This window comes from Gossypium raimondii, chromosome 2 (assembly GCF_025698545.1).
Source record: "Gossypium raimondii isolate GPD5lz chromosome 2, ASM2569854v1, whole genome shotgun sequence".
NCBI lineage: Eukaryota > Viridiplantae > Streptophyta > Magnoliopsida > Malvales > Malvaceae > Gossypium > Gossypium raimondii.
The window spans coordinates 2135938-2207057 of NC_068566.1; the positions used below are offsets into that span (position 1 = coordinate 2135938).

General features: G+C 30.7%; 7 protein-coding genes across 16 annotated transcripts; 2 read left to right on the forward strand and 5 right to left on the reverse strand.

The window, feature by feature from the left end:
• Positions 1–4810: 4810 nt before the first annotated feature.
• Positions 4811–6594, forward strand: LOC105787630 (F-box protein At5g67140). Its single transcript, XM_012614105.2, has 5 exons — positions 4811–5031; positions 5163–5309; positions 5492–5627; positions 6107–6205; positions 6284–6594. Exons 1-5 carry the CDS (start codon positions 4943–4945, stop codon positions 6482–6484), a joined length of 672 nt encoding a protein of 223 aa, XP_012469559.1. The 5' UTR covers positions 4811–4942; the 3' UTR covers positions 6485–6594.
• Positions 6595–7568: 974 nt separating this feature from the next.
• LOC105787628 (PI-PLC X domain-containing protein At5g67130) lies at positions 7569–10306 on the reverse strand. 2 transcript variants are annotated; one of them, XM_012614104.2, is made up of 9 exons: positions 10169–10306; positions 9907–10072; positions 9680–9802; positions 9330–9467; positions 9128–9226; positions 8729–9032; positions 8426–8649; positions 8265–8351; positions 7569–8058 (listed from the first exon to the last, which is right to left on the reverse strand). In XM_012614104.2, exons 2-9 carry the CDS (start codon positions 10030–10032, stop codon positions 7879–7881), a joined length of 1281 nt encoding a protein of 426 aa, XP_012469558.1. In that variant the 5' UTR covers positions 10033–10072; positions 10169–10306; the 3' UTR covers positions 7569–7878. The 2 variants fall into 2 exon arrangements, with proteins under 2 accessions (XP_012469558.1, XP_012469557.1); XM_012614103.2 differs by having other exon boundaries at positions 9907–10240.
• Positions 10307–10804: 498 nt separating this feature from the next.
• On the reverse strand, positions 10805–14816 carry LOC105789452 (filament-like plant protein 7). 3 transcript variants are annotated; one of them, XM_052624649.1, is made up of 6 exons: positions 14611–14816; positions 14363–14492; positions 14044–14188; positions 11667–13950; positions 11512–11572; positions 10805–11433 (listed from the first exon to the last, which is right to left on the reverse strand). In XM_052624649.1, exons 2-6 carry the CDS (start codon positions 14459–14461, stop codon positions 10990–10992), a joined length of 3033 nt encoding a protein of 1010 aa, XP_052480609.1. In that variant the 5' UTR covers positions 14462–14492; positions 14611–14816; the 3' UTR covers positions 10805–10989. The 3 variants fall into 3 exon arrangements, with proteins under 3 accessions (XP_052480609.1, XP_052480611.1, XP_052480608.1); XM_052624651.1 differs by having other exon boundaries at positions 14044–14182; positions 14363–14816; XM_052624648.1 differs by having other exon boundaries at positions 14363–14816.
• Positions 14817–16231: 1415 nt separating this feature from the next.
• Positions 16232–17427, reverse strand: LOC105787631 (rust resistance kinase Lr10). The gene is made up of 2 exons (XM_012614106.2): positions 17418–17427; positions 16232–17337 (listed from the first exon to the last, which is right to left on the reverse strand). Exons 1-2 carry the CDS (start codon positions 17425–17427, stop codon positions 16232–16234), a joined length of 1116 nt encoding a protein of 371 aa, XP_012469560.2.
• Positions 17428–18185: 758 nt separating this feature from the next.
• On the reverse strand, positions 18186–18902 carry LOC128031962 (LEAF RUST 10 DISEASE-RESISTANCE LOCUS RECEPTOR-LIKE PROTEIN KINASE-like 1.2). Its single transcript, XM_052621705.1, has one exon. The coding sequence runs from the start codon at positions 18873–18875 to the stop codon at positions 18195–18197; it is 681 nt and encodes a 226-aa protein (XP_052477665.1). The 5' UTR covers positions 18876–18902; the 3' UTR covers positions 18186–18194.
• A 14802-nt stretch (positions 18903–33704) lies between these two features.
• On the reverse strand, positions 33705–36621 carry LOC105787632 (floral homeotic protein APETALA 2). The gene is made up of 9 exons (XM_012614110.2): positions 35798–36621; positions 35650–35706; positions 35478–35565; positions 35245–35390; positions 35109–35153; positions 34923–35014; positions 34489–34631; positions 34235–34399; positions 33705–34141 (listed from the first exon to the last, which is right to left on the reverse strand). Exons 1-9 carry the CDS (start codon positions 36286–36288, stop codon positions 33944–33946), a joined length of 1425 nt encoding a protein of 474 aa, XP_012469564.1. The 5' UTR covers positions 36289–36621; the 3' UTR covers positions 33705–33943.
• A 24480-nt stretch (positions 36622–61101) lies between these two features.
• Positions 61102–65133, forward strand: LOC105787633 (CBS domain-containing protein CBSX1, chloroplastic). Of its 7 annotated transcripts, none has more exons than XR_001131618.2 (9): positions 61102–61450; positions 61990–62077; positions 62213–62277; positions 63114–63162; positions 63560–63609; positions 64113–64252; positions 64450–64507; positions 64615–64826; positions 64908–65133. XR_001131618.2 is itself a non-coding variant. In XM_012614112.2 (8 exons), exons 1-8 carry the CDS (start codon positions 61232–61234, stop codon positions 64687–64689), a joined length of 744 nt encoding a protein of 247 aa, XP_012469566.1. In that variant the 5' UTR covers positions 61102–61231; the 3' UTR covers positions 64690–65133. The 7 variants fall into 7 exon arrangements, 3 of the variants coding, with proteins under 3 accessions (XP_012469566.1, XP_012469567.1, XP_012469568.1); XR_001131619.2 differs by having other exon boundaries at positions 64615–64802; XR_001131621.2 differs by having other exon boundaries at positions 61106–61450; positions 64137–64252.
• The last annotated feature ends 5987 nt before the right edge of the window (positions 65134–71120 follow it).

The following is a 71120-nucleotide window of genomic DNA, read 5'->3' on the forward strand; positions in this document are numbered from 1 at the left end:
TAATCAACATGTTAAATTAACAAATTTTGACGGAAGATAGTTATGATTTTAATGATTGAACTATAATTTTTAAATAAAAAAGGAAATTTAATTTTAACTTTTTAAATATAGAGACTAAATCTCAATTTCTCTAATAATATAGGGACTAACAACATATGTTTTTGGTACTAAATGAAAATTATATATAATACTATTATATAAATAATAAAATTTACTTTAATTTTTATGTTTAAAATTTAATAAAAATAAAAATATATTTTAAAAATTAGAGGAAAAATAATATAAGTGAATATTAATGAATCTAGAATATACATTTACAAATATTAAAATATTTGAAACCATAAACATACTAAATTTAAACAAATATATATTAGATTATGGTAGATCCACTTTGTGGGTAAAAATAATTATGTAATAAATTTATAAAACATCGATATGAAAACTAGGTATGATTTTGGTTGAAATGGTAAAATTAGAAAGTAAATTTCATAATGTCTTAGGTTCAAATCCCTTTCATGTACATGTAATTTTTAGATTTTATATAAAATTATTAAAAAAACCTTCAAAATAATATTTATTGTTTTGCATAAATAATGGGTTTTTAGTAAATTCACAATTGAGTTGGAACATGGTTTCTGAGTGACACCAACTTGGTCAAAATATTAAACAATGGTATAGATAATAGTAAGACCATACATAGAATCAACTCGAATTCGTCACTATTGAAAGTGGATACCTTTACAAGTTGGTGTTTTTGTAGAATAGAGTCGAGCAAAATAAACTGAAAAATTGACTCAAATCGAGGTGTTTGGACAATTTATGAGATACAAGGTTACAAAATCTCAGTTATTCAAATTGAATTGAATTCTTTTTTTATTTAATTTATTTTTCTATGATATAAATATTTTATATTTAAAATAGTAAATTAACTTAAAAATTTTATATAAAAATATTTTTAGAAAAAATATATATAAGAATTATTGGTTATTTTTATTTACTTGAAAAAAAAGAATCCATTTTAAAAATATTTATGAAAAAAAAAACACTTGAAAACTTTAACAGCTAATGTCCAAAATCCATAAAACAAAGCATAGTTTTGTCAAATTAAGTCCAAAAACCGAAAATCAAAATTCATATGGAAAACCCAAAAATTTAATTGAATTGAACTATCATGGACAGTTAAAAAAATTCAAAAAAACTCGACTGAATCGAACTAAACTTACCCTATTACATATAAAGATTTCTAACCTTGAATATATATTTCTTCAAATTTCTAGTGGTATATACTTGGAGTTGATATAAATGTTTATTCGAGAGAGCCTAAAACCATGAAAGAGCTCTTGAAATCTATGATGAAATCACAAATTTTGTCGAAAGGGTTCGAGATAAAGTTATAAATTTAAAAGGCAAGAACACCATGAAAATTGGTGTTTATGCAAACTATTCTCTCCTTGCTATCGCCCTTGCTCTTACTTGATTGATTAGCTCAGAGTGTGCTTGATTGATTAGAAAATTTGACGGATAAAAAAAGGGGATAGAAAAGTGAAAAGAAAATGAATTTTGAATATGTTGGGAAGAAGAGAGAGAGAGAGAGAGAGAGAGAGAGAGAGAGAGAGAGAGAGAGAGAGGCATTGTTTCTTCATAATGCATAAAAATAAATTATTCCAAATTAAAATGAATAAAGGAGAGGGTAGAATGGAAGGATAAAAAAATGAAAGAGTAGAAAAATACAAATACAAAAAAATATATAACTTTTTTATTGTTGTGCTTTGTAGGAAGGATGAAAAAAATTGAAATAAAAAATAATTTTCTTTCTATTTATTGCTTGGTTGATAAGTGTTAAAAGTAATATATTTTGGCATCATTCTTAATGCGTTTTTGAGATTATCCGATGTTAATTGTGAATTTTATATTCCTTATCCTTTAAATTCATGTTTTAATGCTTAATAGAGCACTTGGGGTAAAAAGAGCGAAAAACAAGTGAAAATCGAAACGTCAGAACAAGCTACAGGAGCTACACGGGTTGGACCATTCCACACGGCCGTGTAACCCACATGGGTGTGTGGTAGACCGTGTCGATTTCACGGGATTTCACACTCAACTTTGGAAAATCGCAATTTTTATGTTTTTTGGGCATTCTAAAACGTATATATGAGAAAAATAGGAAGACAGAAGTGAGCCGACATAGAATACTCAAGAAAACAATTCGAAAAACACCATTAAAGCCGACTTTGAAGTAGATTTCCGTCAAGATTGAATATTCTCATTTGATTTCTTAGGAGATTATCATGAGTTTCTTTATTTCTTTCGGTTAAACTGTATCTTGAATGTTTCTATTTTCAAGTATAAACTAATTTTCTAAATACTTAGGGAGATGAACCCTATGATGGATTCTGTCGTTTGATTTTTATTTTACACAATAAATACTTGGTTTCTTATTCTCAATTATGTGTGCTTAATTCTTGGCTTGATATTTCTAGAGTATTGATCCATGTTAGATATGTTTAAATCGGAGATTGAATATATTCTATTTAAGATTAGATATTGCGTAATTGAGTGGAGTTGCATGCAATTTTAGAAATAGGACGACATAAATTTATCGGATTAGAGTTAAATCTAATAAGGAATCCATAACACGAGTTAATGCGATAATAGGAGTTTTAATTAAAAAGAAATTTCAATTAATCAACCTAAAATCAGTTGCTCTTATGCTCGAAAGAGATATTTGCATAATTTAAGAATTTCTACGGATCATGTTACTAAGTAAATAGTAACAGATAAACTCTAGGTGAATTCTTTTCTGGATATTGGTTCGCTTCTTGGTTTTTAATCAATTATTTTCTTGATTTGTTCTTTGTCGTGCTCGTTAGTTAATTTTAGTTTTAATCAATCACTCGAATTATTCTGTTAAATAATAGAAAGACGGTGATGGCTAATACTTTTAGTTTTCGTGGGAACAATAGCTTTACTTACCGTAGCTATACTATTAATTAATAAGTACACTTGCCTTAGTCAAATTTTTATTTAGTTCCGTGGACATCAATTGAGTCGAAAAATGAGGAAATAAAATGAAACTTTTAAAAAATTACACAGTTTTGATCTAACTTATATTCATCTCTTATTTTCTTTTCTCTCATTGTTCAAATTTCAAATGATCTGTTTTTATGCATTGAAAAATGTTCGTCCCTATTATTTTTTCTTCTTATTATTTTTATTTCCTACCAAACACATTGAATTGTTTTTCATTCTCCACTCGATCAAGCACACCCAAAATTGAGAGAGCAATGAATATTAGTTCAAAATATGTATTTTTTTCTTTCAAATTTTAATTTTCTTTTCTCTCATTTTCTAACTCTATCGGACAATAAATGAAAAAAAATTGATTATCTTTCTTATTAAACACACCTATAAAAAGAAAAGTTATATTTTATGGCTAAAAGACCTCGATATTGAGCAAATTAATCACAATAAAAGAAATAAAGCAATTTAATCTCTGTCAATTTGAAAGTGAGCAAATAAGGACAATTAATCACAACATTAATATTTTTTATTATCAATTTTACATAGTTTTGATTGGTATAATAACAAATTTAGCCCTCAAAATTTATTAATTGGTATCAATCAAAATGATGTACAATTAATTATTCTTAATTACTCAATTTGAAATTGACAGAGATTAAATTATTTCAATTTATCTCTTATAAAGAACAATTTATTCAATATCAAAATTAAAAACTCTCTTTATATTTTCCTAACTCCTTAAAATTTCTATCTTTTCAGTTAGCCAAAGTTGAACTTTTCCTGGTTAATGAATGTGGTAATTAGCCAATTTTGAAAGTTTTATTACTAATTTATACCAAAATCAAATTGACTGACAACTCAACATTTATCTTATGCCCACCCTCTAACTCTAAATTCATTATGCTCAAAATAATAATTTCAACCTACAATTTCTATATATATAATGACAAATCAAGGATTTTTGCTTACAATTTGTATTTATTTGTTTGATTAAGAATTGAAATAAAACATGATACCATAAACCAATCATTATAAAATATAAATCCAATATAATTTAAAATAAAATAACTTTAAACGAGATCATATATGATGAAAGTTACATTAAAATAAATTTAAAATTTGAACAAAACTCACAAATAATTTACTCAAACTTTGATGATCAAAGTCTCGTGACCTTAGTCTTACAATTTCAACCAAGGTCTCATTAATTATATATGAGATAAAGCAGCATTTAATCTACATTAATCTCTAAATTTGGTCAATATGATAACTCGATACCTTGGAATTACACCACGTCATCAACTAACAAATTATAATATTTTTAATAAAAAATTAGGTGATGAGGTGGCACAATATTAAATGTCTCATCGCATATCAACTTTGACAAAAAATTGTCAAATTTAAAAATTAATGTAAAAAAATTTAAATAGTCTTTATCAGTTATCACTATAAATAAATAATTGCTGATATCATTATTAGAAGCTTTATGATAATTGTCTACATAAATGACAACATTTTGAAAGAGAAATTTGAAGGATGATGATGATAATAAACATTAATACTGGGACCATTTCTTTGAATTAAACCATATAAAATTTCCATGTTTAATATTTGGAAAATGGAAATAAATATAAATAATTTTAATTTTAATAAAAATAAATCTAAAACTTAACCCTAAACCAAAGAAATTATTATTTAATCTTTTAGAATCTTACCCCAAATTTAAATATAGATTCTGAAGATCTAATTACTAAAATAATACTTTATTTTAAGCTAGAAGATGGAAGAAAATGATGAGAAAATAATGGCCACGTCTTATCTTACTTTTATATAAAAGTATTTTCAAAACATTTAATGACCATTTCATAGTTTCATATTGAACGTACCACCTAAAGAGAAAATAAACTTTTCCTCTGATTATATGGAGCAAGAGGCAGAAATTGATCGTTTGCCGATTGACTTATTGGCTCATATATTCCTCATGATTACTTCTTTCACCGATTTAGCCCAGTAAGTTCCTTTTAGTATTATTATTATTATTATTATTGGGGTTTTTTTTTTAATTTCTGGGTTTTTTTTTTTTTGGTTGTTGATGATGATGATGACCTTGAAATAGTTAATAATTATGGGTTATGGTATAGGGCAAGTGGGGTTTGTAGGAAATGGAAACAAGGCGTGAAACAGGCCCTTGCTAGAAGACAAACCCTGAGTTTTGCTGGTTTTAAAATGGATGATGATTCCACTGCTCGTCTTGTTCATCATGCTTATAGCCTCAAAGAACTCGATATGTACTCAATCTCTTCCCTTTCTTGATCATCTTTCTCAATATATATATCATGTTCATTCATCCAAATTCTTGAACCACACAATTCATTATATGGACTTGTTAGAACTTGTAGTGAAAATCCATGGATTTTTTCTTCATTTGGAATTGTTTCTCAATAGCATCAATTGATGCATTCCATGACAGTTCAAGGAGTCGTTGGGGTTGCCAAATTACTGACAATGGACTATGCCAAATTTCATTAGCAAAGTGTGTTAGCAGCTTGACATCTATTTCCCTTTGGGGTATCACAGGCATTACTGATAAAGGTGTTGTTAAATTGGTACGAGACAAATCTTCTGTTTCCATATGCTCAACATCCATGTTAAACGGATAAAAGTATCATGAAAGCTTCTATAAGATTCAGATTGCATTTTGTCTCTTTTAACTCAAAAAATGAATGAATTAGTCCATGTTCGTTACATCAAAGAATAAACTGGTCTATTTTGTTAAAAATTTCATCATTCTACTGTTAAAAACTGATTTGACTAATGGAATAATCAAACAATTACACATAACGTGCCACATGTAACTTATTCTAGTGTACAAGGACCAGTTCATAACAGTAAAAGTTAATTTATTTTTTTAATGAAATGATCAATTTACTATTTGATCTAACATTTATGGACTAATTTGTCCATTTTTTGAATGGTAAGAGCAAAATACAATACTTATAGTACAAGGGACTATGGTACTTTTACCTGTTAAACGCATATCTGGACAAGCTCACACTTTTGCCTCAAATGGAATTATCTGAAACAGATAACAAGAGCCAATTCCTTACAACATCTAAACGTTGGAGGTACATTCATTACAGATGAATCCTTATCCGCCATTGCAGATAGCTGTCCACGATTAAAGGTGAGTAACATATCGATTTATTCATCAGAAATCATCCGAGATACTGACTGTGTTTGGTCATAACTATCTAATCTACAGAGTATTGTCCTATGGAGTTGTCGTCAAGTGACAGAAACAGGGCTGTTTGTACTTGTAAGTAAATGTCGGAAACTAGAGTCAATCAATGTATGGGGTACAAGAGTTCCTCTAGATTGTTTCATTGGATTGCTTACTATCCGTCCAGCTCTTCAAATAAAACCACAAGGTTTGCCCTTAAATGTAATGTTACCTGTCGTATAAGCTGTTCATTTTAGTGAATCATTGCATTGACAAGAACATTGCCTGTAAATATCACCTTCTATGATTTCAGTAAATTATATTATATGAAATTATGATTCCATAAATTAAAAGTTTGTATTCTAACAGCATAGATTCTACTTGCTTTCCATAAAATAATGCCTGAAATAGAAGCATATATCCACTATGATGTCTAAGTACGTGAGACCTCTAAATTATATAGGTGAAAATACCCGCAAAGTCCCTTTATAGGGACTGAATCAAATTAATGGTAAAAGTATCATAGAAGCCCTTGTACTAGAGTTAGATTGCATTTTGCTCATTCTACTAAAAAAATATGCAAATTAGTATCTGTACATTAGATCAAAGAACAAATTGGTCCTTTTGTTAATAATTCCATCCATTTCTGCTGTTAAAAACTGATCCTTATACGGCAGCATGAGATACACATAACACACCACGTGCCACTTGTTGATTATTCTGTCAGCCACGCCAGGTTTTAATAGTACAGATGGATGAAATTTTTAACAAAAATGACCAATTTGCTTTTTGATCTTACATACAAAGACTAATTTGCCCATTTATTGAGTAAAGGGGACAAAATGCAATATGACTCCTAATACAAGGGCCTCCATGGTACTTTTAGCTCATACTAGTTCATGTATTATTAAAAAGAATCAAATAAGGTCAAATTGGAACAGAATTAAAATTTATTGCTTAAACAATGACAGATTTTTTTTAATTACAATTCAACCCCAAACAAAATATTTCATCCATAGAATCATAAAAAGCTTTCAAAGTTCAAGTCTATTTGACCTTATTTGATTCTTTTTAATAGTATAGTGGCTAAATTGATCCATTTAATAGTAGAGGGGCTAATTTGATATGATCCTACAGTAGAGGGACCTACCATGTAGGTTCACCAAATTATATAAAGTAGTAGTGATATTGATGAAGGAAACTTGATAAGAAAAATAATGCACATATCCACTATGATGTTTAGGTAAATCATATACTATAGTGAAGTAGTAGTGATATTGATGAAGGAAACTTGATAAGAAAAATAATGCACATATCCACAATGCTGTTTAGGTAAATCATATACTATAGTGAAGCAAATCGCATACCTGAAATTGCTATTTGGTACATTTCAAGTCTCTGTCTAGGCCACTTCCTAAATCAGGTTCACATACAAACCATTTAATTTTGCCTTAACAGAAGAATCTTTGTTTATAATAAAATTGTATTCATTCTAACAAGCATTCCTTGACCTTCTACCAAATATGGCAGGGTGTTGTATACTAAGCCTTAAACTCGAAAAATTTGCGTACTAAGAAATATTATAGGCCCTCAGTAAAAGTGTAGATGCTATCCTGAAAAACTATCTATATTTCTAGTCACAATAAAAGCAACATCCATGGAATAGAAAAGAACCCGATAGCGAATTGATTAGGATAATAGATTGTTGAAGCGGATTTCGAGAATTGAACAGATCCAGAAAAGCTTCCGGCAGTATTGGTCATTGGACTTGAAGAAGGCATTGTAATGTTCTTGCAAGATCCAAATGGTGCTCCAGCCTACATAAGAACCAAGACAGGTTCAGAAAATGGGATTACGTCATTATAAGAAATTGACCTGTTTTCGATGAAATGCTAGCTTCTGAACTAAACCACCCAAATCCCATCATTATTGGTGAACCATAAGCCCTCAAATGACTTAACTGATAATCGGAACTAAAGTTGTCAATGCTTTCCGAACAAGTAAATTCAGTTTTATGACAAACCTGGCAAGCAGCAATTGTATTACATCCACATAATCTTTGGCCATTCATGCTATCCAAATCATAGAAAACACCGCCTCCATCACTCCTCTGCACGACGTATCTCGTGTTAGTGCTTTGCATATTTTACAACAAATATATATTATAAAGTAAGAATCGAATACCATGTAGAAGTTGACTGCTAAAAAGTTTGGCATCATACTCCCTGCTGCTTTGAAGCAGGTGCCGATCATGTCAGCTAGTCGTGCTGAATGCTCTTTGCAAGCTTCGGTTTCAACCGGGTAACTTGGGAAATAATTCATGAGGAAAAGAGAGGCGCTTTTTGAATTGAGTGGCCGTGATTCTTTTCTATTCGGGCATGAGCCTGGCTTTACCCCTGGATCTCCAGCTGAAACCCGAAATACCATGAGGGCATTATTTCAACACAATATGAAGCTAGAAAAAAGTATCATATATATAATCGTTACCTTCATTTTCTAATATGTACTTCCACTGGTAAGCAATCCCTTCCTCTGCTTCCTTCGAGGCAACCGAGGTGAAAACCAAAAGCCTGTGATTAGCTTGCACCATTTCGTTCACAGTAGGCCAATCTTCACCCTTTTTTGGCATCTTCGACACGGGAAACCAATACTTATCCAAACCAGCATTTACAAAAAGGTTACTCAGTCCTTTTGGCGTGTGCACATAGTCCTCAATTACAATTGTTACAATCTCCGATGGATTCTGACTCAAAAATGTTTCCACTTCCCTCAAGGTGTTAATTGCAGGTTGCTGAATAAAGATCCAAATGAACATATCACAAATTGTCTCGAAAAAACTGGAAAATTAAAAATTAAAAAGAAGAAAGAAACCAGCAGGCATATTACAAAGGCAGTGAAGTTGAAGCATTGTCCCCGGAACGAATGACAGAGCCAAATATCGCCATTAAAATCGTACATGTCCAACATCAACCCCCTCACTCCATTCTAAAGCAAATGTGCAAAATAGCAAATAAGTTCATCTGGTTCTTTAAGAACACAAGAGACAAGCAGATCATGTAAATGAAACAGAATATAAAAGCACACACACCATCAATTGATTAGTGACAGTGTCTTCTTGATTGTAAAATGTCAATCTTTGAACACCTTGTAAAGATGGAGCATCCACTATACTGAAGGAATTGTGGGTCATCAACCATGAATATTTGTTGAAAGGCAAACCACCAACCTGTCCCCCAAAAACATGAATTGTTAAAACCCCATCACCAACATACACTTAAATTGAAAGCAAGGAACTTTTCTCACCAAAAAGGAAGCAAATTTACACTATAATGGCTAAAAATACAAACACCCCATCAACAATTTGCTTAAACCCCATCACAAAAACATACATTGAAATTGAAAGCAAGGAGCTTTTTATCACAAAAAAGAAAACCTTACAATGGAAGTGGGCATAATAGCTTGGCCTCTGGTACAAAAAGGTTGACTCTTGCCCAAAGATGGGCAATTCCCACAATAAAGACCCGGACCACAATCTGTAGCTTGGGAACATGAATCAAGCAACTGCACCCATAAAATGAAATGAAAAATCCCTACCAAATTAAGCTCAAAACTGTAGGGATCATAGATAAAAAAGGGAAAAAAGGAACAATAAAGGAGAAAGGAACCTGGCAATTTCCATTGAAACAAGCAGTGTAAACGGTGATGAAGAAAGAGAAGAGTAACAAAAACAAGTACCCAATTGCAGCTGTGACTCTGCATAAGCTAAGGTAATCCGTCCAACACGCCAACATTATTGTTGTAAATTTCGGTTCTGTTTCTGCTTATGCAGAGCTCGAGAAAAAAAAAAGCAAACAAAAACGAAGAAGCGATACTGAGATTAATAAACAAAAAAAATTAAAAATTAAAAGGTAAAGAGAACATTTTTACTGTGGATATGAAGGTGACAATGGAGGACAACAAAGGTTTTTGGACACTTAAGGCGGGCTTTTTGCTGCTTTCACCTTTAATTTTTCTCTTATTTTAAGGTGATGATGATACTTTGGTATTCTTACACTTTTCTCTTTCTTTGTTTTGTCCTGTTTTATTTTTTATTTTTTATAACCAAGTTCCGAGTATTTTTAATTTCGATTAAAAATGTAATCTTTTTTAAGTTTAAATTATTTTGACGGTTTATATGAAATTAAATTGTTATCTTTTTATATTTTATAGTAGGACTCTTTGAGGATTAAAAAGTTTGATAACTGGTCTATTATTTTCTTTTTTTTCCTTTTAAAAATTGAGGACTGCCCTGCTTTGGAAGGTTATAGTGGCAGTGCCCTTCACATGGTGGGGTAGGTTACCTCTATTGAGGGACATTCATTTAAGCTTATCATTTGTTTGAAATATGGTGCTTTTGTTTTTCATCTTTTGCCCCTTGAAAGGAAATTGGGATTTAGAATTAATGCTTAATTTATTAAGCTTTAAATACATGCTTAATCGTACTCGAACTCATTGGACTTACGGCTGAACAGACTTGTTTAAGTAATTGAAAGGTAGCTTTGCTTTTGTTTGTAGGAAAGAAGCTGAAAAGTAAAGAATATACCATTAATGAAACACTTACGTGCATGATCAACCCAGAATAAATCTCACTTAAACAAATAATAAACGGCCCTTTAGCTTTTAAGTAGTATAAGCATCACTCGATCTACATTTTCACTTTCGTGTAATTTAGTTGATTCATGCGATCATTCGTTAAAAACTTGAAATCCTCAACATCGAAAACCCTTTCCTTGGAAAAGCTTCTTCCATAATCTTCCACCTTGTTTTTGTTTAGGAACAATAGCTAAAGATTTGGCTGCAGCTTTATTGTCTTCCTGGTGTTTGTTTTGATTTAAAACGAGGGTATTTTCTGTAGGCGTTATCGGTGTCGTCCCATTAGAGACGAATGCAGAACCGGGATTGCCTTTTCCTTTGGCTTTATCCTCACTTATCATCTGATCTAATAGAGAGGATCTTCGGCTATTCAACTTTGTCCATGTTGGAGTTGGAATAGTTGATGTTGTTGGAGAAACAATTTCGGTTCGAGTGGTGATAACGTTGTCAAACAGGGATGCCTGTTTTGGAGATGCCAAAGCTTTTAACTGCTTTCCCAAGTTTAGTATAGTCTCTTCGCACTCGGCTAACTTTTCGGAAGCAGCCCGAATCTCACAGTTCTGCCAATGATCAAGAGTGAACATATTTTTCATTTTACAAATAAAGAACAGAGTATAAACAACAAGATATGAACTTACAGTTCGAATCTGATTCCCATCCTGCTCGACTTCGGAGCTCGGTATTTCGTTTTCCGTCACACTAAAGGCAAGAAGACATCATTTGCATAAGACTCAACACCGCACACAAAATTGACCACAACAATGACCGTGATATTAGGTTTGAAAAGCAATACCTGTCAAGGCATGTGGTCACCAACTCTTCATGGCATTCATTTTGTTTGTATTTGGTCAAGGTATGCTGTTTATCGAAGATTTCGTTTGTCCTCCACTTCGGTTTTTCAACTTGCCTTTCGGTCATTTCCTCGGCTTTTCTTGATGTATGCAACTCCGCCTGCAATGTCTCAATGGTTTTTTCAGATTCCTCGAGTTGATTTAACAGAGAGTTACTCGAGATAGGCTCTTTCTTTTGAATGAAGTTCTTGTCCTCATTGTTGTAAGGAGTGGTTAGGTGAAATTTATCAACAATTCCAACTTCTGAATCACTTTCACTTTGCGATTCATCCCAATCGAAATGGCTTTTAATTGCATCTCTCATGCTCGAAACATCTTGAAGGGAAAAGCAATGATTAATGATCCAGTCCAGAACTGAAGTTAATTCTTCGGTAAATTTGTTGAGGTCTGTTTTTCCATTCAACAAATCATAACAAGCTTGCACAAATTGCTCTAAAACAGCACCGAGTTCCAAAGTTTTCCATTGGAAAACTCGAACTATGTAGCCTGAAGCTGTTTCGGAGTGCTTGTACGAGAAAGAATCCCTACTCTTCTCGGACATGGTCTCAGGGATATTATAATCCGTTGACGGTAAGTTGATTCCTTCAATTAGCTCAATTATCTTGCAAATTGATTTACAAGAATCAGGATGAAACTGTGGGTTGCTATTCTCTTCTGAGCAGATATTAACATCGGCATCCTCGTTACATGAATCCACTTTCAAAGAACTGTTCGACGGTTTCCATGACACGTAGCTACTAATACAAGACAGATCAGAGGAACCGGGACGGTCTGAACCCTCTTTTTCGTCAAAACTTTCAGCAGTGTTCGGAGAGGTCATGCAGGCCAAAGCTTTTCGAATATCCTCAAGTATTTCATCCGGGTTTCTTTGAGTTGCACGGCTTTGCTCAAAGATCACTTTCGTTATGTCCTCTATCCTACCGGGAACTTTGTTAAGCAACTGACTTTTGGGCTTCATTTCATTGTTCAACATGCTATGGTCACACTGACTGTCAGGAACAAGGACTATCTCCTTTCCATTCGGTTCAGTTTGTAATGGTCTGAGCTTCCCATTACCTTCATCCAAAGAAACATGAGAACTTCCAGACAGTTTATCAACAGAGACTAAAGCTAATTTTTCCATTTCAGCAAAGTCATCCATCAGATTTATTTCTGAAGACACAACAGTTTGGTGTGACAACGACTTCTTTAATTGTCCATTCCTTAAATGCTCGAGTTCAGAAATCAGAGCTGAAGCCCCGGATTCCGCACTGCTAGCTTTATCATCTATGCCAACATCCGACATTGATGCCAACAGTGAACTGTTCCTGGTTGACTCATCGTTTGGCAGACTTTTGGAGGATTCTTCGAACTGGAACTCAACATCCGAGAATTTGGTAGCAGCGCGTGCATACATGGCTCTTGCCAATTGAAGTTCGCTTGTTTTGCTATTAAGGGCTTCCATGAGAGCCTTATTTTCTTCTTCCATGGCATGCAACTGCTCAGTTAGGATGTTAATCTTCTTGCTCGGGCAGTCCGAATAATCAACTATGGGGTCAAGCCTCGGACTGGTAGGACTAGTATTCAATTTTCTCCTCCTCATTTCAACAGAGTCCTTTCCCAACATTTCAGCTTCATCTTTCATCTTAGCCAAAGCGGCAGGACCCGGCAACCGTTTCCGGACTAAGAGACGCAACCGTTGACATTCCGATTCAAGCTTAGCAATTTTCTTCACATTTTCTAAACGTTGCTTGCTCGTTGCTTCCGCCGTTCGACGATTGAATTCTCTCTCTTCATTCCTGATCTCAACTTCTTTCTCGAGCACTCTAACCTCGTATATCAAAGCAGCATTATCCTTCTCCATCGATTGTAATCTCGCCATTAGTGCATTGAAATCGGTCTCGACCCGAGCCCTTTGCTTGTTTAAATCATCAATCATTTTTTCCTTTGCCAAGAGAGCCTTACTAAGATTAGTATTCTCAACACCTAATTTATTAACCCTTTTACTAGTCTCAGCCAACTTCTCCTCTAAACCCTTCCCCGATTTCTCGAACTCCTTCGAAACGCTCACCACTGCATCGCAAATCCTTCGCTCCTGCTCTTCTCGAACGAACCGGAGTTGCCGCATGCATTCTTTGAGGGCCGCATCTAAATGTGTTACCCTTTCTTCACTCGCAACTCTCCGCTGCAATGCTTCATCCAGTTTTTCCTTTAAAGAAGTTGCCTCCGATTCTGCCTTCTCCCTTCCTGGTTCATAAAAAAAAAAAAAGAATACCCACCATTAACTAAAAAACTATATAATATATGTATATGTATATGTATACGTATATGTATATGTACCTGCAATAGCTTGCAGTGCCATATTTTCATGTTCCTTCACAAGTTCATCTTTGTAATTACAGTCACAAAGAGCAGAGGCAAGCTTTTCATTTAAGATTTTCAGCTCATTCTCTAATTCCTTTTTATCAGAAACAAGAATCTGCATCTGAGAAAAATACCAGTTAAATTTCAGTGCAATCAAAACTATCCCAAAGTACAAATTATTCACTAATTATGGCTAATAAGTTCAAGTTGAAGAAAAACCCAATTTACAGCATCAAACACCATTAATTTCTGGAGAAAGTTTATTGAAAACAATCAAACGTTTCATTCACTTTACCTCCTCATCATTGCCTTTCTGGGAAATGTTTAGTTTGTCAGTACCAAGAATGATCTTCTCTGTGGATTTTTTCCTCCATAGCCAGATTTTTTGGTCCATTTTCTGGGAAAATGTACTTCAACACAACAAGCTAGTGCAATGTAAACTCGTTACATGCATGATGTTGATGCCAACAGATCGGAAAAAGAAGAATGAAGATGCTCAAAAAGAAATATGTTGAGAAAATGATAAGGTCAATGTGTGTTTACCTTTAATGGTGAGTGGAGTAGTGTGGTTTTCTTTAAGTATCTTAAAACTCCTGGAGAAGAAAACAGGGGGAAATGTGAATTATTAAAAACGAAAACGTGGGATGTTGGGATTTCCACCGACAGTGTTGAGTGGACGGAAGAAGGAGATGAGGAAATCTATGTAAGCATAAAGAAGAAAGAGAAAGTGAATGTGTTTGGTCTAGTGGGAAAAGTGTGAAAGAGAGATGACGAAGGAAAAAATTTGCCTTTTGCCCAAAGTAAAGTTGTTCATGTGTGGGTTCGAGTTTTTGAGTTACATTAGAAGAAAATTTAAATTAAATTTGATAATTCTTGAGTTAAAACTCACTAATTTGAGTTATTTATCGAATTGAATTTGTGGTTTCGAGTTAAATACTAATATAGGAAAACGATTTATAATAAATTACGTTATTATTCTTATATATATTATTCACTTAACTTTAATTATTAAACTCGAGATTAAACTCGAACTCGAGTCTAAATATAAATTTTATTTATATCTGGTTATATTTATAAATAATTAATTTAAACATATTTTAAGTCTATTCATAATATTTTTATTTTCATAAATTTATGTCATTTTAATTATAGATATTTCTATTATTACTTTTAATCATAACAACTTAACATATTTTTATAATTATTAAAGAATTCTTCACATTAAAAGATTAATTAAAGTGAAGGAAATAATGAAAAAGGAATTGGTAAAATAATTGCCAAAATGTTCAATTATTAATACTTTATTATTTTTTCAATATTTACTTTTTGAAATAAAATATTTATTTTTAAAAACTAGTTGTGGCTTGAGTTACTGTAATTTTTTTTCAAAATAATACAACATATATATATATATACTTGTTAATTATATTAAGGCTTAATTCAAAAATATCCCTAAACCATACCCATTTTTTTTATTTTTAACATTAACATTTAATATTTTTATTTTTTTTCCCTTTCCAATTTAAAAAAAAGTCAAATATTGTTGACATGGCAGTCTCTGATTGGTTAATTCTTTTCTCCTAACAGTGTCAACTTTTGGGATAAAATGGGTAAAAGTACCATTTGAGATATTTTTTTTGAATAAAGCCTTCTATAAATAAATGACATGTAGCCACCATAACAGTTGGGAAATATCATGGTTTAATTAACAAAATATCCTTGCATCACCCTCTGTACTCAAGAGAGCTCCCTATGGCATTGTTTGTACTTTGTACCTACTATGCTCCTTCTCTTAAATAATAAACATGTTACACATTTAAATATTCTCGAACTCATAAATTAAAATTAGCAATTAATAATACTCCCTTTATTCCAATAAATTCATCAAATTTTGTGTTTTAATGTTAATAAAATTTAACTTTGATCTCTCTTTTTTAAAAATTTATTATGAATAAAAATCTGAAAAAAACATGTTCTAAAACCTTTCAATTAAATAATTTTATAAAATTTAATTAATTAAAATTTTGTAAATAATTTAAATTAAGTTTAAAAAATTTGCCCAAAAAAATCCTGTGGCATTAATGTTGTAGAAGACATATGTGTTGCATAGGAAGCAATTTTTTTTATTTTTTATTTACTTTTCCAAGTTTAAACTACATTAAAGCTAATTATAATCAACTAAGGTGGATTTAGTAAAATAATCTTCAGTACTGCTTGATGATTCAAGAAGAAGTTGATATGGTTTTGGAGGCATTTCAAGAAATTTGATATCTGTGTCGAGTATTTCCAGTACTTTGCTCATTGAAGGACGATCGGTAGGTTTCATTTGTATACACCAAAAGGCTGCTATTATCATCTTCGTCACAATTGTCTTTTCGGTACTTGTCAATGGAGCATCTCCTAACTCTATATCCTCTCCTTGATTGAATCGATCATAAACCCATGAGGGGAAGTATGTTTGGCTCGAGTGTTCAACGAATTCGTTTAAATTCTTCCTCTTTCCTATCATTTCCATTAATAACATTCCAAAACTATACACATCGGCTTTATACGAGATGCCTCCGATGTTTTTGTAAACCAACTCAGGAGCAATATATCCTAATGTACCTCGTGCTGCTGTGAGAGATACGATGCTGTCATCTACTGAATATAATTTTGCAAGACCAAAATCTGAAACTTTTGGTACAAAGTTCTCATCTAGAAGAATGTTGTGCGGCTTGATATCGAAATGTAGAATTTGTGTATCACATCCTCGATGCAAGTATTCAATCCCTCGAGCTACCCCAATTGCAATTTCAAACGTTTTCTGCCAACTTAATGTAATTTTATCTTCTCCACTGAATATAATTTTATCGAGAGATCCATTTGGCATGAAGTCATATACAAAAGCTTGTTTTGATCCTTCTACACAAAACCCAACAAGTTTCGCTACATTAACATGATGAATCCTCCCTATCGTAGCAACTTCACTAATGAAATCTTGACCGTTTGTTTTAGCTTTGCCCAATAGTTTCACTGCCACAAGATGATTGCTTCGAAGTTTTCCCTTGAACACTGAACCATAGCCTCCTTCACCTAATTTATCTTTAAAACCTTTAGTAATTCTTTTTATCTCATTATAAGAATACCTTATAGGCATTAAATTATTCTGACTTCGAAGAAACTCTTCAATTTTATCATCAGCAGATAAATGCTTCCTTTGCCATTTATATGTAACCAATGCAATCAAGCCAATTATGCCCAACAATGTTCTTGGTATCAGAACTCCACCTTTTCAAAAAAATATATATTGTTTTTAAATGACACATAACATTTTAATATTTAAAATTTTATTAGAAATCAAAGCGTACCTGTTACCATCAATGAGGTAGTGTATGATGCTGTCATAAAATAAAAATAAAAATCATTTGTACATAATAATGGAACATACACTTTAAACTCTAAATTTTAATTAATTAAAAAATTAAAAAAAAAAAGAACACACATACATGGAGGTGTGTGTTCAGTGTCAGAGGCTAAATGAGGGCCATTGAAAAGGTAGTGTATAAAGCTTTCCAAATAAATTACCAAACCATACCGCAACGATGACAACCTTCAATATTCAACCAATATATACAAATATCATAATCCAATCAATAAAATAAAATATCTTCACCAAAAATTATTAATAAAATAATATTAATATAGTTTATTACACATTTAATTCTAAATTTCATTCCTGCAATTTATAAAAATTAAGAAACTAGTTCTATTGAGTAATATTGTTAAGCTTAAATAAATGAGGGATTAAATTTTAATTGTACAAATCTGCAAGGACTTGAAGCACAATTTAACCTTTTATATGTAATGAATTAGAAAAAATCAACGATTCAATAATTTATATGCAACAAATTAGTAAAAATCAACTGTTGAAGTTTATGTGTTTACCATAATTAAATTATTTTGACAATTTAAAGTAGAAGAACTAAACTATAGATGAAATTCATAATTAAACCACTATTGCAAGTTAAAAAGAAGTGAAAATTACTTTTTGTTAAGATTTATCGAAGGAGTTATTCTTATTATTATTTTGACTAATTTCCCAATCTCATAAAGCAAATATAATTTGAAAGGCTGATTAAAAAATCTCACATATGTACGATGAAAAATCCCTGATCATCCTCGCAGCTCATATTGTAATACCTCCATGACATTTCGAACCCCTTCGATAGCTTTTCGTACACGTCTGATGTCGGCAACCCTGAGATGTTCCGAAAATCACCAGGAACACGGGCTACGACTATGCAAGATGGATCGAACTCGCTTGGCGGCGTACGTCCGACTAAAAAATAAAAGTAACTCTGTTGGCTAGAAGATGAACCGCTACCGTTGATGCAACGAGAGGCATCGATATAAATCCGAGATTCCATTAGTGTCATACAGTTCACTATATACATGAATTGAAAATCAATTGTTTCAATCATGTATTGATCACAACTAGAACCGGATAAAGGAAAGGAACTAAGAGGAATGGAGCAATTGTTTGTATCAACCAAGCTCGGATCGACAAATCGTATCGTGTAATCGGAATACGATATGTTTTGGACATAGAATTTCTCTTGTTCGATGATCAAAACTACGCTGTCGGTACTGTTCTCACAGTCCAATTCGAACCTCGGATCACCACAATTGCGGGGTTGAGTCTTTAGTCGAAATGGGTAGCCGATGGTAAGGTTTCCGCACCGCAAAGGGGCGCAATCATCATTTGCACGTACGATAGCAATTAGGGCCAAGAGGCAAATTAAGGGAAGTTGTGGTTTGAGATTCATGAAAGCTTTTGGTGTAGAAGAAGATCATAAAAAATGGAGTAGTTAAAGTATGGTACTACTAATGCAACAAAAGTTATGGTAAATAGTTGGCAAAAAACATAAAAAGTCAAATTTGTGGAAAATAGGTTAGAGACTTTTTTTTAAAAAAAATCAAGAAATAAGTGCAAGAGCCCCCTTTGTTGACTGTCCATTAAAAATGCCCTCCTTCCTGTAACACCCCTTACCCGTATTCGACACCGAAATAGGGTACGAGGCATTACCGGAGTTTACTAATTAATTTATAGACATTTCATTTTTATCTAACATTTATATTTATAACCAATCAAAATCAAAATATTAATGAGCTAACGTTAACCAAATTAACTTATACACGCCATAATAACCAGAATCAAATCATCCAAAACTACCGATAGAACCAATGGATAATGTGATATATCTCCAACAAGCTTCCGATAATCATTTCAAAGCATCTAATAACTATACATATTACCAATAATAATTCAGTTCCAATATAAAAAACACATATATATAATATTCATTACCAAATAGCATTCACTTCAATTGAAATTAAACAAAATATAGTTCATACGAACTTACCGGGCTAAATTGCGAAATACCAAAATTTACGAACATTTTAGAAATTTTCTATTTTCTCAATTTCCATCCAATCTTGATCTAAATTAAAATTTTATTCAATTTACTACTTTAAATAATAAAACAATTCATTTTATACAATTTGGACACTTTTTGACATTTTACAAATTTACCCTTAAATTTTCACCTTTGTTCAATTTAGTCCCTGAAACATATAAATTGGTCATTTTAATAAAACTCATGCTAGTTGAATAATCATATATTTTCCTCCTCCTCCTCTCCATTCCACATCCTTAATATATATAACATGCTTATATGTAACATTATCTATAATTTCACATTTATTTATATTCATTCAAAACTGTCCACTTGAGTCATAGTCACTAAATTATTTATATCTTGAGCTAAAGAACTCCGAATTGATATCCGTTAATTTTATCTGAAACTAGAATCACATATCTTATTACCATAAAATTTTCAGAATTTTTAGTTTGGCCAATAAGTACAGTTTATTCTTTAAAGTCATCCCTGTTCTGCTGTCTGACAGTTTTGACCCTTCTTCACTAAAAATTAATTATCTCATCGTACAGGATTTGGATGATGTTACCGTTTATTTCTATTAAAAATAGACTCAGTAAGGATTTAAACATATAAATTTAAGCCTCTAATTATTTTTATCCAATTTTTTTATGATTTTCCAAAGTCAGTACAGGGGAACCTGAAATCATTCTGACCTTATCTCACAAAACCTATTATATCTCATAATTTACAATTCCATTGCTTACACCGTTTATTCTATGAGAAACTAGACTCAATAAGATTTAATTTCATATTTTGTTCATCCTCTAATTAAATTTATACAATTTTTAGTAGATTTTCAAAGTCAGACTACTGCTGCTGTTTCAAAACTATTTTAGTGTAAAATGTTGATTACTAAGTCTATAACACTCTTATTTTCCTTCTGTACACTATTTCTCAACACTTTCTCTTATTTTCTCTTCACTAACATATCAAGAACATATAACCTTATATAATAAAACCCTACATTAACATCAATCTCATACTTTTTCAATAATATCAAACTCAAAAATATATTGAAATCATGATGTTCTTACCTTGCTCAATTGACTTCAATCTTTAACTTGATTTTCTCTCTCCTCCAGCCTCTATTTCTTGAATCTAACTTGATATTCTAGCTCCCCATAGTCTCCTTGTCAATTTTCTCTCTTGGTGGCTATGGAAATTTCTTTGATTTCTAAGTGAAAATGGTGGATTTTTGGTGAAAGGACCAAATTGTAAAGAAAATAAAACTTTCTTTCTTCCCCTCTTCTTCTCACGTTAATGCATGCAAAAATGGTGGGGATGGCTGGATGCTTTTCATCCTTCTTTCCACATATATATATTAAATAAATTAATAATAATAAAATAATATCATTAAAAAAATCAAATTAAAATATTAATAAACTAATATTTATTTATTTATTTATTTATTAATCTAAAATATCTCCAACATCATCATTATCTTCTAGATTTCTCTCTCTTCTAATTGACCATTTTGCCCTTTATGATCTTTTAAAATTCCATCCCTAAGTCATCACTTAATTTGGTAAAATTGTGATTTAGTCCCTCAAACTCCTTCACCTTTTTCAATTTGGTCCTAATCCATCCATTTTTCTTAGTTTCTAGATTATTCCACCCTTAAAATATTTACACTATTGGTCCTCCAACTTTTTCATACCTACACTTTAATCCCTCAATTTTTGAGTATTTACTCTTGGGTAACAAAACTTTTCTCACTTTTGCAATTTAATCCTTTCTTGGATTAATATGTCATAAATATACTTTCCAATGTTGACATAACTCAATTACCCTTTTTATCACTTTATTTCCTTATTTTACCATATCAGTATTTTCATGCAACCTTCCTATCATAATGCATCCCATGTCATAATTTTAAAATAAAATTTTCCTTGTCGAATTTGTGGTCCCGAAACCACTGTTCCATCTAGCTCCAAAATCGGGCTGTTACACTTCCAACGTTAATTCATTCTTATGGGATTAAATTGATCTATTTAATAATAAAAGGATTAATTTGATAAGGAGCTTTATAGGTACATTCATCAATTTTAATAGTAGCAATTAATAACTTTGAGCTGTATCATGTGCAATTACGGATATATGAATTTTATTCTAGATATTTTTCGGTTTTCCATCCATATGGGCATTGTAATGATTTGATTGTGCTTACATTGTATTTATACTTGTAGAAGTTATTTCTTTTAAAAATAATAATAGCATCCAAAAGGTCTAATTTTTACACTAGTCCCTATACTTTTCATATATTTTAAATTTAATCATTTACTTTTAATTTCAAAATTTAGTTGTTCTATTTCTTTTTATTCAATAGTTGAAGTGCAATTCATAAAATTGTCAAAAGACTTCAGTTAAATTGGATTATGTTGCTATTTTTCTTTCTCATGTGGCCAATATAAAGTTGTATGGAACCTATGTAAGCGTATTCACTTTCACTATGTTGGATTCTCTAAAACTAGGGTATAAATGAAACACTAGTGCTTGCAAGCTACTTGAGTTTGACTTGAAAAAATTTGAACTCGATTCGATGATTATCTAGCCAATCTCGAGCTCGAGCTATCGATCTAGCCTAATTTGAGCTTAGTAATACTTGACTCGAACAATTGTGAGCCTTATCGAGCTTTTCATGTTTTTATATTATTAAATTACATTATAGCCTTTAATATATTCTATTAACCCTAAACTTAATTATCGAGTCAAGTTGGAGTTTGAATTTGAGCTTGAGTACAACAATTGATAAGCGAGCTTAATCTAACTTGAGTAGCATGATTATATCTCAAGCCAAGCTCGAGCTTAAAAATAGATGTCCGATCAAGCTCGAACTAAATATTGAATTTCGAATTTCGAGTCGAACTCGAACTTAATAGTATTCAAACTCAACTCGACTAGGCTCAATTAAACCATTATCTCAAACAATACCAAAGAATTTTATAACTATAAATTTAGAATTAAAAATCTTTATGCTATCAATCCGCATCACCATGTGAATAAACTCCTTCCTCCATAGCTCGAACTTCGTATCAACAATTTTAAAAATCAAAGTTAATTGCCTCACACAACTTTTGGAATGAAATCCTTTAATATTTTCTCATTTCGATATTTTTGAAGGAATGAATCTTAAAATTATATAACAATAACGTGTTAATGTGTTATATGATATATGAAATTTGATATTGTATTATATATAAAATTTGTTTCTACAAATTAATTATACTGCAACCAATATTACACCATTTAGATATCTAAAGTTTTTCGAGTCAAAATATGTACTTAAATTTTTATTTTGTTAGCATTTTAATGTCAATTCATTAACTCCCATTAAACAAAACCTCCAAACCGATCAAATTATGACACATGATATTTTTAATAACTATGTGTCAAATCAAAAACCTCATAAAATTTCATGTATCATAATTTGATTGGTTTAGAATTTTTTTAACACGAGTTAACTGTTAGTACCTAAAACGGTAATGGAATAAAATTTTAATTAACTATTTTGGCAAAAAGAATTTAGATACTTAAATGAAAAAAAATGCATAATTTAAGTATTTATTTTCATATTAGCCAAATTAAAAAGGATAATTTATGGATTTCATCCTTATGTTATTTAATTGTGTTTTGTTAGAACATGTGAATGGCAATCCAAGGATGGAAGGGATTAGAGCCCAATTGCTATTATAATTTAGTAGGCTCTTAAAGGCCCCATAAAGACTGAGTCCACACTTTTGAGTTGCCCTTATTTCAATCAAGGTTGAACTCGTTCTACCATCCAAGGTTTGCTCTCTCTTTTGTAAGTGAATCATTGATGTTGAAGAGCTATTCAAATTTTACTTAAAAAAAATTAGACAAAAGTTGCACTTGTGTGATTTTTGAGATAATTTGCCAAAGTTTTTACATGAGTAGAGTACCACTTCTTTCTCGAGGAAAAAGATATTTATAGACTTCACAAACGATCATTTAGTCGTAAGGAGTTTTCTACATTCATTGAATTGAATGAGAATCTTTAGAGGCGAATTTAAAGGGCGAGTGGAGGCTTTGGTCCCCAAAAGTGAAAACTATTTAGTTTAATCTCTTCTTAAATAATGGAATTTTAAGTTAATATATGGTAAAATTACACTTTACCCTTTAAAAATTTGAAATGAAATATACTTAATCCCTTTAAAACTAATGAAATTATAAATCAATAAATGATAAAATTATATTTTGACCTCTCAAAATTTATAATTTAATTTTAACTTTGACTAAAAAAATTGGGATTCGCCCCTAGGAGTAGGTAGCCTTTGAGGTACGAGTAGACCCTTAGCTAGGCGGCGATTGAGCATAATGAGTTTAGTTATTAAACTTGATGGAGATCCACATGTCGTCTATGCAAGAGGTAGTTATAACTTTTTGAACCGGAGAGGTATGAAAGATGAAACTCCACATGCTGAGACATATGGTGTGTACTAGACAAACGAAGTCTCTTAATTTGACGAAGCGTCAAAGATTGATGTACTCTGTCTTAACTAATGGTTAATTTAAAATTTAGTCTTTATATTTTTATTTTTTAGGAATTTAGTCTTGTTATCACCATTAATTTTTTTTCCATCAAATTTGTTTGTGTAACATTTTAAAATTTTAAAAAAAAACCTACTTGGTAGCCATGTAACCAATGTTTTTTAAATTGGATCGATGATCGAACTAGTCAAGCCATCGGTTCATTGGTCTGATGGATCCCACTAGTCCAATTAAAAATCATTAAAAAAAAATAATAATAAACTTAGTTCAACCATTTCATAGTCTGATCGGTTTAAAGTCACTATTCAAAACGATACCCCAACCGGTTTCCTTTTTACTTGGTCAGTCTAGTCAAATTCAAACAACACTGTACATAATTAAAAAAGATAATGTTGTAATGAACTTGAAATTTATAAAATAATTTCAACATTATTAACAATAGAGCCTAAATTTTTGAAATTTAAAAAATAAAAAGATTGAAATTTTTTAAAATAAATTTCATTACGTAAGAGGTGACGAAATCCTTATACCTTACGTAACTGCTTGTAAACGGATAGATAATCCTTGCTTTGCTAGATTATCATTGTTTTTATGTAATATCATAATCAAAATGAAGGCATGACTAATATTATTACAGTTTTAATTACAACTTGACTAGTGCCACTAGCCTCCGAATATCATATATATAGAGAGATATACATATAACAGATTTCTTCAAGAAATCAAAGCATTTTGAGACTTGAATTAGCTAAGCTTGACGAGAATGGTGATGGGTTCGTCCTACTTGGTGAAAAAACTGAGCAAAACTGATGTTGGGAAGAGACTGGCATTGCTTACCAAGTACATGAAGCATTTGCCTTGTATTCCATGTGGTCACCCAGTGGCGAACTTACTGGAGGTCATGGATGTGCATGGGACGGAGTGGTACTTGGGTTACACTTTCCGTCGGTTGGCTCGATTTTGTGAAATGCAAATGTCTCACACCCGGAGATCAGATCATATAAGCGAGAGGCGAACGTTGATGCTTTTTACACCATTGGTGTTAAAAGAAGTACCAAACTTCTTGGTAATGGAGTTTGGACTGATGTGTTTTGATTACAAAATGGAGGGGCTTTTGGACTCTTTTTTTTTGGTAGTTTTATTTTCACTTCTTGGGTATAGATATGTTCCCAGTTTCAGTTGTTGCAAGTCTCTTGATTTTAGTTTTCATATAGGTTAAAGACCCACACCTTTAATAAGTTTCATATTGCATGCGGTTAGAATTCTGATGAGTTAATGGAACAAGAGCACTTCTTAATGCATGAATATGCAAAACCATGCACAAACTAAAGCATTTGCACATGATTTGACTAGATGCCATGACTTATAAAATGGGCTATTTTACTTAAATAGCCTAAAAAAATATTATATTTACAAAAATAACTCAGGTTTAAAAACAATAATCAAAATAACCTGAAATGAACAGTAAATTTGAGTTGTGGCCTGTCAATTGCCGGAACCCACTCGTATTTTGGACTCATAATTGCATGATAATTGTGTCAGACTTTTTAAAAATAATTTTTTGGGTTTTGGCCTGTTAATGGCCGGAACCCGTGTATTTTTTTTAAATTTGTATAATACTGATATATAAAAAAGAAGGAAAAAAATTTTTATCAGATTGGATGCCGCCATTGACAGGCCAAAGACCCAAAAATTTTTTTACTTTTTTCAGATATCGATACACGATATTGACACGAAAAAAGTAAAAAAAATTTCTTGTCTTGGGTATCGACCATTGATGAATGAAAGACCCAAAAAATTTCTTTTTTACTTTTTTTTGTACTCTGGTGCCTGCCATTGACAAACCAAAACTCGAAATTTTTTTTTACTGTACTGGGTGCCGGCCATTGACAGCCTAGCACCTAAAAATTTTTTTTTTTTCCTTTTTTTCGTACTGGGTGCCGGCCATTGACAGGCCAGCACCCAAAAAAAAATTCCTTCTTTTTTGCATATCAGTATTATACAATTTTTAAAAAAAATACATGGGTTCCGCCATTAATGAAAAACCAAAAATTATTTTTAAAGTCGACACAATTATCGAGCAATCATGAGTCCAAAATACAGTGGGTTCCGCCATTGACAGCCACAACCCAAATTCTTGTTCATTTCGAGTTATTTTGGTTATTGTTTTTAAACCTGGGTTATTTTTGTAAATATAATATTTTTTGGGCTATTTAGGTAAAATAGCCTATAAAATGCTCCCACTTTATGAATAAAGTACTGCCTAAAGCATCTATATATATGACAGATATCTTCAAGAAATCAAAACATTTGTTTATGCATTTTGAGACTTGAATTAGCTAGCTTGGGGATAATCGCAATGGGTTTACACTTGCTTCAAGTATTAGGAGACGTTCTCATTTTAATAAAACTTTACCCAAAAATAATAATTAACTCATATGATGTTAGAAGAACTTTTCATGCAAGTAAGAATTAGACCCAACATACAAGGTGTGCCTAATCCCATCCAAATAGCAGCAGAGCATTTCATGCATAGTACATGAACCTTCACCAAGTCGCATCGGATTTACAACATATTCAAATGCGTGCATTAAGAGCTCACTATAAGTCAACCACTTGCATCCCCTCAACTCGATGCTTGTACCACGGGAAATACACCAAGAAGAATGGGCACTTGGGCAGGCACCTAGGCTAAACAGAAAAATTACATAATCCATGTAAAAAATAATTATACAATTAAATGAAACTTTGCACTTTTTGGGCACTATTAAAATATATACATATATTTTGGTAATACAACAAAAATATATAAAAGAGAACTAACGTAAGGGACCACGTTGTAGAATTCTTGGAAGTGGATGATTTGCGAGTCAAGTAGTAGAGTTCCCGATGTAAAGCATGCAATATTGACAATCCAAGGATGTAAGCCATCATAATTTAGTAGGCTCTTAAAGGCCCAATAAGGACTGAGTCCACACTTTTGAGTTACTCAGGCTTGGACTCGTTCTAACATCAAAGGTTGGTCCTATAATTAGAATATAAATGAGGTACTAGTAATTATCGAGTCAAATTCTAGCATTATAATACTCGATTCGAATGGTTCGTATGAAATTATATTTTTTTGCCGTTATTATATAAAAAATAGCTTAACTATGAACAAGTTTAATTAAGTTCGAGATTAGGTTTGAGTATAAAAACTAATAATTGAGCTTGAGATTGAGTAGCTCGACTATGTCTCAAGCTAAGCTAAAATTTAAAATTTTATGTTCAATCGAGCTTGAATCAAATATCAAATTTTGAATTTTGAATAATCAAGTTGAATCGAGCAAAGGGCATTCATTTATCTTATATCTATATTTTTTTAATACGATACAAATATTTTTATTATTATAATATTTGAATTATTATAATTTAGCCGATATGTTGCGAATAAAAATATTGCACTAAATTTAATAATTAAAATATATTATTTAATAAACTAATTAAAAATTAAAGGTGACATTATAAATTGGTCTAAAAATTTCGAGTATAGTTTTAAATTTATTTTCGAAAATAAGAGAACTGGAAAATAACTAATATGATTTTATTTAAATTTAGATGTTTTATTTAATATATTATCACATTTATTCCGTTAAGCCTAATTGCATATATTAAAATTTAGATGTTTTCAATTTCTTATACAATAAAGATAATTTAAGAAGTATCGGACTTTGTGTTCCGAAATACCTTACGATACTTAAGTCAATTCAAAGTACAACATGATTTCTCTTTATAAAACTTTCTCCATTTTTTCCATAAGCAAAACCTTGAATGGAATCCATTATGGAAAGGAAAATTTGGGATGATTCAATTAAGGGTAACTTCATTGAAAATATTGGATGTTAAAAAAGGAGAATAACGACATGATGAAAAGTTGGAAATAAGATATTCTATGATGTAAGAAAAATGAATCTTTTAAAATTTGTATCCCATGATTCTCTCCTTTCTGTCAAGTAACTTGCAATTGGATTCTGATCAAACTCAATATTGGCTGCTTTTTTGGATAAAACAAAATTTAGTCTTTAATTTTGGTAATTTTTTCAACTTGATCCTTCACCTTTTTTTCTTTCTTCACATTAGTCTCGGAATTTGGCAACTTTTTTTTAAATTTGATCCTTAAACCGTACATGGCTCTCCGCTGAGGCTGCGGACAATACATTCAGTTATTGGGGGTTTGGGTCGGTTGTTCCACGAATGACACTTCAAAGACTTCTCTGGAAGGAGTCGATCTCCCCCCCTCCCCCCCCCCCCCACAACAATAAAAGGCCCCTGTACCACCAACTGAAGCACTCCCTCCATGAATTGTACATGACTCTTTGCGGAGCCTGACGACAAAATCCCGACACAGGGACCATGCCTTTGATTCTTGGGGGTCTAGGTCGCTACTCGACAGATGACACATTGAAAACTTCTCCTGAAGGAATCGACCCCCCTCAATAATGCATCATCTAAAATTTTATATAAAATCTTTAAAAATAATAATCTTTTTAAAATTAAATATTTCCAGGTGATAACATGGCACAATCTCGTATTGCCATGTTATCATAACTTAACGAATCCAAATTTAGGTGCAAATTAAGAAAATATACCAATTTCAAGGATTAATATGAATATAAAAATTTAAGGCACAATTTTTAAAAATATTACCAAATCTATGTACTAAATGTTGCTTTTTCATGGATTCCCTCTCAACAATCATAGAACTTACTTTGTCGTGAGCCACATTTTCATCATCTTTGTTCCAAAATGGTGAAGAAAAAAGAACCCAAATCAGATAAGAATAACTTGTACCAATATTCAACCAAAAGAATCTGATCCCATAATTTTCAAAATCTCAAATCATACTATACAAATATAATGTGATTAAAAAATAATACAATATACATAATTAGGGAAAAAAAAGTCTACATATAAATATATTTTATGGTTTTTTTCATTTCTCTTATTTTTTCACCATTCTTAAATTATTCATAAATCGTCTCAAATTCTTAAATCGAAAAATATTACGCACTTAAATACAACTACACCTATATCTTCTTATTAACTACGACAAGTATTTAATATTTTTAGACCAAAGCTTTGTTTTTCTAACATTCATTTTTTAAATATAAAATTTATATATAAAGTATTTATTCCCACCATTTTGGATTTTTATAAATATCTTAAAAGTGTGGTGGTAAAGAATTTGCATGAAAATAATAATGATAGTCATCTAATAAAAGGGTATGTTAGTCATTTCTTGATCAAGTTGGTATCTGATTAACCCGTGACACCGACTTAGTCAAGGGTTTTATTAATAGTAAGTACAAATATAAATACACAAGTTCGGTGAGAGAAAACATTTTATGTTAAAAGTTAATTTTTTCAAGTTTACTCAAGAATTATTATTGATGTAGTGATAAAGAATTTGTTTATGAATCCATTAAATACAGGTTTAATTTCTAAACATGTTAATTTTATTCTTTTATTTTAAAACTATATAAAACTATGAAAAGACAAAAGATCATCAAAATAATAATATTAATCATTTAATGAAATGGTTTATTACTCATTTTCTAACAGAGTTGATACCGATTAACTTGTGACACCAAATCAATCAAATATTTTATTAATAGTATATATATATATATATATATATATATATTAACTATACATTTTGCTTTAGGTTAGGTAGCACCAATAAATTAATTAAAATACATTAATTTATGATCAAAAATAGATTTTAAGCACTTCAAATTCCAAGATTATATATGTATTTTTTGGTATGAAAAATTGAAGAGACTCGTAACACCAATTTAAATGTGTTTATTCGATTTCAAAATAAACCCAAATATGAAATAAAACCGAAAACATTCCGAGTTGAACTCATAAAATTCTAAATATCATAAACATGAAATAAATGATTCAAATCCAGGATGAATCAAACCATAAACTCTTAATTTAAATCGAAATCGAAACCATTCAAATCAACCCAAGTTTTATAAATAAAATTAATAAATTTACTTAGAATTATGGCATTTGTTTTGTCGAAATAAGACCAAATAGGTTGAAATAAGACCAAAAGAAGAAAAGAATGTTATATATATATATATATATAATTGTAGAGAAAGTGGGAAAAATAGGTAAAGTGTAAAATAACAAACGAATAATAGAATTCCAGAAATAGAAAGTGTCTGAAAGAAGAGAAGGAGAGTGTAATTTGGCAAAATAAAATAAAACCTAAAGAAGAAGTTTTGTCTGAGTGAATGAATGATGAAAGCGATCCAACACTTAACGCCACCAATCTTATTTTATTTTATTTTTAATAAAGAGAGTGGGACCAATGCCTGCTCTGTCATGTCTCTATCGCAGTCACATTCATCGCCAATCTAATATTATTACCATTTTTCTATTTTTTATTTTTATTTTTTTTAAATACATATCGGATTCAAGTTTTGTCGATGAAAAATACATGAGTGGGAGAAAGAGATGGTTAGATTTGATTGGAATTTCATATAGTTATGAGTGTTGGATCCAATGAGTGAAAAATTTTGAGTTGATCGAGTTGACGAGTCTTATTTTATTATCCTAACTCGAATCATTCGAGTTAAATTAAAAAATTAAACATGTCAAATTAAAATATTGTTACAATATAATTAATTTATGTTTGGGTACATAAATTTGAAACCATATATATTTGAAAACATTTTCAAAATTATGATAAACTTAAATAATCAATTAACTTATTTAAGTCCTTAAAATTATTATTGTAGAAAATTTTAAAGTTTTAACTTTCTTTATATATTTTTAAAAATATAAATATTTTATTTTTAAAATTATTTTGAATTTTTTTTAACTTTGTTGAGAGACCAATTTGCTCATTTTCAAAATTGATAAATACCAAAAGGGTATTTATGCCAATCTGTTATTTGAATTATCAAGTTATTCGAATTGTATAATTCAACTAGATTCGAACTCGAAACTCGAATTATTTATTCAAGTTAACTCGAATAACTCAATTCGATTAGCTCGAAATTCAAAACAATTTCAAATCAAATCAAGTTTTACTCACCCCTAAAAACAAATGGCATCCGAATCCAAAAAAACCAAAAATTCTCGAGGATTTTCAAAAACAACAATGAGAGGATTTTTCGTCACTCTCTTGGAAATTATAATTAGATCTCTAAATTTTTTTAAAAAAAAGTTATTACGTTTTTCAATTTCCCAAAAGAATTCAATTAAATCCATTAAAATTTTGAGAAATTCTCTTTATACCTTTAATATTTTTGAAAAATTTAGTCAAACCCCCTCCCCATTTGTTTTTAAATTCTCATTAAATCCTTAATTTTTTATAAAAATTTTAATAAAACTTCTTAAAATTTAATGTAAAAATACTCCACCATATTAATAATGAAAGTGGAGTAGCATTTAATTTTATTGATGACTTTTTTGCAAGAGGGACAGTGGAAAGAAAGTTGAGCCGTTGAAGAAATCCCATAAATGGAAAGCCACGCCTATAACTATAAAAGCCGATATAAAGTAAAAACAACACAGTAATTTACTAATTACCCTTTGCTTTTTTTTTTTTAACTTTTTACTGTTTTTAGGGTTTCATCCACTTCATCTGTATTTAATTGCTAGGTTTATATTACCTTAATTTCCTTATGTGCTAAGTCTAGTCAACTTCTATAATATAAAATGGGTTAATTCCACGATAAATCCTTAAATTATAAATTTACGTTTTAAATGGGTTTTAAACTTAAAAAATATTTTAATAAGAGCCTTTAAAATATTAATATCGTATCAATTAAATTCTTTCATCCACGTACTAATTTAGACGTTAAATATCAAGTTTAAATTAACAATTAAGTTAACAAAATGACTTAATTGATATAATATTAATATTTTAATAACTCAATTTTAAACAAAACTAAAATTTAGGAATGTTTGCTACCATTAATCCTCATAATATATACAATAGTTTAAGAAAATAAAGCTAGGAAGCTAGATATTATTGATTTTCCAACACATATAATCATGCTTTATTCGGCAGATGAGAAAGTGATGATTTAAGGAGCTAATGGGGGGATGATTCTAGGCTGGAGAGCTTGTCAATGGACCCATTATATATGTGTGTGTGTACGTATAAATGCAGCAGTGAGCAGGTACCTCAGAGTTCATCACATGCAAATTATGATAAAGATTCTGACATCAACCCTAAAACTAATAGATAACTTATAATGCATCGTTTATCAGCTATCATTGATTCATATCTCTATATAAGATTTCCCTATGCATTTTGTTTGACTATTTATGTCATCAACTTAGAATCTCATCTCATTCTTTATGTAATTAGTCTTGAGAGAGGCAGTTACGGATCTCGAATATGAATCATAGCTCATCTTGTCCCTTAATCATGCGGTCAAGAGTTCAATTCTCGTTAATAGAAAAAGAGCATATTTCTCAATCAACCGTTTTTGTCTTTGAAATAATCTAATTTCAACCCAAAAAAATTAAAATTTTTAGAATTTTCAAATAAATTAAAAGAATAACATGTAATTATATAATAAATAAATAAAATACAAGTATTCCCTACTTATAAATCTAAAACTTCACTTATAATTAATATTATTTATTTGTAAAATGTACTAACCACAATGATACCCAACTGTTCTTATTTATATTATTTAATTGCTTTTGTCAGTCATAATGTTTAAATAAAATCATTTTGTTCTCAACCAAAATATATTATTTTTAAAAACATTGAATTTCGTTATTATTTGTTTTAAAATTCCAAAGCAAGTTCATTTGAATGAAATGTGCATGAATGAAATCCCTTTATAGACAATAAGAATTTTTTTTAAATAAAAAAATCTACATTTTTTTAAGAAAATTAGTTCTTAAATATGATGAAGACAGAAGAAGGTGGCCTTGACCTTTCTCCTTATAGAAAAATTTCCCTTTTTTTTTTAATAAAATAACCCCTTTTGCTCTTCCCAATATGCAATTTCCCCCATAAAATATTCAACAATGACGACCCAGATGACGGAATTGAAATCCTTATTTTATATTTTCAATTAACCACTTGTCTCTATCTTAATCTTAAAAACGGACATATTCTTCTAAGACCTAAGACACACACCCTTTTTCCTCGTACACTCTTGCCACATGTTCTTAATATTATTAACTAAAAATTCGTTAATAATTGCAATTAAGGACATAAAATATTAAACCCTTCATTTTAGCTTACAAATTACAATACCTTTTCAATAGGAAGGGGGGGGGGGTGTTTTAAAAGTTATGATTGATAAGTCCCTCTCTTCATTTATAACCATGTCTGATTGCTTTTGGTTATAGAGAACTGATTCAAAGGACACCATTGATGGTGACTATTCATCACTATCCACTCATATTTCCAAGATATAATCCATTTCCCAAGTTGTATATCAATTTCGACTTAAATATATATTATATGTACATTATTTTGATATATATAAATTAATTTTTAGTAACATAAATAAATAAAATTTTCAATAGAATGATAAATTTACTCTTTAATCTAATAAATAAGAACTAATTTCCATGATCGATATTTCATGTAAATAAAAATTACACTAATGCAATACATAAGAAGGCAAAGCAAATTTATTGAAGACAATGGAAAAGATCATTTGTTTTAGTTGCTTTGTTAGTGATTTTGACCAATAATGCTTTTTTTGGGGGGGGAATAATTTTTGTAATTCTCCCTATGGGTTAACTAAGAAAATTGAGTAAAAAAAAATGGAGTGCAACTCAATGCATTGATCTTTACATAGAGATTAACCAACAATGGTGGATGATAAAATATGGTGTGTATAGTGGTTTTCTCATGAGTGAGTGGAACCCATTTTTCTTAGCTTTGGAAGGTCTAGTCTGCCATGGGAATCCTGATGATGCTGCACCATTTGTAAACACAGTTGGTGAGATCCCGTTGATTGCCATTGTTGATGATGATGATCATTAGTCGACAATGAAAGATCACTCCCTATTTGAACTCCATTGTTGTTGTTGCTTGGATAATGAATCTATATATATACATACATCACAATGATTTCACATTAGTTGAAGCTTTTTTTTTTCCTAATCATGCAATTAAGTACTAATTATCGAATACGAACCCGATACGGATTAAAATGTGGAGGATGAATGTTGAACGTATGGTTATCAGTAGGTCTGTTCCGTTGTCCAATGGACTTAATTGAAGCTTGAGAATATTGAATCTGTGTTTGGTTCAAAAGCTGCATTGTATCATCATTTCCCCAAGGTCCCTGCTGCAGATTTTGCTGGTAGAATCACCAAAATGAAAAATGAATCACTATTATTATACCTTAACATTTATGATTTTTATACGTAGTATGAAATTAAAACAAACCTTAGACCTATAGCCCCAACTATGTTGATCCACCATTGCATTTTGCTTATCAACACCACCAAATTCTAAATTATTTTGCTTTGAAGTTGAATTCCCTAAGCTCAAATCAAGGTTGTGATCCCTACCATTACATGATGATGTTTCTAAAACCAAAACATAAAAATACATAAAAATTAAAACTTTCAAAAGGAAATTCTATACAAGAGTTAGATTGCATTTTGTCCGCTTTACCTAAAATTCAATAAATTAATCTTTGTACGTTGGATAAAAAAGCAAACCGATCATTTCCGTTAAAAGTTTCATCAATTTATACTATTAAAGGCTGATATGACTGACAAAATAACCAAATAGTTACACATACCTCTGATCTGATGTACGAAGACATGTTTTTAACAGATGTACAAAAATATTTAATGAGTGTAAATCTTACTTACCACCGTTGTGAAGCTCATTATCATATATACTAGGATCAAAATTAGTTACAGCATCTTTCCCATTGCACTTAATTGCAGCTTTGTCATAAGCCCTACAAAATCAAAACACCCTATCAGAAAAAAGAAAGAAAAAAGAGCCTAATTTTCATCATATAGAACAAACCAAAGATTATATAAACTTTGCACCTTGCAGCTTCAATCTCGGTATCAAACAAGCCTAAATAAACATATCTGTAATCACAAAAAAACACCCAAAATGAAACCCATTGAATAAATGAACAATGAAGAAAAGAGTTAAAGGGCAAAAAAAAAAAAGGGTTACTTTTTGCCTAAAAATTGACCCATTCTAGCTTCCCATCTTCCACATTTATGCAAGGTTACTCCTCTATATTTAGAACTTCCTCTAGGGAACCCAGTGCTTTGTCGACGAAGTACATGCACAAATTCTTCCTTCGTTAAGTTACTCATCTGTTTTTCATAAACAAAATTTAGTGACTTTTCATAGCAACACGATGAAAAAAAAAAAAGAAGGGTTCTTTGTTCTTAGTTTCTCACTTGTTTCAAATCTTCTTCATACTCTTCAATGCTGAAATTTATATCAGCTTCAACTCCCCGGAATTTGATTGCTGCCCTATCGTATGCTCTGACAGATATTAAAGAAATGTTCTTTGTAAAACATTTACCATTATATAAAGAGTGATACGATTGTAAAGACATGAAAGGTTACCTTGCTGCTGCATGTGCTGTGTCAAATCCACCTAAATAAACTTGTTTTCCACAATCCCTGTAATGAGAAATATAAACCCAAGGTTAAATTCTGATTGGTTAGGGAGAAAATAGTAAAACAGGTTTCTCGAGAAAAAAAAAAATCTGACCAAATATGAGATTCCCATCTGCCGGTTCTTCTATAGAAAGTAACACCTCTATATTGAGAGCTTCTTGACCTTGGTCCTCTTCTGCTTTTTTTCATGGGATTTGTAGCTTCAACGGATTTAGCAACGGCGAGTGGTTCCGATTGCCGGAATTTGACTCCGACCCAGTGAGCCATAGGGAACCCTTGTGCAGTTCCGGTGGGAACTGCCCTCATTTCTGGGTCTTGGTCAAGTGGAAAAAACTGACGAGTCACCGGAGCTGGTCCACCGCTCTCGACAGGCACCGAGAACCCAAAAATCATGTTACTGTTTCGTTTCTTTAAAGCTGCTGCATCTTCTTCCTCTGATCCATCCTCGATCACCACGGCGGAAGAACTCGAATTCGAAACGGATCCAACCCGTTTACCCTTCCCTTCTTCGCCGTCTACCGGCGATGAACACCCTTCCGATTCCTCGCCTCTTGAACGATCAGGAGAATCGTTAAGATCCCACATTTTTTTTTCACTTCACAAACTTTTTCAGCTACTAAAAATCGCGAAGATACTATATATTTTCAAAGCAGAAAATTCTCAAAAAAAAATGATCATAATCTACTTTAAACGAAGAAAAAAAACTATCATAAAAGCTGAAATTAAATATTAAAAAATGAACATCAAAGCCAGTGATTTTCCAAGGAAAAGCTGAAAGAACAAAAAAAAAAAAAAAAAAGGAAAAGCCTATGAGAGAGTTAATCAGCTAAGCTAAAAAGTAAGTATAGAGTAGAAGAAGATTAAAGAACGAAGCTTGAAGATCTTTGTAAGAACATAAAAACCATTACAGCATCCACAATAATATACTTTCGTTAATCATTTTTTAGTTTTTCTTCTCTCTGTATTTATACTAGATATAATATTATAATATTTTAGGTCTAACTATACTTTCAAATCCCTATACTTTATAAACTTTTAAAGTTTTAATCTTTTATAGTTTTTATTCTCCAATTTAGTCTTTCTAATTTAAAATGAAACTTTAATTAATAATATTGTTTTACGGTTTATGTCTTTCATTGAGAGTGTAATCGCTCTACCATTACACCCAATACTTGTTAATATCACATGTTGAAATTTAATTTATCAATTACACTTTGATTTTTTACCAAATTTAATTCCTGAATTAAAGGTTGAATCCTCTCAATTTTGAAATTGAACAAAATTTTCCTTCTCAAAAACTTGGAACAATTTAATCCCTAACAATTTTGAAAGTGAGCAATTAAGGACAATTAATTATGACGCTAATGTCATTAGTCAATTGTGCATAATTTTGATTGATATAATAACAAAGTTAGCCCTTGATGTTTACATATTTTTTAATTAGGTATTGATTCTAAAAAACAACAATTTTGCCCCAAAATTACACATTTACAAAAATATTGTGGGCTAAATTTGTTAAATCTTGACTAAATTGATAGAATGTATAAATTATGAGAGCTAAATCTATTATTATACCAGTCAAATTTATGTAAAATTAAGGGAAAAAATTAACATTGTGATTAATTATGCTTCGTTGATCACTTTCGAAATTGACAAAGATTAAATTACTCCGATTTTCTAAAGAGACCAATTTTCTCAATAGAGAAAAACTATAGAATTTCAAAACTTTTAAAAGTATGGCCGCAAAATTAGACCAATATTTTACATAAGAAAAAGGTTAGTTCAAGTGGACAAATTGCTTGATTCCCACTTGTTAACAACAACAATAGAAATCGAACCCTAATTTTTGAATTACAAATAAAGAATCTGAACCACTGTTTTCTTCCGCTATTGACATGGAACAAGTTTTTCTTTACCCAATAGGGGAAAATTGTAGAATAATTAGATAGGGAGGGGTTAAAACATAAAAGTGGGGGGCAAAAGGGCTAAAAGAAGAAGCTAAATTGGGATTAAAGAGGTTGTGGAAATGGTAGAGAGAAAAAAAAACACACCAAAGTGATGGAAGGGGATGGTTTTTAGTATCACAAAAGGAAAGGAGAATAATGCAAGGAAAAGGAAACATTTCTAGAAAAGTCCAATCCAAAGAGTACGGTAAAGGGCCAACTTTTTTTGCCTCTTTTGTTTCTTTCATCGACCAATGCCCTGTTTGCTTTCAACTTACAACTTGTACCTTGTATTCCCCGACTCACTTCTCTTGCTCGCTTGTAGTTTCTACACTCCCCCCAACTCATATTCTAGGTTTTGGTAGTGCTTTTGGTTATTCTCTATATCTCGCATGTCCTCCTTATATTAGTTTTGTATTCTTTAGAGTCCATTTATCTAATTATGTCATATCTTTATAAGTATTTGGATAATTGATAAATGTGATGTACGAGTGACGGATATTTTTGTCCATGCAAGGAGAGCAATCCCTATTATGTATGCTTGTGAAATTGTAGGCATGCAATGTCTTGAGCTTGTGAGATCTTGGCCTTGTAGATATTCTTAGCTCGGAGGTCGATTTTTAATTCATCCCAAGATGTGAGGAATGACAAGAGATTCTTAATTCATCCTAAGCTTACAATAGGCAAGATGTTTTCGAATTATGTCCTAGATTTTAATTTGATTCTAAATTTCAAAACGTTTTAAGTGTGTTTTCAGAGCAGTAATATCATGTCAGTTTAATCATTTTGTGAACCTAATTATTAAGTGTTAAATGCTTACTCAAATCTAACATGAAATATATATAAAACTTGTGGATTAAACTACAAGCATGCGTGTATTATGTACTTAATACATGAAAATTTATATCTAATGAGTTATAAAGAAAAAAAACATCATAATTAAAATCTCGAGAGCTACTACTTTTGCTAAACATGTTTTATACAAGCTACTACACAACAAGTACATGTGCTTAATATTTTATCCACGTGTTTTGAATATTTTCACATCAAACCTAAATTTGAATTTAACACCCAAGCTTATAATTAAAATGACGGAATTACCCGATTAATTTAATACTAATACTTTAAATACTCAAATGTTTTGAAATTTGAATATCAATTTAAAATTTGAGACACTATTTTAGGATATCTAATGCAATTAAACAAAAAGAGAAAGAAGGTAGCAACACTCTCTTATGCAAGAGCTTGGGTGTAAATGCAACAGGAACATGATAAATGCCAACTCAAGCATTGTATAGATATGTGTATATTGTAATAGATTGAGAGATGGATTCGATAGATTTAAGATCATGCTTGACATAAATTTTTTTAATAAAGGAAAAAATCATATAAATTTGGGGTTTTAAAAATTAAAAAAATTTAAGGAGGAAGAAGTGCTGTCAGAAAGAAACAGACAATCATCTATATGAAAGTAGGGGCCAATTGGGTTAAGATAAAAATAAAGATTGCCATATCATAATGCACCTAGACATATTTCCCAACAAACCAATGAAACCCAAAATTCTAGGGGTATCGGTATAAAATTATAAAATTTTGGGTAAAAGTATTGGATAGGCACATATACTAAGAGTTAAATTGCATTTTGTCCCATCTACTAAAATATAGGTAAATTAATTCATATACATTAAATCAAAGAGTAAATTAATCTTTCTGTTAAAAAAACCATTCATTTCTACTGTTAAAAATTGGTCTTTGTATGTTAGAATGAGGCACTTGTGGCACGCCATGTTTAACTAACTGTCTGGTTATTCTATCAGTTACTTAAAATAAAAATGGATGAAATTTTTAATAAAAATGATTATTTTGCTCTTTGATCTAATATACAAGAACTAATTTGTTAATTTTTTAGAGTAAATAGGGCAAAAATGCAATCTGATTCTTAATATAGGAGCCTCCATGATACATTTACCAATGTTGGGTTATGCTAAAATAGCTTAAATTAAAATATTAATATTTGGGAGGAGCTTTTTCTACTGTTAAAGTTTAAGAAAGATTAAAAAAAGTGCAATCAGATGATTTAATCAAGAGGCATCACAAGATGAAATCTCAATTAAATTTAAAATAGGCTAAATCTAGCCTCTAAATGGAAGAAAAACTCTCTCAATCTCATTTTCTCAATACACAAAATTTGAACCCGAGCTTATATATATAACCCTATCCCATCTCTCAAATCCTCCATCATTTCTCTTTGGTTTGAGTGGGTGAAATGGTAAGCAAGAAGCAAACAAAAAAAACCTTCCAATAATGGAAGTGGGACGAGGCTATGGTTATTATCATTATTATTTTTCCCCTCCATTGAATTATATAAGGTTTTTAGAGGCCCACTTTCATTATTGAGGTGCCTACCGTCTTTATTATCTCTAACCCTTTTGCCTTAGCTTCTAAACCTTACTCTTTGTTTTTGCCTTTTCCTTTAGGGTACTTACTCTATTTTCTTTCATATTCTTTTTCCAAATGTTGTTAGTGCAAAGTCAAGCCAATTTTTTTTTTTTGTTTTTTGGCAAAATTTAATGGTGGATAGGTAGTATATGTGTTGGACAATACGGGTTTATTTATTGGTGTACTGATGATAAACAACTTGTGTTGCTTGCATTATTAAGTTTCAGGTTTAAGCTTTGGATAACATTTTCCCCTTACCATTCAAACAAAAAAAAAAATTATATTATGATATTTATCTTTATACTTTACGAAAGGAGTAAGCAAGATCCTGACCCCTTAAAGTAGAAAAACTCTATTTCAAGAACTCAAATTTTATAAAATAAGACAAATGACTGAATTAGGTGATGTTTAAGATTTGTATACATTAAATAATTTTGTTGTGTACCCATGTATTTGGAATCTTGTATTTCATCTTTAATATTCTTAACTAATAATTATAAAGAAAATGATACTCACCCAGCAAAGGGAACTCAATGGAATTGAGCTGGAAATTCACATGACAAAAATGATTTTCTTTTCACTATTATAATAATCATATATACTAACTAAATGGGTTTCTTTTAAAAAAATTTTGAGAAAATTAAGTTTAATTGTACTCTAATTTTGGTCTAACTTCATTAATGTATTATAAAGGCAACCTTATAAAATAAATTTTATTACTATTTGGACAGTTCATGTGAGAAAATGGAAAATATAGTTTTAATCATGACTTTTAAGCTACTCTACTTAAAGACAACTTAGCTAGGGGAAGTGTTTTAATTGTCTTTCAACATCCAATTAATTTTTATACAAATAAGTTCATTACGTAAATTAAAAATATAACTAATTATATGGTTTAGTGATAACTTGTACCTGGATTCAAGTGTTAGTATATTGTTTAGGATCTGACTTTTGTGAAACCCTTTTCCTATCTTTATTTAGATATAATTATATCAATAGTTTTAATAAAAAAATAATCATTACAAATATTGAATTAAATAAAAGCTAGAGCTTATGACTTTGTCCTCCGTACAACAACTTGAACGGCCTAAGTCTCTGATTTCATCGAAACTTGAGTGGGCAACGAAGAAGGTTCGAAATAAGGATCTTGATGGTTGGGATCTTGCAGATGTTGTAATGGAGGATAAAAATCTTATAAGGAGTCGTTCAGTGAATACAAAGTAGAAAATGAGATCTAAGGGAATACTGTTGGATGATGATGATTTTGAGATATTTGAGGAAGATGTTAAGATCTTTTCAAATGGACCTTTTCCTGAGATTTCCTTCTTTGATCGTATTCATGAAATATTGGATCAAAGTATGGAACAAACTATTGTGGTGCGCTTGCTGGGGAGATCTATTGGGTATAGAGCGTTAGTTAATAGAACCCATGCCCTTTAGAAACCCTATGGAGACTTTCAAGTTGTTGACATAGAAAATGATTATTTATTGGTAAAATTCTCACAAAACCAATATTATTAATGCTTTGACGGAAGGTCCGTGGATGGTGTTTGGCTATTACTTGATTGTCCAACCATGAAGCCATATTTTTTTACGAATGAGAAGCACATTTCGAAAATCGTTGTTTGGATAAGATTACTAAGGCTCATTGTCGCTATTATACCAAGAAGTTGTTAAGGGTCATTGCGGGTGTTCTTAGTCGAGTAGCCAAACTGGATTATAACAATAAAGAATAGAGGCGAGGGAAGTTTGCTAGGTTTTCCATAGTTTTAGATTTTAACAAATCGCTTCAAGCATTATAAGTATTGGTGGTTTTGCACACTATGTGGAATATAGGGTTACCATTGATCTATTATCACTGTGGTTGTTATAGGCATAGTAATGAGAACTATCATCAAGTTTATCGAAGGGGAGATGCACACGAATTCTACAAAAATAAACCAGCATAATCATCCATCATTAGAAGTTCTAGTGGAGGGAAAGAGTGTCTTTGGATCGTGGATGTAGGCCATGGGGAGAAAACGATAGCCGACAAATATGGGGATAAAGCCCAACAAAGAAAAGGCTCATGCTTCAGATAAGGTAACACTTAAGAAAATGAGATTTAATATCCTTGTTGATTTGGAGCGAGTGGAAACTTTGGGTGAAATGAATCATAGGGATACTAAAATCCAAGATAAAAGTGTGGGTATATAGAAAATGGTGTGGCAAGATGTTAAAGCAAAAGGGATTCAACAAGAAAAAAAAAAGAGAGATAAGCTCTAAGATAGCCCATGAAACTAATATGGTTGGGGATATTATGGTTGGGCAAGATAAGGATGTTAAACCAAGCAATGCCAGCCTAGTGGGTATGGGATCTTTTATCCAAAGTGTTCATGTGAAGAACACTAACTTTCCTAGACCTTTCCATAAGGTGGTAAAAGTCATTGACTATGCTAGCGAAAAAGAAAGTCGTCACCGTGAATCATAGGACACTTAAGGAGAGCTTGAACAGTGTTAAAACAAAAGCACTATCAATGAAGGAAACAATAAAGAAAGGTTTAAAGGTTAGGAAACAAGTCCATCAAAAACTCCAAGCAAGCCTTGTCTTAGCTGATTGGGTTGAATCGATGTCAAGAGAGTTGGTTAACCTGATAAAGACTCTTGGCTAAGGCCATAATGATTAAGTGGCTACGCAAGGTGATTTTCAAGTGGGTAATCTTGATGGGTTGGATGATTGGATAAGGGAACTGGATGTCGAGGTTCAGAGTCAGAATGATGGGACTGGATCTTGATAAGTGCTAAAAGTAGCATGTTTTAACATCATTCTTAATGCATTTTAGGTGATTATTCAATGTTAATTATGACTGTTATGTTCCTAATCATTTTTCATGTTTCAATGCTTAATAGAGCACTTGAGAGCAAAATGAGTAAAAAATGAGTGAAAACTGGAGTGTTGGAACAAGCTGCATGAGCCACACGAGTTGAAACATTCCACATGACCATACCACACATCTGTGTGACCCACACGAGCGTATGTTAGACTGTGTTGATTTCACGAAATTACGCATCGAAGTATGGAAAATCATGATTTTTAGGTTTTTCGAGCATTCTAGAACGTATATATGACAAAAATAGGAATATAAGAGTGAGCTATCAGAGAATATTCAAGAAAACAACTCAAAAAACACCACTGAAGCCTATTTTGAACCAGATTTTCGTCAAGATTAAATATTCTCAATTGATTTCTTAGAAAGTTATCATGAGTTTTATTGTTTCTTTTGGTTATACTATATTTTGAATGTTTTTATTCTCAAGTATGAACTAATTTTCTAAATACCTAGGGAGATGAATTTTTTCGTTTGATTTATATTTATGCAACAAATACTTAGTTTCTTGTTCTCAATTATGTGTGCTTAATGTTTGGTTTAATATATCTAGATTAATGATCAATATTTGATGTGCTCAAATTATGCAACAAATACTTAGTTTCTTGTTCTCAATTATGTGTGCTTAATATTTGGTTTAATATATCTAGATTAATGATCAATATTTGATGTGCTCAAATTGGTGGTTGAATAGACCCTGTTTAAGAGTAGATATTGTTTAATTGAGTGGAGTTGCATGCAATCCTAGAAATAAGACGACCTAAATCTACCGAATTAAAGTCAAATTTAATAGAGGGATCCATAATACAAGTTAATGCGATAATAAGGGTTTTAATTAGAAATAAATTTCAATTAATCAACCTAGCATTAGCTGCTCTTATGCTCAAAAGTGATATTTGCATAATTTAGGGATTTCTATATATCAAGTTACTAAGCAAAAAAATTTTGTAATTTAGATTAATAGTGATAGATGAAATCTAGGTGAAATCTTTCCTGGGTATTGGTTTGCTTTTTGGTTGTTAATCGATTATTTTTCTGATTTATTCTTTGTCGTATCCGTTAGTTAATTAATTTAGTTAATTTTAGTTTTAAACAATTACTCAAATTATTTGGTTAAATAATAGAAAAACGGTAATTACTAGCTCTTTTAGTCTTTGTGGGAATGATATTTGATACGAACTCGTCCCGTGATGTTTTGAGTCGTATGTGTTGCCCAATCGTGAATTGAGTAAGGATGGATTCGTTTCGGTTTTAAAATGAAACAAAATAGAGATAATGGCTTCAAACAAAGGTAATAAACAAAATAAAGAGGAAACAATAACAAATTAATTGGCTAAGACCGAAAATGAACCAACAATAACGAATTGTTGACCCGAATCTCAAAATGGTCTTTAGGTGTTTTTCGGTTAAAGGAAACAGGAAAGGAACCTTGACCCACTATCAACTATGATAGGAACCAAAGGTATATTGAACGCCACACCAAAGGTGATAAGTTCAGCAACAAAGAAAAGATGGACGCCACAAGCTATGCTTGATAAGTCAAATCAATTCCGAAAGAACAAAGAGAATTGGATAGCTCACAATTCAAATATTTCATTTATATTCAGAAAAAAGTTCCTCCCCTCTATGGCTGATTACATCTTATTTATAATGCTAGAACAAGGTAACCGAATGGTCAAAAACATCCACTTAATGTGCCATAAAAACTGATGTCTTTTCTTATTCTTTGAACCAAATAACTCCTTCAATAAAATCACTTTAATTCAGCTGATTTGAATGTCTTTAATGGCTTAGAAAATGACTCTTGAGTTGTCCTTGGCTAGTTGAATAGTTACCATCTCTTAACCTGCTCCTTAATGACATTCAAAGGCTTGATTAATTTCTCTTGAAAGCTCCAAAAATGGCTGGAAGTGGAAGAGTTGCTGCTGAATTTTAAAGGGCATAAAATGCTCTTTAAAAACTCCTTTAATGATTTTAAGCTCCCTTTATAACAGCCCTTTAATTGTAACTCAAAAGAACTTGAACGACCACTTAATTAAATGTGTAACACCTTGAATTGTAACCACTATAAGCTAAAAGTCACCTGCAATAAACATATTAAAATGAGTTTATTAAACAAATGAAAACACTTATTTATCATAACAAACATTAAACTTACTTAAATAAATGAACTAAAACATATATGCAATAATTATTCCAACAACTAGTTTAATTAAAGAAGCATAATTTAAAAAACTTAATTTATGCATCAATAAATAATCCTAGGAACTAGATCAATTAAGAACAACACTTATTAAATAAAGTTCAACAAAACACTTATTAATTAAAACTAAGATGAGTTGAATAAATGTCCAAAGAACTCATTTATTAAACTAAGATGCTAAAATGCATGGTTTTGAAATGCAAATTTAACTAACATGAAAGTTACATAATTAAACTAACTTGACTTAATTTAATGATGCAAACTTAACTAACATGAAAGTTACATAATGCATGACTTTATTAAATGCAGAACACATATTAATGATGTGCAAACTATGACATAATTAAAAACACAAACTAAAATAACTAAAAATTAATGAATCAAAGTCCTTATTTTCCAGCAGCCAAATTGACAAACTAAAATTAAAAACTTCATTTTTGCACTTGGGCCCCTCGAGTTTGGACCAATCTCGGTAGCATCGAGTTGTGTCGTAACATGATGCGACCGGGATCGCATCAATATTTTTGCTCACCGTAGATATATTATTAATTGATAGATGCACTTACCTTCGTCAAATTTTTAGTTAGTTCCATAGACATCAAATCCCCAAGACCCATCACTGATTATGTTGTGGGCTTGCTGAAAGATATCCAGTAAGTTGATTGCCTTTTGTCCTATTTCCCGTTTATTTTATTTTTACATGTGGTTTAATATTATTTGCTAAAATTGACAATGAGATGTAAGCTCCAAGTTTGCGACTATTTTAAAAAGGGTTTTGTAGGTTAATAAGCTAGATATTATTGTTTTAATGGAAACAAGAGTTAGTGGGCGGACACAAAGCAGATGATATCATTCGAAGAACAACTAGTGGGCGGACACAAAGCAGATGATATCATTCGAAGAACAACATTCAACCATTAATTCCGAGTGGAAATGTGTGGTTTCTTGGGTGGGATATGGTTGCTTTGGAATAGTGATATTGAGGTGGAAGTGGTCTCTTTATCTAGTCAATACATCTATTATTGATGTACCAAGATTGCTTCATATTGAGATCTCAAGGAAACAAGTTGGTAAGCTACCCTTCCGTCTTCTTAGGGTATAGTTAGATGACCCTCATTTTGTTGCATTAATAAAGGATGCTTGACGACTAGATGAAAGCATAGTAGAGAATGTTGGTAATTTTGTGTGTAAATTATTTGAATGGAACAAAACTGTCTTTGGTCATATTGGCTAAAAGAAAAGAAAACTCCTAACAAGAATTAGAGTCATAGAGGATAAAAAATTAAAATTCACCATGTAACTTTCTTATGGATTTGGAGAACCAACTAAAGGATTGCTCTGTCAAGAGGGGTTTGTTGTAAAGAGGTTTTTTTAGTATGTTGTCTGACTCTAATAGAGAGAGAATACAACTTCCGGTTACTAATGAGGAGGTCTGAGGTGTTGTATTAGAGATGGCGTCGTTGAAATCTCTTGGTGTAGATGAGATTCATACAATTTTTTTATGAGAGGAATTAGGATGTTGTGAGAGATAATGTGTGTGATTTTGTTCGAAATATTTGTAATGGGGAAAAGCTTGGTGAGTAGCTTAACCATAGTTTGCTTGTTTTGATCCCGGAGGTGGAAGATCTTAAATCTTTATTCCAATTTTGCCCATTCAGTCTCTGTACAGTTTTGTATAAGATTGTCACTAAGGTTATAGTTAATAGGTTAAAGCCATTAATACCAACGTGGGTTCTCCCTAATCAACCAAGTTTCGTACCAGACGGGTGTATAACAAACAATATTATTATAGTGTAAGAAATTATTCACTCTGTGTAAAAAATCCAGTAAAGAAGGGTTTATGGCTGTTAAAATTGATTTAGAGAAGACTTATGACAGGCTCGATTGGGGATTCACTAAAGGCACTTTGTTAGATATTGGGCTTCCCACTTGGTTGATACATGTTATCATGCACTATGTTACCTTTTCAACTATGCAAATTATATGGAATAGAGAGCTAACTGAAGTTTTTACACTCACTCGAGGTATCCGTCAATGAGAGCCTCTTTCTCCTTATCTGTTTGTTCTTTGTATGAAGAGACCAGCTCAATTGATTACTAAAAAAAATAAAGAATGAGTATTGGAAGCCTTTTAAGCTTGTATGGAATAGGCTCTATATCTCTCACTTGTTCTTTGCAAATGATCTTATCTTGTTCTCAAAAGCGTCAATTGGGTAGATGAAAATTATGAGGAGAGCGTTAGATATATTTTATGCTAGTTTAAGACATCAGGTGAGTGCGCAAAAGACACAGAATTTTTTTAAAGAATGTCACTCACCACTTGAGTGAGGTTATTAGTTATGGCCTTGGGTATTCTCAAGTTGAAGATTTGGGAAAGTACATTGGTGTCCTTTTGCTTCATCAGTAAATTATTCAAAACATGCGGAAAAACTAACTGGTCGGAAGGTGAAAATGCTTTCCCTAACTGGTCATATTACCCTTGCTCAGGCAGTACTAACGACAATTATGGTGTATGCAATGCAATATATGGTTGTTCCTTAAGGTGTTTGCCATAAGATTGAGATAATTATATTGAGGTTTGTATGGAATCGTGCTAAGGACAGAAGAGGAACACACTTTGTAAGTTGCGAAGATCTGTGTAAAAATATGAGATAATGAGGTGTTGCCTTTAAAAAGATAGTGTCGAAATAATGTATTTCTTATGAAGATCGAATTTAATTTGATTAATAAATTAGACCAGTTATGGGTGCAAGTGTTGAAAATAAAATATAAATGGCAAGGAGTAATCCCAACATTTTTGAATCCTTCTAATATTTTTCGTCTTCAGTGAGGGTTGTGTGAAGTCCAGGATAAGCTTAGGGGTGGAATTCTTTGGAATGTATGAAGTGGCACGAAGGTGGATTTTTGGTGTGATGATTAGCTTTAAGATTGTAGACCTTTGATTGATAATTGTACCCAGTTATTAGAAGTTCCTAATGACCATGTCAATTATAACTATGGTGACATTAGAGGGAGATTGAAGATAGACAAAGTTAGAGCATTTGACCTTACCAAGTACAATATTGTGTATTGCAACTCATAAACCTCTGGATCTTAACGATATAGTGGATTTTCTGGGCTAGATGTTTGATTCTATGAGGCATTTTTCAGTGAAGTCAGCCTATGCATTTTTTACTCGTACGATTGATGCTGCGATGGACAAGACTTGGGAGTTAATTTGGCATTTTCTTGGGTCGCAGAGGATTCAAGTATTCCTCTAGCTGGCAGTGTCAAACAAGTTGCTAACAAATGAGCGCCGAATGTAACGTCATATAGTTGTGTATGCACGTTTTGATTTTTGTGGGGATTCCATAGAGAGTATTAGCCATATTTTGAGACATTGTACACCTGCTAAAGCAATTTGAGAACAAGTTGTGAAAGTGGAGATGATGCATAAATTCTTGACGTTGGATATGAATGAGTGGATTCGAGTTAATCATTTAAACCTATCATATTATGCATGTGATGTTATAGATTGGAGTTTTCTCTTCGGAACCATTTGTTGGAACCTGTGGGGTCGAAGGAACAAGTACGTATTGGATGTCGACTTCATTGAAAAGGAAAGCATATTGACAAAAAGTGTGAGAAGGTGAGATTTTTATTATTCAATGCAACAAATGAAGGATCAACTTAGTCCTAGTAGGAGAAGTAGTGTCTGCAAGTTTTTTAAATGAGAAAATCGAAAAATGGGTGGTACAAAGTTTTTAGGATGGTGCACTTAAAGGTGATGATGTTGCAGCTACAACAAGTAGGGTAAATCCAATACCATGAAGGATGTTGGCTATTGGGTTTCTACAGAAATATTGTTCGATGTTCTATTGTAGAAGCAGAACTATAGGATGCATTAGATGGCCTGAAGCTTGCATGGGATCTTGGTCTACGTCATATTATTCTGGAAATAGACAGTTTAATTGCGACTTAGTTGATTTGGAATAGGTCATTAGCTCAGCGTCACTCAACGATTCTTCATGCTATTAATATGATTACAACAACCTTGGGACGTCAAAGTGCAGCATATGTATAGAGAAGAGGAAGTGCTAAGCCATGTTCCTAATGACAACAAAAAACATACGAGTATTTTCCCTAAATACAAAATAAAAACTATACAAGAAGAAAAAAAATCATTTTTTAAAGTGGTATCACCAATGTGTTAGGGGACATTGATTTGAATTTTTAAAAAAATGCACCAACACATCCCACTGGCTAAGTTGATTGGCACAGGAAAGCCATTGCTCTTCCCAAAGACACATTTCAGCTTTAATTAAAGTGTTGTTAAGTTGCCTTCACCATTGCTCGGTAAAAGAAGCTTTGCGCACGTTCTCAATAACCATGTTGAATTGGTGAAAGCCTAGCTTTGGTTTCTGCAGTGACTAACCTTTTTTTTTCTTTTATAATAGTAATTTAAAAAAAAATTCAAGCCGATGTTGCCTTAGATATTGGCTGCGCCACCTTAAAAAATGATTTTTTTTCTTCCTGTATGGTATTTATTCTATATTTAGGAAAAATATTCGTATATTTTTTGGTGTCGCCTAGCACATTGGCAGCACCACTTAAAAAATATTTTTTCCGCTGATAATGATTGGCAGATGAGTGTGTGGAGTTTAAGATGGTGCCGCCTGACACATTGGCGGCAGCCAGAAACACTGTAAAAAAAAGTTCTAGTTTCGTAAATAATCTATGACATAATTAAACTTTTTTATATTATTTTGATAAAAAAAACCAAATTTTAAATTAATTGTCCTATTAGGCACTTTTAACCATTTCTATTCAATACAAGACATTACCTAATTATCTAAGAAAATAAACCACATTGTTTGGTTGAAATTTGGAAATAATTATTATTTATTATTTTAAAAAGGTGAAATTATAAATATGTTAATGATAATGCTCTAATCAAAATCTGCATAATAAGTTATCTTCTTTCTTTAATGGAATTATTGGTAAAACAGTGATTTATCATAAAAATATACTTTTGTTTGCCAAATGGGTGAGCATTCTTTTACGATATATATATATATATATATATTAATTAATTTAATTAGGTAATAGTTAAAATATTAATTGGGTTAGAGGGTGCAGATATCCCCGAAATGAAAATTATTTTATAGCCCTTTAAGAATAGTAGAGTTTTAAGTTAATTGAATGGTAAATTTATATTTCAACCCTTCTAGAATTTAAAATTCAATTAAGGCCTCTCGAAAATAAAAAGTTATAGTTTAATCCTCGAAAATTGTAAAATTTTATGTTAATACAATAACGAAATTATATTTTTAGCTCTATAAAGAATTTACAATTCAAATTCAACCTCTCGAAAAAGAATTTTAATTTTGCCCTCAATACACACATAATAAGATTTTAACCTAAAACATTATAATTATAAACATCATTACATTACCATTTCAAGCAAAACCTCGTTATCTTTTATATATTTTTATAAATATTTATTTTATAGGATTTTATTTTTTACTCCCATAGTAAGTCTACCAAAATTTAGTATCAATGAAAAGAATGAAATCGATGTTGTTTAAAGATCGAACTTAATAACAGATGTCACTCTACTCGTAATTTAATCAAATTATTAGGATATTTTTAAACAAAATTTTAATTTTTACCAAAACAATTTCAAGAATAGAATCTTCACTAAACTACATTAATATGAAATATTATGTCTTAAAATAATTTTTTAAATAATCAAAACCTAAATAAATTCAAGACTAACCTAATCAAAACCTAAAATAAAATTATTTATATTTATATTTATATTTTATTATTATTATTATTTTGGTTGAATTACAACAACGTCACTAGTGCAACTTGAACTATAAAAACTGTATCGGTACAACACATAAGGTTCTCTTATTATTTATTTTCTATTATTTTTTAGAACACAAAATAATAACAAAAAAACAACAAATAAATTAAACCCACATAAATAAATGTAGTATACTCAAGATTCTAGACATAAAAAAGTGAAATTAACATTAAAAAAAGGAGAATAAATTAAATCCACATGCATTTCTATATATATATATATATATCTTATATAAATAGAAAGTTAACGATGAACTAGACCTCCACGTTACACAAAAATTTACGTTAAACAAAAATATTTAAATAATATAAAGTAGCACTTGAGAAACAGTAAAAATATATTATATTAATATAAAAATATTATTATATTGCAATCATCATAATAGTTAAATTAATTTTATCGTATTTAATTAAGAAAATTAATGTAATTGGCCCTTCATGTCTACTTGCTATAAATGGGAAACAATCAAATCCCAATACTAATATTTTAATTATTGAGTATTTTATAGCAAAGTTTTGGGATTTCCCATGGAATCCTATGAGATTTGAGATAATGGGGTCCCTGGATTTTTGTACTTATAATTATCCCAAAAAATAGGATTTTAATTTATTTATTTATTATTGAGGACAGGTTGTTTCAAGATCCTACAAGTATCCCCCATCCATCCATCAATCAAGACTGCCTCTGATTTTTATTCCGTTTTTCAACTATGTAGATGTCCTCCCATTGTTGTTTCAACTTTAAATTAGTCATCCACTTCTAAAATGTTATAATGGTTTAAGATTCATGGATCCGATTTTCGATCTTATTCCATGAATTTTTCTTCTTCCTTTTTATTGTAATGGTCGTTGATATTAAATCTTTATTTTCTCAGATATGAACTCAAAAGAAAATGCCAAGAAAGAACCCAGATATATATATATATACACAACAAAGATAGAAGAAACAGAGAGTAGAAACCAAGAAAATTGCTTCAGAAATGAAATAAAAGTGATGAATGTTTAGTCTCTTCTTCTCATTATTAGTTTTATTTTTCAAATATTTTGTGGAAATTTTTTAATCTTTGATTGGAGAAGAAAGATGGTGGGTTTTTTGTTTTTTAAAATAGATCAATTTGATCAAGAAAATGTTAGGGCCAAAGTGATCAAATAGTCAAATGTTAGGGACTATTTTGATATTATGCCAAAAAATTAGTACATTTTCTAAAACAGATTATATCAAATATGATTTCTTTTGGGATATGATAACTGAAGCCCCACATTGTCGTATCATTTTATTCTTCACGTGGTTTCATTCCAATAATTAATCAATAAACTTTAAATATTAATTTTGTTTTTAGTAACTATTTTTTCGAAAATTGGGCAAAGGTGTCTGCTGAGAAAAAATATATATTTCTAATTTTTGAAAGAAAATGTTTTATTTATTTAAAATTAACATTTTTCCTATTTTTAATCAAAAGATATGTGTGGAATAGTGGTGTTAAATCAAAACTTAATTAGATTTTTTCCCAAATAATGAAAAATTATAAAGAAGAAGATTGTGATTAAAACATATAAAATTAGAAAATTTGGTGGGAATTAATTTCACAATTGCCTCATTGCAATTAGCAAGTTACTTCTTCAAGTCAAGTGTGTTTGATTAATTTCCACTTAAAGGGAACATGCTTATTTCAAATAACGAAAATGACACTATATCTAAAACTAATAACATTCGTTACATTATTATCGGAGTTTTTAGACTTTACAAGTAGGGCCAAAAGGATAATAAATGTCCTATAAGAGTATAGTCTAATATTAAAAGCTACACTGTCAGTGTATCAAATACTAACCTATATAATATAAATTATTGAAATTGGAAACTTTGTAAGTAATTATATTGAATTAAAGTAGAGGTGGGTAGGCAGGGCAATGTTGTCGAAAGAGAAACGAATGGACCAGTTGAATCAAGAATTGAAAGTTTGATTGGTTCAACCGATAACATATAATTAGAAATAGTTAAAACCATTTCAAATTGATAAACGTCAAAAACTAGTAACCGAAAAACCAATTAAAATATAGAAAAAATAGATTTTCTGGGTTTTTATTTTTTGTAAATGTTGTTAAACCATTAATTATTTTATGTCATTGTTACAACATGAGTTTCATAGAAATTACTGAAAAGTTTGATAATAGCAAGTCGTTGTGTTTTTCATTTGGTATCGAGTTTAACTTTAAACATATTTGAAGGGATCTTAAGACCATGAAGAAATGTAACTCTATTTCACGTCCACTTTTGAATTAAAGATACAAATTATGCTTACTTTTGTTAATAAAATGTTAAATTTATATTCGATTTCTAAAATTTATAATTCAATATTGTTCTTTCTAATATGAAATTTGTCACTTCAACCCTAATGAAATTAACACAAACATATATGTACAAATTGATAGGTCCAATTTATATAAAAATATTTATATATTTTAAATTATATCATTTGGCACTCAAGTTTGACGTTTTTAAAGTGGTACTTATATTTTTTTATTCCAATGTAGCACTTGTATATGGAAAAAGGCTATACATTTTGGTGCAAAAAGTAACGATTTCAACTTTTTAGTGTATATTTCAAGTTTTAGGTAGATTTGACAAAAAGTTAATTGTTAATATTCTTAGGTTTGATTTTTCAAGATTTTGTTAGTAGAATAAATTTTGCATTAATTGTGAATTTGTTTAATTTTGTATTTAATTTATTAAATACAATATGATGACTATGAATTTTCTCGGGTTTTAGGGTGATTTGATGAAAGTTAATTACTAATATTGTTAGTTAATTATATTTTTTCTCAAATCAACGCTAAAAAGTTAATACCTTTACATTCAAGTACCAAAATATATATGTTAGCCTGTCGAGACCTACAAAATAAAACCTACTTGAAAAAGATGAATTAGTAGAAGTGGCAAGTAAAGTCGTGATTGGTAATAACTTTATTTCTTTAAACAAGAACAAGAAAATTAAATTGAAGGGTTTTATTTTATTTTATAAAACCAGAAATTAAAATTAACTTGAAAACTAAATTTAAATTGAAAACTTATAACGAATGAAACAATAATTAAGAGTTTTATAAAAAAATCAATGGGAAAAAGGTCTTGCCAAAAATAAAATATTTGTTTGCTTCGTGGATTCGAACATCGATGCAAAGATGTCTTCAATGCCTTTAATAAATTAGTTTTAGTTGTTGACTCTATGCGAGGCAATAAATCTCTCATTACTTATTCAGTAACCAAGACGTAAATCATTTGAAGTTATTTTCCTAACAGATAAATAACCTCACAACTCAATGCAAATTTAACTTACCGACAACAGCGTTCATTTAAACTAGATCACACATCCATACCACATAATCGTAAACTACGACATAAACAAGTTATACGTCACTAGTATTAGAATGAATTAAACAATTACATATTTAATTTATTCTAATTGATTCGACAACCATTCTAAGTTATTGAATATTAGCCAAACATTCAATAAACCTGAGCAATTGTAATTAAAACAGAAAATGCATGAATAATAAATAACAAAGAAGAATTAAAGCGCAAATTAAGTCTCACAAATTCACTAAATCAAACTTTGATTAACCTCTGACTAAAAAAGAGGGTTTAGTAACTCATAAAATAAAGAAAACAAAATAAACCTAAGAGCGGTTATGGCTAAGTCTCCCCCTGTATTAACCTAATAATGTCTATTTATAAGACAAAAAATATATATATAATGGAGAAAAGACACAAGTGCCCTTAATTACATTTTGGGCCGTTTTGGATGCCTTCCTAACGTTTTTGGGCTTGAGTCATGAGATAACTTTAGTTAGATCTTTCAATTCCCTTTTGAATCGTTATATAATGGGCCCAAAACAAAATTCTGTAGCTCAAGTTATGGCTAAAATTCCAATACGCAAAAAACTTGTTAAAATAAACTTTAAGCTCTTTTTTCTCCAATTATTCCCTAAATACATAATAAATATAATAAATAATATAATTAAAAACATAAATAACATAATTCAACACGCACAAAAAAACATAAATGATTAAGAAATCAGGCACTTATCAATATAATTATTTATCAAATAGAAATACTTCACAACACATTAAAAAATAAAAATGATTTATTAAATAATAAATGAAGTATATAATTTTTATTATTATATTAACTCAAGTGTTTACTTCTGGTTGAAATTGGAGATATTGCCTAAACTTGTTTTAGAAACATTCTTAAAATAGATAATTCGTAAATGGCACTTGAAAAATCAAAATGGCAAATATTTAAGCCTTATAAATTGCATAAGATTCAACACCATTCCTCTATAAGGAAACAAGGACTAAAAATTAACTTCCTTTTATACAAATTTCACTTTCTATGTTTAATTTCATCATTGCATATTTTTAGAAATGTTGCATTCATGGAAACTACAAACTATATAACATTTAGGGCTACGTGTGATTGAGTTATTTGAAGAAATTGAATGATGTTAGAGTTTGTGTTTAGGGGCCTTGGCCCTCTCAAAATTTTTAGAAAATTTCACTTTTCTCTTGAATTTTTTTAAAAATTTTAATTAAGCACTTCAAAATTTTGAAAATTATTATACATTATATTTTGGGTAATTCCCGTTAATCTCACGAAAAATTTTAAAAATTTTAATTAGACTTCTCAAAATTTAATCTCAAGATTCGTCACCGAGTAAAGTTGAAGATGATAATGAAATAAACGAGTATATGTAAGAAGTTGTTTCTAAGGTGAGAATAAAACTTAGTATTTATAGTTGATTTTCAAGCTGTCTAGATCTATTAACTAATGTGGCATCTCCTATTCGTTATCATTCAATTCGTCATGCATATTTGCTGAGATATGTAGAAAATGATTCCATTTTTTGCCATGTGACTTTGTCTTGTTAATAGATGAGTTCTTAATACTTAAAAGAGCCTACGCTTAATTTAGATAAACGGTGAGATTAATTATGGTAAAATCAACAGTGATATATGTGTTTGGATTTAAATGCAGTGAAGACGATGAGATGAAAATAAAAATGATCATTAAGAACATAATATTAAAATGACGGTATGTAACTTCAAAAATATTCAACTTCAAAATTTTCTAAGAGTTATGGATAATGATTAAATTCTTTTTCCTTTTCTTAAGAAATTATTTTAAAATTGGAAAATTAATTTAAAAAGCTCGGCAATTTCTATTACTAGCTGTTAGGACTATTTCTTTAAAAGAAAAGAAAAATCTCTGCCGACCCTTCAAACTTAATACTTCTTAAAGCTTAAAATATGGTAGTAGTCCCTACACTTATTCATAATTTGATATTAAGTTCTTGTAATTTAAAAGTTAAATATTCAATCCTCTTATTTTTCAATTTAAAATTCTAGTCTAATTATTATCGTTGTTGCTAATTCTCGTCAAGATTCGTCAATCATATGCAACATCATATAAGAACAATTTAGACAACATGCAAAGTTGATAAATTTTGGCAAAAAATAAAGAGTTTGTGTATTTTACATGTTATTTATAAAATATAAAATTTTCACTTAGAATGAATAAACAATAATTTTTATTATAAACCGAATTGGTGAAATTAAAATGAATTTGTTAGTTGGTCAGGTTTGGTCGAATTTGAGGTGGGGCAATAGGTTTTAAAATTTTTGGATCAAGTTCGAGTCAATTTCGAGTTCATGTCATTTTAGATTTTGGGTTGTCTCCAGTTCAGGTCATTTAGGTTCGGATCATTTGGGTTTGTAAGTTGAGTTTTTGGGATAGGGTCATATCGAATTCATTTCATTTCAAATTACTCATTCAAGTCATTTTTAGTTCGAGTAATTTCGTATTCTGTTCATTTTGGTTTTTGTGTAATTTTGAGTTTGAATGGGATAAATTCAAATTATTAACTTTTGTAATCAAATTAAGGTTAGATCCAAATTAATTCAATCAAGTTTTTAGATTCATATGCCCAACATAATAGTAGGTTTCAAATTGAATCATTACTTTTAGGATTTTTAACTTACCATGAAACAAAAGTTAGCACTTAGCACCATTGAAGTTGACTTCTAAAATTAGCATATACATAGGATCCTAGTGGGTGTAGAATAGAGAAGAGAGATTCTTTTTTATTGTAGTATCTATTGCTAAACTGAACCCTTGTCTCCCTCTCTATCATTGCAGGGTTGAGCTGGCTTAACAACAATGAAATGCCCCCCCCCCCCTTTTCCATCTCTCATTAGATAAAATTTGATTAAAGGGTTAAAATGTCATTACACAACAGATACTGATAGATTATGTGATCCCCAAATGATGCCATTGTAATACAATGTGTTTCAACCTTAGTGTTTATCATTAAGGTCTTTGCTTTAAATGATGAATCCTTTTGACAATCCTAATGTTTATTATTTGAGATATTCTACGCTTTATGAACAATAAGCTTGGTTTTATGCCCTTAGAGCAAATGGAGGTGGCTAATGGGCTTGAATAATTTTTGGGCATTGCCTCAAAAACTAGATTAAGATTGATACATATATTTTCGAAGCTTGCAAATGAAACAAATCTAATAGTTGAAAGATCACAAAAGTTAAAGCTTTCCCTTCCTTTTCCGACATAATAACAAGCTTTTCTCCGGCTTAGTCAGTGCACGAGAAGATCATTGTCATTTTCTCCCTCAACTTTCGTTTAGTGGGTCGGTTTTCTCACTCTGAGAAAAGAATTTCTTTTGAATTATTGTGTTTTTTTCTCCTGTTTCGATGGTATTGATTGCTTATATTGGAATCTGATGGTTTGCCAAGAAGAGCATCACTTCATTTGTTGGAGTTAATACAACAAAATGGGGTTTTTGAATATCATAGCATATGCCTGATGTGGAGGGCTTAACCTTTTTCTTTTTCTTTTTTCTTATTCTCATATTTAGTAAAAGTATCATGAACAAATTGCATTTTGCCATTTTTACTATAAAAAAATAAAAGGATAAATTAGTCATTGTGCGTTGGATTAAAGAGCAAATTGGTCATTTATGTCAAAAATTCATTCATTCCTATTGTTAAAAATTTGCATGGTTGACAGAATAATTAGACGGCTACATGGTTTCATCCCACATGTACCTCATGCTAATATATAGAAACCAATTTTTAACCGTAAAAATGTATAAAATTTTTAATAGAAGGATTTGTATACTCTTTAATCCAACGTACATAAATTAATTTACCTATTTTTTAAATAAATGATATAAAATACAACATAACTCTTAATACAAAGAAATACATAATACTTTTACCGCCTACTCCTTTTGTTTGACTTTAACCATTGCCTCCATGGATCTGGGACAGACTAGACGGGCTTGATGCCTAGCTTGCAAGCTTTTGGTTAATTTTGGTGCTTATGTTTCATAGCTTGTATGCCTATGACCATTTTGGTACGTTAGTTGCTTATGGTCTTCTTGAATTTTTTTGATACCACGAATGTTCAATCTGATTGCATAGTTCAACAATTCATGAGCCTATAACAAATAGGGAAAATAATTAACCCGTGATTGTGTTGAGAATTACTTGACCATGGCATCCAAGACACTGTAGCCTCACGACGCATTAAAAAATATATAATGATTTATTTGATCCTTCAACTTTATAAAAAAAATTTATTTAAACTCTTCATTTAATTTTTTTATCTCTTTTTGGCTCTTGAATTTTGCATTGCTTATCAAATCAGCTTAAAATAGATGGAAAAGTTCACATATATTAACTTTACTGACATGGTATATACGTGGATTGGCACATGGATGCCTCGTTAGCAATTAATTAATCTTTTAAATATAAAAAATTTGAAAAAATAAAAAGTATAAAACTATTAAAAATTATAAAGATTATAAAAAATATTTTAAAAATTTTAAAAATTAAATTTTTGACGTGGCCTACATGTGGACTTCCACGTGAATGTCATGTTAGCAAAGTTAACAAAAGTTAAATTTTCCATTCATTTTAGGGTGATTTTATCTACAATGCAAATTCAAAGGCTAAAAAGAGTGAGAAAATTAAATGGAGAACTAAATTTTTTATTTTTTTTGCAAAGTTTGAGCGCCAAATAAATTATTATGCCTTAAAAAGGCAAACTGTGCTTATACATGAAACAACATAATATATAATTGGGATAAGGCAACATTTAATCCTTGAATTTGACAATTTGGTCTCTGATTAAATTTTTTTGTTCACATTAGTTCACGAATTTGGTTGTTTTTCAATATTGATCTATGTAATGACTTGACACTTTGAGATTATAGTACTTCATGATGACACGGATCAATATTTAAGAATTTTGCCAAGTTTAAAGACTATTGTGGGCCAAAAAAATATAGGGACTAAATTGAAAAAGTTATAAAATTAGATATTAAATATTTCTTTATCCCTAGATAATAATATAAAAGATTTCCTCTATCTCAATTAAGTTTTCATATTAACTCTATTATTTTAAAATTTTAATTAATTAAATAATATTTAGTGTCAAAGTTTTTAAATTTTTATCAATAATGAAATTTAAAAAAATAAAAAAGTCAAATAAATTTTACCACATAAGTTAACATGCATGATATGTGAATAAGTGGCAAAAATAGGATATGCTTATGGGCTGGGCTAATAGCCCAAGTTGAAATTTAAGAGGATATAAAAAAAATTAAACTTGGAAAAATGGACTTTTGTAAAAAATTAAATCCTCTAAAATATGATTTGGGTTTGAAATTGAACATTCAATGTCGAACTCAGCTTAACTCATTTTTTACGTTTGTAATATCATATTATGTTATTTTAATATTATAATTTATAACATATAAAAATTAAATTTATAGTAATATTTACTACTATAATGTAAACATTAAAAATAGTTAAGATGCTTATATTTTTCTTAATAAATGAAATTATGTAAAATTAATAAATATTAAACTAAAAATAATATAAATGTTTTTTTTCAAAAAATTATAAATAATATGGGCAGACTTAAAATAGGTTTAGATTAATCATTTACAAATATGAGCAGACTTTGACAAAATTTTTGGTTCATGTTTCGAGATAGACCAAATTTGGGCAAATATAAAGTATATTAATATCATACTTATGCTCGATCCGAACCCAATTCAGCTCAGCTAATGAACACCTCTACTTGATTAAACGAGGTAATTATAATGTTAGCCATTTTAGATAATTATTTATTCAATTAAGCCTTTTTAAGATTTCTAAATAATGAAAATTTTACATTTTTAGCTTTGACAAAAATTAATAATTCAATCAATTTGTCAATATAATTATACTTGTCGTGTAAATAAAATTTTGAATCCATTCAATATCTATTTAACGATTGAAAATATTTTTATATAAAAAATTACGACAAACTTGAGATGCATGATGTATACGAATAAACATAAAATCCATTGATTGGATTTATAAAGACATGATGATAAATTCAACGCTTAACATTTATATATTTTGTCAATTTTACCTTTATTCTTTTTGAGCAAAATTTAACCTTCAACCTTTAAAAAAATTAAATTTGACCATCATCTTTTATAAAAGAGTCAAATTGTTATTCTTTTAACCGATAATATTGACTAAAATGTTAATTTTTAAACATGACAACCTCAGATAGCAATTTACGTATTTCATACTATTTTTATGTTTTTAATTTATTTTTATTTTTGATATGATATATAAGAAAAATAGTGACATGTTAACTTGAAATAATATATGGGTTGGCACACCAACATCATCAAAAATTAATATTTTGATCAGTATTTTGTTAAAAATTATTTGAATTTTAAAATATTAATGATTAAATATTCAAATTTAATTAAAAAATAAAGTTGAAATTAAGAAAAAAATAAATGGGTTAAAGTTATTGTTATACCATCATAATAATAATAATAATAATAATAATAATAATAATAATAAACCTTTAATTTTAACCATATAAAAATTTCCCGCAAAGGCCGTCTTAGGATTTTAACCGTTTTGAAGTCGTAATCAACACGCGCCTAAGAAAATCTACGGAATTTGGCCCAAAATGGGCAGTTACTTGTTTAAGCTTCGCTAATCACTATATCTCCCACCTCCAATCAATTCTATCACTCCTCTTTTTGGCTCTCTTCGAATTATCCCTCACCAAAAAATATCCAAACAACGACCACCGTCCACCGCCGCCGAAGAGGAAAGAGCCGTTTAAATAAAATATGGACACAATTCTCCATACCGAACCTCTATCTCTCACTCGCTTACGCGCCACTTCGAATTCCACCGCTTCCATTCACCATATGCCTTGCCAGCTCATCTTCCGTCCTTTCCACCGCCTTTCCTTTCCTTTATCCACCGTCAACGCTGGCTCCAGTTCTCGCAGGTCATCCGCTTTTGTTGTCGCCGCTAGCGGCACTCTCACCGCCAATTCCGTTTCGGTTTGTTACCTTATCCGTTCGTTCTTTTTTCTTCTTAATTATTGGATGTTTATTTTTGCTGAAATTAATACTAAGTTTCGAATTGATTTAGAGTCTGAATATGTTAGAGAGAGTTTTCTTTTACATGCATGGAATTTTAGCTGTTTAAATTCGATTTTATTTGAAAATTTCTGGCTTGTTTATGCGTTAGCCTTTCTGATTTACTGTAATAAGTTGCAAGTTTCAGTGATTTAGGATGCAGAGGCAGTAAATAAGCTCTACAAGCATCTCTTTCATTTGTTTTATTTTTATCCGAATATTGATTGTAGTGCTAAATCAATTACTAAAGCTTTTAGCCAAAAAAAAAAATTTCAAATGCTTCAGGTTAATATAATTAGATTAAAACTTTTATATTCTCTCTGTATTATTCTTACTCAACCGTACTTGATTTAGGAAGAAAAATGCTGTAGCATTGTCAATGTTGGAAGATAGTTATATTTTTTTTTCGAACTTTACTCGTGTTATTTGAATGAACATTTCTTTATTTTGAGTGTATGCAGCCAAGAGGTGGAGTATATACAGTTGGGGATTTCATGACGAGAAAAGAGGATTTGCATGTTGTAAAGCCAACAACAACTGTTGATGAAGGTACTTGTTTGCTTAGCTTATATCTTATAATATGTTGTCTGTGTTTGTGTGTGTGTGTGTGTGTGTGTGTGTGTGTAAATATGCATATTTAAAAAGGAAGGTTCTAATTTATTGATCTTTTGCCAACGCCAATAGCACTGGAAGCTCTTGTTGAACACAGAATCACCGGTTTTCCTGTTATTGATGATGATTGGAAATTGGTATGTTATCTTTCCCTTAATTTTTTCTTTTCATGAGTTTTTGGCAATTCATTTGCTAACTTTTAGTACCAAACCTCAAAGCTCTTTATACACTCATGATTCCTTGACATTTCCACAAAGGTGGAATCCTAGTATTTGCATTGTCCAACTAGGCCAATGTCCTGAAAGTGAGTGTTGGATTGGATATTGGGCCTTGCCCATGAAAGGTTGAAATAGAATGCTACTCTTCTAGACTCGAATTAATAGTCATGATTCATTAAGTTTAAGCAAATATCTTGGTGAAACAGTGGCTAATTGGGACTGTAGGTATACGCAATACGATTCTTTCTCCATTCTTAAGACTTTAAGTTGAGGTGGGTGAAGGAAAGGTTGTTCTGGCCATATGATGACTTTTTAGGCCTGTTCACATCTCCATTATAGATCAATTCATTATTACTGCTTTATTTCATTTCATTTGATTGTTGCAACTGTGTGAACTTGATTCTGTAATGTAAATATTCTACATAGTGATGTAAATAATTCTCATTATAAGATGTTTGGTATAAGCCAAAATTGAAAATTTATTGTTATACCATGAGTACATTGTAGCAGATTTTCTGCTTTCATTTGGATTTTGAATATAAGTTAAATTATCCAAAAAGAAAAAGAAAAGAGAGACATTGTCACAAGTTTTCTACCATTGAGGTGCCTTCTTTTTCCTAAGTTTTCCACCATGCTTTCAAGCAGTCAATTTCAATTTTGTTTGTTTGGTTTGTGTAACTGCTTTGTCCTTTTTGACCTGGTAAACATTAGCTTTTACTTTTGGAATAATGGGATCATGTTCTTTTCTGCTTCAGGTTGGACTTGTTTCTGATTATGACTTGCTAGCATTGGACTCCATATCTGGTAAATTAAGGATATCTGATGAATTTTACTGTGGCTTTTATATTTCTTTTAGTTGTGATTTCGTTATGTACAGTTTTCCTAGAAGCAAACCCTTTCCTTTTGATCCTTATTTTTGTTTTTCTTTTAATAAATCTTTATATTGGCAATAACTGCAGTTTAGTTTGCGCATTGAATTTTTATCGCTTCCCCTTCTAGTGGTTTTAGTGTGGACCAGTTTGTATTAACCTGGGATGCTAGTTTCTTTATGGCAGCTATTATAGGCTAATAGAAAGCAGAGAATGCATTTTTATTGCTGTCAAAAAAGTTTCTTTAATCTTTTCCTTTGTGGAAATCTATCTGAATCTGGGATATCTTCACGTGATGATAGTAATTTCTTATGTACTGTTTTTTCAATTAGGGCGGCGGACTGAGAATGACCTGTTTCCTGAAGTTGATAGCACTTGGAAAGTAAGCAAGAATTGTCTCTCTTCTTGATGTAGATGCATCTTTCTTTTGCAGAAACCATTGTCTTTCGCGGAGAGTTATATTATTGATTCCAGCACTTCTAAAATATCCTACTCTAGTCAATCATATCCTATATCATTTTCGAGCACAGAGATTCACTTGCTACAAATGGGCATTTCTAATCTGCTTATTTAATGTATTTGTTTTCTAATGCTAGTGATGGTACTTTGAGAAAAGAATACAATATATATTTGCAAATGACATACTTTTATGGAAGAAAATGAACCTTCATAGTGGAAACTTAGTCGAATGCTTTTTATCCTTTTAATGACGCATAGCAATGTGGTGGAGCAAACTAGACCTTCTCTGTTTTGACAGTACTAATTTTTAACAAACTGGATTGTAAGCTTCAAAGGTTGCATAACTTGCATGTATTTGAGTTCACTGCAATTGGCTCCGGAAGAACTCATATTTTTGTTTATCATATAATTTTTCACCTTTTGCAGCTAAAGCAGTCCTCAATTTTGCAGACTTTCAACGAGGTACAGAAGTTACTCAACAAGACGAATGGCCAGGTGGTTGGTGATTTAATGACACCAGCTCCATTAGTTGTACGTGAAACAACTAATCTCGAGGATGCTGCTAGGTCTGTCAAACTTATCTTACCTTTGCTATTCCATATGTTGATTACCTACTTCCATAATATACGGTTCCTGTCTTCTCATTTTTTGGCACAAGAGGAAAGCATCTAAACTCGTCACCTGAACTCGTATTATCCTAGCATTGTAAAATGGGTTGAGGGAACTATCAAACATTTCTAATTGGTTTATCGAAAAATTTCAGATTATTGCTCGAGACAAAATACCGCAGGCTTCCGGTTGTTGATGTAGAGGGCAAGCTGGTAAGTCAAAAAGCATCATAAAAAAATTTCTCCCCTGATTTAAACTCCTTTTTCGTCTATTATGTTTTCTTCCAGCGTTTGCTAAGTTCTCTATCCCTTTCCTAAAGGTGGGTATCATCACAAGAGGAAATGTCGTTAGAGCCGCCCTTCAAATAAAGCGTGAAATTGAAGGAAAAGCTTAAACACTCGAGACTTGAGAGGCTTTATCATTGAAGGATATTCAGGGCGTTGGATAGGGCAGTGCAGCAATGAAGTTTTTTCCTTTCTCCATTTATCAAGAAAAGTTCGGAGAAAGGTGTGATTACGTGCTTTTTATATGGTCAGTCTTGCCCTGCTTTTGTATAATATTACATATATCATTTACATTATTAACACTGTTATAGTCACAACTATTTACCAGGATTGACACATTGGGAGGGCAGAAGTTTAGCACAAATTCTTGTCAATGTTTTCAATCTATGTCGCTTTAGACTTTCTTCTTAAATACGTTCAGTGTTTTTATTCGACATATTCAAAAACAAGTAGAGTGAGTTTTCAAGGACAACATTTACACACATATATTTGTAATATTTGAGTTGGGGCAACCGAAGTTGTCCATTTAGTATGTCAAGTTGATTTTGGGTTAACGTGGATCATGTCAAGTTGGGCTTAAAAGCTATTTTGAGTTTGGGTTACTTTGGGTTATTGTCATTCAAGTTTAAGTTGTTTTGAGTTTGGATTGCTTTGTATTCAAATTGTTTTTGGTTTTGGGTAGTTTCTAGTTTCTTTTTCCTTTTGGATCATTTTGGAATTTTGATACTTAAGGATCAAGTTTGGGTCGTTCGTTGATTTTGGGTTGACGTTGTTTATGTCACTTCAGGTTTTAAGGTTCTCAAGTCATTTTGATTTTGGTATTTTTAGGTTTGGAAACTATCAAATTTAATCTGATGCTTTGATTTATACGTTTAAAGAAATGAATAAGTATTTATTTTCATATTAGAATGATATAATAGTTTATTATACAATATATTAACATAAAATTGTAGTAATTAGATAATATTAGTAATTTGTGAGAATTTAATCAAATCAAAATTTTATATATGAAATCAAAGTACATGTGCGATATTGCACGTTATATCAAAATTTATGTATAGTTTTGATATTTATTTCTTTTGAGATTTTGATCAATTTTAGGTTTGTACCATTTCAAGTTTAGGTGGTTTTGTGTTTTTGCCAATTTTTGAGTTGGCAAGTTTGAGTTTTGAAGTTTTTTTTTCTGTTCATTTTGGATACTTTATGTTTAAGTCATTTTGAGTTTAGGTCTATTTCGTGCTCAAATAATTACGGGTTTGAGTTCGACTTTTTTTAACTTATTGACTTTATATGATCAAATTGATTGAAACTGATTTGAATTCTAATTTATCGGATTTAGTTTTTAGGTTAGTCCTAGTGTACCATATACACTTACGAAAACATATATCGTAGATTAAGATTAGAAGTGTTTATGGGTCAGATTGAGTTCAAGTTAGACCCATACAAGGTATCTAGATCAAATTTTCAAGCTCGGCCTGACGTGAAAAATGGGCTCTCTTTTTTTTGTCGAGGTTCAACTCAATTTAAGAAAGGTAAACTTGGATTTGACCCAATCCACCCATATTTGATTTTTTAGATTGGTTTTTTGTTTAAAGATAAGATTTTTAAAAAATATATAATATACTACATGCACTAAAAACGCTAAAATAAAAGTTTTCTAACACATAAAAATACATTAAATAGTATTTAGAATTAAAAACATTATCATAAATATATTAAATGTTCTATTATATTAAAAATAATTTTTATATTTTATATTTTGGGTTAGGTTTGGGTAATTTTTCTTAGGTTTTGAGTAATCAATTTAATTGTTATTGAGTTAGTGATTTAATATAAATATATAATTATTATTTAACATATATAATCAATATAATATTTTTTATAACAAATATATTCGGGCCAAGTTGGATTGGGATCATGTTAAAAAAATTTGCTCAAGGCTCAACCCAAATAGGAAATGTGCTTTAAATTTTACTCAAGTTTATTTTTCGACACTCGTATTTTGTCCAAATCCTATTATTTTTTAAGTGAATTTTCATGTTATACATCAGTGGTCCCCAACCCGAATCCTAGATAGGACCTGGGTCACCTACCCGTGACCGAGATAGGTCCCACCAGACGATTGAATGCAGGCAAATTACGAGACGACAGCGAGGGGAGTTCGTAGATTCGCAAGATGAGTCCGCGGATCCAACTCGCACGAACCAAGTGAGGGTCACAGTCTCAGTCCAGAAGGGGGATCACATGCTTTGCGGGCAACCCAGAGCGAAACACGTGTCCAGCGGACCTAAAGCCCGCTCAGAATGTCAGTCCCAGGTATAGAGAGGACCGCGTGCACTGCAGGCAATTGGAGTGAGGCACGTGTCTAGCAATTCTAGAGCTCGCTCAGAATATTGGTCCTAGGCACAGTAGAATCAGGCCGTGAGCTATGATAATATAAATACCCGAATGCTCCTCTAAATAAAATACGAGACAAAATTACTCAACAAAATAAATGACCCGACTCATTAGCTAATGCTCGTAGGTTTTAGAACATAAACGAATTCTCCAATGGTGGGGTTGCTTGAACCTAAATTACCGGCTGAAGCTGTCTCTTCCTTACTATATGGGTAATGTCTGTTTTTGCATCCTTTCTTATTCTTCATGCTTTCATTGGTTTTTTCTCTCTTTTTTTTTTTAATGTGATTGGACATTTTAACTAACCATCCAACGACAGTCCTTTGTTTCTTATTTTGGTTTCCCATGAATTTAAAAAATTGGAAAACGAACCGGAGATTACAAGGAAACAAAAGTGTGAATATGTATTGGTTTGGAATTTTTGTTAAGGTAAAATATCTGTTGTCCTTGCCCACGTTTTGATGGTAATAAATGGGTAAGGCTAGGCTGGCTAAATTTCTAAATGAGTAATTGGATTCACATGAGAAAGGGGACCAATTTTGGGGTACAGACTTTACTTAAGTTTTAAGTGTTAAAACAAAGGTAAAATTACTGTCGATGACCTTTTATTAAGACTTGGATTATATTTTAACTCCACTTAGAAAATAGTTAAATTAGTCTCTGCATATTAGATCAAACAGTAAACTAATCATCCTGTTAAATATTTTATGTATTTGTACTATTAAAAACTAGTTCATACATATCGGCATGAGATACACGAGGCAAGTAACGTATAACTGTCTGATTATTTTGCCAGTCATATCAGTTTTTAATAGTAGAAATAGATGAAATTTTTAATAGTAAGGACTGGGTTGCGCTTTGATGTAATGTATAGAGACTAATTTGCTTATTCTTTTAGTAAAGGTGTCAAATATAGTCTGACTTTTAGTTCAAGGACCTCCATGGAAATTTTACCTAAACCAAACAATATTCTTATTTTATCTTTCTCCCGCTGATTGTGGGCCGCTACTGTCAAGAGTTGTGCCCTGTCCTGTCCTCTTTTGAAAACTTAAATGTTGGGCAATTGGCCAGGCTACGCAAGTTGTCAACTAACGACACCGAATAAGAGAAACAAGATATTTACGGTTCGGTTTAGAGGTAAATGAGTCAGTTGCTTCGCGAGCTATTTAAATTTAATTTTAAAAAAAATTCAAATTTGATTCGATACTTATCGAGTGGAGTTTAAGTTTGAACTATTAATTGAATTGAATTCAAGTTTAGTAATACTTTATTTGAACAGTTTGCAAGTTTTATCGAGTTTTTCATATTTTATATTATTAAATTATGTTATTATCCTTAATATATATATTATTAGCCCTAAGCTTAATTATCGAATCAAGCTCGAATACAAAAATTGATAAACAAGCTTAATTGAGTTTGAACTTCAATAGTTCAATTATATCTCGAGCAAGGGCGAAACTAAAAAATTTTTGAGGAGCCGAAATTAAATTGTAATTTTTACGATAGAAAAAAATACAATTTCATCATTTTAATAGCCTATATATTTATAATTTTTAAAGGATTAAATCAAATTTTTATATTTTTAAGGGGGCAAAATACAATTTTACATTTACTAATTTAAAATTTTAAAAATTTTAAAGGGACTATATGAAAAAAAAATCATTTTAAGGGAATTGGAACTCCTGCCAACCCCTCTGGCTCTAGTTTTGTCACTGATCTCGAGTTGAGTTCAAATCTAAAAATAAATGTCTGATCAAACTCTAAACAAATACCGAGCAACTTAGCAATATTTGAGCTCAAGACTTGATTATTCCCCTAATTTAGTTGATTGAATATTCTTAAATGTTAGGGTTGAAATCTCATTAACAGTTTTATTTGATAGATGATATTAAAGTACCCTTTTTAGTCCAATATGATGTTGATGGCATGCCCTGTTCTTAGATTAGGGTAGCCTCTCCTTGCTTAAATTTAAAGGTATAAAATAATAATAATAATAATAATAATAATAATAATAATAATAATAATTTCAACCAGCATCCTTAAACTATGATTCAAAATTTTAATTTGGTTATTAATTTTGAAACGTTCTAATTAAATTTTAAGTATCAATATTATATCAATTAGATCATTACATTGTTTAGTCATTAGTTTGATTATTAAATGTCAACTAAAATCTAACTTAGAATATTTAGAATACATAAATCAAATTGCAAGTACAATGTAGTTATTGCATAGACGGTTTAATCGCTCTTTGTTGCCTTTTTTGGGGTGAAAAAAAGAAAAGAAAATGCAAGTACAATGTAGTTATTGCATAGACGGTTTAATCGCTCTTTGTTGCCTTTTTTGGGGTGAAAAAAAGAAAAGAAAATGAAAATGAAAAGGTTATAATAAAATAGAACTAGGTCCCCGACGGGGAAACTTCAAAATTTTGAAGACCTTCTCTCCTCTCTTTAACTTGTTTTGTGATTCCATTAGCTTTTTCATTATCTTTCCTAAGGATATGTCGAATGCCTCAATGTCTTACTCTGGATAAATTTTGGTGAATTCTCCTGATCAGAGTAGAGTCTAGATCATTAAGCCTAGTTCTGAATTGCTAAGACTGCCTCCATGCTATCAGTTTGAACCATCTCACTGTCATATTTTTGCTCCAAAAGAAGCGTTAATCCATCTAAGATGCCCCACAATTCAATTTTCATAACAAAGCAAAAGCCCAAATATCTGTTATAGCCTAGAATCCATCTTCCATTATAGTCTCGTAGAACACCCCCTGTTGCAACAAAATCGGTTCCCTCATTAACGACACCATCAGATCTTAAGCGAATCCAATTATTGCCCAAGGTCGAAGGTGGAATCACTCTTTGTTGCCTTTAACACATCATATATAAGTTATCCCTACAATAAAATTATACATATTTACAATTTGATTCGCGTATATTAAATATGTTCATGTTAATGTTTAATGACTAAATTGAAATCTAAGGAAACAAAAGAACTTAATTAATGAAATACTAATACTTGGAAAACTTAATTAAAATTTTAAAAATAATTTGTTAATTTAAAATATCAGCAATGGTAAAAAAATTAAAATAAAATCACCATATTGACATACACTATTAATATGTTCGTTTTATTGTATGAAACTATGGACAACCTCAATTCTTAAAATATTGGATCGGTTAAATCGATTGAATCAAATTTTTAATATTTTTATAATTTATTTTATCGAATTAGTAGTCTAACCAATTCAACCACTAATCCGATTTTAAAAATCTTGATCCATATAAACCCAAAACAGATAATTAATACCATTTATAATTGTAAGTTAGCAAAAAAAGAACACCCCCCACCACACTCGTGTTGGATTGGACCAAACATCATCATCCACTCCCTGGACGGCAGTCCCTATGCTTTATTTTTTTTACTGACTTTTGATGAATGGTTGACCCACATTCATTGACACAGTGGGGAAGCCCATGAAAAGAAAATTATGTTACAATTTGACCCTTAAATTATACTTATTTTTTTAATTTAGTACTTAAATTTTTTTATTAAACAATTATTTCGTTTTAATTTACTTTAAAAAATAAAACATTTAACACATTTTTATTGAATGCGAATAATTTTTAAATAAATAATAATTCAAATACCAAAATAAAAAAAAACTAAAAGAAAACCTACTACAATCGTGAGTTAAAAGAATACCTAACTCAAAAAATCTTATCACTTTAGCAGTTAATAGCTGTAGTGGCTACTATGGCCATTTTGCACCAACTGCTGGGACGTGTAGCCCACCTCCATGTTCCCTCACTTCCATTCTTTTTAAACCGACCCGAGCTAAAAAATTTTAAATTTAAACCAATTCAAGCCCGAGCTCAAAAATTTAAATTTTTTTAAGGACCAACTCTCTTATTAAAAAAATTTGAGGTATCGACTTTTACATAGACCCTCAACGAAAGTATTATCCTTAGAATGTTTATGTTTGTCCCAAAGGGATTTATAGAGTTTAAGCGCTTTCGCCAAACTCCGTAAGCCCCTTTGGGTTCTCAGAATAAGGGTAATACATCAATTGCTTAATCGACAACACTTAACAAATTCAATCTATTTCCGACTCAATATCTTAAATTAATAACACAAACAATTATTA

Coding starts and splice junctions, on each gene's coding strand:
- LOC105787628 (XM_012614104.2), bottom strand. CDS start 10,032: ATGTTGGCGTGTTGGACGGATTACCTTAGCTTATGCAGAGTCACAGCT. Junction 9,227..9,329: donor CTGTCACTAATCAATTGATG/GTGTGTGTGCTT, acceptor CATTTGCTTTAG/AATGGAGTGAGGGGGTTGAT. Junction 8,059..8,264: donor ATACAATTGCTGCTTGCCAG/GTTTGTCATAAA, acceptor GTTCTTATGTAG/GCTGGAGCACCATTTGGATC.
- LOC105789452 (XM_052624649.1), bottom strand. CDS start 14,461: ATGGACCAAAAAATCTGGCTATGGAGGAAAAAATCCACAGAGAAGATC. Junction 14,189..14,362: donor AGAAAGGCAATGATGAGGAG/GTAAAGTGAATG, acceptor TATTTTTCTCAG/ATGCAGATTCTTGTTTCTGA. Junction 11,434..11,511: donor ATGGGAATCAGATTCGAACT/GTAAGTTCATAT, acceptor GATCATTGGCAG/AACTGTGAGATTCGGGCTGC.
- LOC105787630 (XM_012614105.2), top strand. CDS start 4,943: ATGGAGCAAGAGGCAGAAATTGATCGTTTGCCGATTGACTTATTGGCT. Junction 5,310..5,491: donor AGCCTCAAAGAACTCGATAT/GTACTCAATCTC, acceptor ATTCCATGACAG/TTCAAGGAGTCGTTGGGGTT. Junction 6,206..6,283: donor ATAGCTGTCCACGATTAAAG/GTGAGTAACATA, acceptor TCTAATCTACAG/AGTATTGTCCTATGGAGTTG.
- LOC105787632 (XM_012614110.2), bottom strand. CDS start 36,288: ATGTGGGATCTTAACGATTCTCCTGATCGTTCAAGAGGCGAGGAATCG. Junction 35,154..35,244: donor GGTCAATTTTTAGGCAAAAA/GTAACCCTTTTT, acceptor TTGTGATTACAG/ATATGTTTATTTAGGCTTGT. Junction 34,632..34,922: donor TAATGAGCTTCACAACGGTG/GTAAGTAAGATT, acceptor TTTTGGTTTTAG/AAACATCATCATGTAATGGT.
- LOC105787633 (XM_012614112.2), top strand. CDS start 61,232: ATGGACACAATTCTCCATACCGAACCTCTATCTCTCACTCGCTTACGC. Junction 63,163..63,559: donor AGCATTGGACTCCATATCTG/GTAAATTAAGGA, acceptor TTTTTCAATTAG/GGCGGCGGACTGAGAATGAC. Junction 64,253..64,449: donor AATCTCGAGGATGCTGCTAG/GTCTGTCAAACT, acceptor GAAAAATTTCAG/ATTATTGCTCGAGACAAAAT.
- LOC128031962 (XM_052621705.1), bottom strand. CDS start 18,875: ATGAATCTCAAACCACAACTTCCCTTAATTTGCCTCTTGGCCCTAATT.